The 69617-nt window shown below is 48.1% G+C and overlaps 2 protein-coding genes, 1 long non-coding RNA gene and 1 pseudogene across 7 annotated transcripts; all 4 read left to right on the forward strand.

Annotated features, from left to right (window-relative positions):
* The first annotated feature begins 9770 nt into the window (after nt 1–9770).
* Nucleotides 9771–9977, forward strand: LOC111153508 (annotated as a pseudogene).
* An 8392-nt stretch (nt 9978–18369) lies between these two features.
* LOC111153540 (cyclin dependent kinase 20) lies at nt 18370–25434 on the forward strand. 5 transcript variants are annotated; one of them, XM_022512606.1, is made up of 8 exons: nt 18370–18677; nt 19111–19224; nt 21265–21453; nt 21663–21784; nt 21979–22041; nt 22832–22955; nt 23305–23460; nt 24462–25434. In XM_022512606.1, exons 1-8 carry the CDS (start codon nt 18603–18605, stop codon nt 24657–24659), a joined length of 1041 nt encoding a protein of 346 aa, XP_022368314.1. In that variant the 5' UTR covers nt 18370–18602; the 3' UTR covers nt 24660–25434. The 5 variants fall into 5 exon arrangements, with proteins under 5 accessions (XP_022368314.1, XP_022368315.1, XP_022368318.1 ...); XM_022512607.1 differs by lacking the exon at nt 21979–22041 and having other exon boundaries at nt 18370–18699; nt 19073–19224; XM_022512610.1 differs by lacking the exon at nt 22832–22955.
* Nucleotides 25435–26763: 1329 nt separating this feature from the next.
* Nucleotides 26764–59162, forward strand: LOC111153539 (F-box/WD repeat-containing protein 12-like). The gene is made up of 10 exons (XM_022512605.1): nt 26764–26917; nt 28939–28976; nt 36906–37069; nt 37472–37590; nt 40633–40842; nt 53591–53749; nt 54251–54461; nt 55451–55629; nt 55711–55838; nt 58659–59162. The coding sequence occupies exons 1-10, from the start codon at nt 26828–26830 to the stop codon at nt 58783–58785; spliced, it is 1425 nt and encodes a 474-aa protein (XP_022368313.1). The 5' UTR covers nt 26764–26827; the 3' UTR covers nt 58786–59162.
* Nucleotides 59163–62361: 3199 nt separating this feature from the next.
* On the forward strand, nt 62362–65810 carry LOC111153541. The gene is made up of 4 exons (XR_002641010.1): nt 62362–62532; nt 64031–64149; nt 64340–64520; nt 65714–65810. It is a non-coding gene; the product is annotated as an uncharacterized LOC111153541 (long non-coding RNA).
* Nucleotides 65811–69617: the final 3807 nt, after the last annotated feature.

Raw genomic sequence — 69617 nt, forward strand, 5'->3', positions numbered from 1 at the left:
TGGGCGAAGGGGTTCATGTTTCCATCTTTTACTCAGACCTCATCTCCAGGGAGGAAGGAATGGACAGGGGTCCCTAGGGATATAGGGGCCCTGTCTAATATGTAGGCGTGTAATTGTGCGAGGATCTTTCCTAGGGATAACATTGGGTCTTGGAGGTATGTGTCTCCTAAGACGTTAAGGTTGCCTGGAAAGAAGACAACAGTGGGGGTGACCTGCCATAGAGTATTTAAAATTGGAGAATCCATTTTTCTGAGGGGTACAGTGGGAGCAGAGCACTGCTAAGGGAAGTAGATCTGTCCACCCTAAGGAAGTCTTAGCATGTAATTTGGACAGGGTTTCCTTGAGGGTACGGTTCATATGCTCTACTTTCCCTGAGCTCTGAGGCCGGTAGGCTGTGTGGAGTGTCCAGGAGATGTTGAGGGCTGAAGTTAACTCTGGTAGAACTTCAGAGATAAGAGCCCGGCCATTGTCACTGTGTATGGTAAGTGGGATCCTGTACCGAGGCACGACCTCCCAGTCACCGACCTCCCAAGTCTGGTGACTTCTCTGGCCTTCTTGGTCTGGGTTGGATATGCCTCTATCCATCCTGAGAAGGTACAGACCAGAACTAGCAGATATTTTATACCTCGGTAAGGGGTCATCTCTGTGAAGTCCACTTCTAGGTCTTCGAAGGGAGCTGTCCCTGTGCGCTGTACTCTGGGAGGTGGGGAAGATCCCGTTTTTGGGTTGTGTCCAGCACAAGTGGCACACCAATCTGTGACCAACTTGTATAAGGTTGCAAGTCTGGCGACGTAGAAGGGTTTTGCCAGCAGTTTTTCAAGCCCTGTTTTTCACCAGTGTGAAGTTGAATGTTGTTCAGTGACGGCATAGGGGCGAGGTTTGCTGGAATGCGCAAGCGCCCATCTGGGAGGATCCACCCCCCTTGGGGATGGTGAATGGCTCCCTCGGTTTTGGCCCAGTCATCTTCAGCTGCTCTATAAGTGGGATTTCGTAAGGAGGGGGTAACGGGTGCTGTAATGGCAGGTTGTCCGTCTTGGGCAGCTTCCATGGCTTCCTGGTCAGCTAAGCGGTTCCCTGTAGCTGGCTTGGCATCTCCTTTTTGGTGTCCCCGACAGTGGATGACAGCTAAGCTCCAGGGCACCCATACTGCTTCTGACAACTGGAGGATTTCATTTTTGTTCTTGATGGTTTTTCCCTCGGATGTGAGGGGTCCTCTTTCTTTGTAGATTGCCCCATGTATACATAGAGTGGTGAAGGCGTACCTTGAGTCGGTTTATAGGTTGACCTTTTTGTCCTTAGTATGAGTGCCGGAATGAGGGCCCAGAGTTCAGCTCTCTGAGCTGACAATCCCGCAGGGAGTGCTTTGGCTTCTAGGACTTCTGTAGCCATGGTAACAGCATAACCCGCTTTTCTTAGGCCATTGCTTAGGAAGCTGCTACCATCAGTGCGTAGGGTAAGGTCAGCGTTCGTCAGAGGGGAGTCCTGGAGGTCTGGCTGGGTGGCGTAGACTTCAGCTATGGATTTCCAGACAGTTATGTTCTGGTTCCCCTTCTACCGTCGGGAGGTATGTGGCTGGGTTGAGGGCCTGCACAGTCTGTAGGTCTATGTGAGGATTTCTAGAAGTAGCTCTTGATATTGAGTGAGCCTGGTGTTTGGTATCCATTTCTGACCCTACTGTTCAGAAGAGTGATCACTGAGTGGGGAACTTTTACTGTGAGCTGTTGTCCTAGAGTGAACTTGTCAGCCTCCTTGATGAGAAGTGTGGCGGCTGTCAAGGCTCATAGGGAAGGGGGCCATCCGCAGGCGACAGGGTCTGATTTCTTTGACAGATATACAGTGGGCTTTTCCCAAGGGCCTATTGGTTGGGTTAGAAGTCCTAAGGCAGTTTTGTTTTTTTCATGAACATACAGGCAGAAGGGTTTCCTGGTATCAGGTAGGCCTAGGGCTGGGGCCCTTCCAAGTAAGCCCTTGAGTTCCTTGAAAGCTTTCTCTTGTTTGTCTTCCCATTGTAGAGGCTGATTATCTGGTCCCATTAGGGAATCATACAGATGTCTGGCCATGGCTGAGAACCCTGGTATCCAGATTCTACAGAATCCTGCAGCCCCCAGGAACTCATGCAAAGCTCGTCTGGTGGTGGGCTGTGGGAGGTTAGTTATCATGGCCTTTCCTTCGGTGCTGAGGGCCCATCTTCCTTGAGTTATCATGAATCCTAAGCATTTGACCTCTTGTCTACATAATTGAGCCTTTCCCCAGGATGTTTGATATCCTCTTTTTGATAAGTGATATAGGAGGTTGAATGTTGCTCGGTGGCAGGTTTCCTTAGTTGGGCTGGTGACGAGGAGGTCGTCAACATACTGGAGTACCATGCAGCGGGTTTGCTCCCTGGGGAAGTCAGCCAAGTCAGAGACCAGGGATTCACTAAATATTGTTGGTGAGTTTTTAAACCCCTGCAGAAGTCTGGTCCAGGTGAGTTGCTTCTGGTGTCCCAAGCTGACATCAGTCCATTCAAAGGCAAAGAGAGGTTGACTTACCGGGGCTAGGCGAAAACAGAAAAAGGCGAACTTTAGATGGAGGCTGGTAAACCAGGCAGCGTCTGGCAGGATCTGGCTTAAGAGGGTATAGGGGTTTGGGAGCCCCAGGTGTAGAATCTGAGCAACCCAGTTTACGGCAAGCAAGTCCTGGATGGGCCGGTAGTCACCGTCGGGCTTTTTGACTGGGAACAGTGGAGTGTTCCAGGGAGACTGGCATTTGACTTGAATGCCTGCTTCTTTTAGTCGCTGTGGGTGGGCCTGTATGCCTGTTTGGACTTCCCGTGAAATCGGATACTGCCTTTGCCGTTGTGGCTGTGTTCCAGCCTTTAGTTCTGTAATGAGTGGAGCTTGCCGGATGGCAAGTCCGGGAGGGTTATCTTCCGCCCATACGTTGGGGACTGCAGTCCGGTAGGCCTCAGGGTTTTTCTGAGGGTGTTCTTGTTCAAACAGTCTCCACTCTTTGTCCCGGGTTGTGTTGAGGGACAAGATGAGTTGGGGTCTGGCAGGGGTTTATACTCATGGTGGCCTGTCCAGAAGATTTGAAGGAGATTTGTGCTCCTAATTTTGAAAGCAAATCTCTTCCCAGTAAAGGAAGTCCCAGACTTCCCAGTAAAGGGCAGTCTGGAACATATAGAAATTCATGGGACACAATATGTCCACTGAGTTAACAAGTTCAAGATTGGCAAAAGGGTTGGCTTAGGGCTCGATCCCCTGTGGCACCCATGATGGTTACGGTTCGTCCTATAGGAGGTGCCACTGGTGTAGTTACTACCAAGTGTTCTGCCCTGGTGTCCACCATGAAAGTGATCTTTTGGCCCCCCACATTTGCATCAACCATGGGCTCCCGGGGGCCTAACGTTAATGAACCCAGTCCCCGTTAGTTCGAGTCTGTGTTGGCTAGTCCAATAAAGTCTGGATCCTGGTCTGCCTGGGTTTCACGTCGGGTGGAGGATTTGAATGGTTTTGGCCTTCGATTTGGGCATTCATTCTTCCAGTGCCCATTTCCCTGCAGTACGTGCATTGCTCCTTTCTGAGGGTTCTGCATTGTTGAGGCTGTCCTCTTAACCGTTCTGGGGGTCCTCGTAGTTGAGAGTCTTGTTGAAGGGCTGCCGTCAACAGGGTGACCTTTTGTTGCATCTTCTTTTCAGCCTTGCGTTTTGCTACAGTCTCTTGGTTTCGATAGACCTCACTGGCTATTCCTAGTAGCTGGGTGATGTTCATCCCAGCAAACCCTCAAGTTTTTGGAGCTTGAGACAGATATCAGGAAATGACTGTGTCATGAAGGCTGCATTTACCATCCATTGGTTCTTGGGTGCTTCTGGATCCAATGGCCTGTATATGCGGAAAGCCTCGCAAAGCCGCTCACAGTATTCCCAGGAGTTTCTTCCCTGTCTTTTGAGTCACATCAGCTGTGTTTGACACGTTAGTAGGTTTCTTGCACCTTGTCAGAGACCTCGCAGGATGGCTTCCTGGTCGCACTTGATGGCATTATGGCCTTCTTCCATGTTAAAGTCCCAGTTGGGCTGATTGTCTGGTGCAGACCCCTGAGCCCATCCCTCGGTACTCATAACACCTGCTGGAGCCACCTCCTTGAGCCACTTACGCGCCTCCTGAAGGATTCTTCTCTCCTAGGTGTTGAACAAGGTGCGAAGGAGCTGTTGACTGTTAGGGCCCATTTAATGTTAAAACCTGTTTAACTATTAGCCCTGCTTAGCCAGAGCGACTCCATATTGCCCAGGTAGCCATATTGTTGTTTACATCCACGGACTTCATTCCGGGAATAAACACCCCCGTAGTTCCTGGTATGGTTCCGGGTATCGATTCCGGGAGTAAACGCCGTAACAATAGAAGCCACGTACCTTGGGTCTGCGGTTATGCCCTATAAACCCAGCCTGTGAGATCGGGAGGGGGTCGCTCTCTTCGGAGGCGGCCCTGGCCGGTCAGTCTGACTTCTAATGCTGGGCATAGAATAAGGCTTTGCATAACTTTCAGTTTGTCTCAGTCTCGTTCGTTTGAGAACGGACCCCAACATTGACGATCTTCCCACGTTGGTCGGTGGGTTTGGAAGATGGCTTCCATGAGGTCAGTCATTGCCGGTGGTTTCCTGAATAAGTGGGAGTATGACGTTTCCAGTTTAGGAGGCCGGTAGTGGTGAAAGGCTGGTAACAGATGATGGGCCCACTCGGTTGAGGGGGGGCCATCTGCACCAATCGTATCAGGACCTCAAGTCTCATAGAGGGGCATTTTGTAAGCTGGGATCTCCCATGTTCAGAGACAGTGCGTGGTGTTTCGGGGTTTGGGTTCTGGGGAGGCATCCCCATTATGAGTAGTTGGGGGCAGTACAGAGGCTGGTAGTGAGACCACTGATGGTTGGGGAATTGGAGGCGGTGGGGAGACTGCGGCCATTGGTGGAATCAGAGGTGTGGGAGAGGCTGCAGTTGGCGCTGGAATGGGGGAGGCGGGGATGGAACCGGAGGCGGCGGGGAGACTGAGGGTGGCGGGGTGCCAGGTCCCACTTCAGGAGCAGTTGGGGGGGCGGAGGAACATGGCGGTGATGGGAGATCTTTCTCTGGGTCCCCCCGATGTATGGCTTTATTCCAAGTACTTCTGTTTGGTTGAGCGACGAGGATCCTGCACTGTCCCTTACTATTACTGCAGACCCATACCCATGGAGGAAGGGTTCTAGCTATTTCTAACCAGGAGTCAATATATGGAAACTGATCTGGGTGCCCTGGGTTTCCCGTGACCATGTGATAAACACGTCAGACGGTAGGCAAATCTAAGTTTCCTTATGAGGGCCATCCAACATCAAAACTAGGCCATTCTAGCTTTCAGAGGGTCCTAAGTTTTCCCAGGGTCATATGGACCCCGTAGTCACTGCTGAAGCCCTTTTAAAAGTTGTTTTTCTTTTTTTAAAAGATTTTATTTATTTATTTGACAGACAGAGATCATAAGCAGGCAGAGAGGCAGGCAGAGAGAAGGGGAAGCAGGCTCCCCGCTGAGCAGAGAGCCCGATGCGGGGCTCGATCCCAGGACCCTGGGATCATGACCTGAGCCGAAGGCAGAGGCTTTAACCCACTGAGCCACCCAGGTGCCCCCAGAGGAAACCATCACCCCATGTTTTCCTGGCCCTGTGGGGTTTTGTTCAGGTTCTAAGGGGTTCCTAGCCCTATAGTAGGGGTCCCCAGACCCTGCCGGGTACCCTGGATGGCTGTGGCCCAGAGTCTTGCACCATCTGGGGCAGGCCTCTCTCGGGAATACCACTGCTTCCCACCAGCATGACCCTTCTGTTCTCTTCAGCGGGAGTCTGGGAACCAGGCGTCCGCGGTTTGCTCACTTATCTCCAGTCCCATCCCCTACATTTGTACAGTAAGACCCACTTGTAGAGTTGTTACTGATTTGCCGGCAATTTTGAGAAGGAAAATAAAAAATAAAGTTGAAATTCCAGTAAGCTGAAGGAAACTAGAGGCTGTCACCCCACAATATGCCTTTGTGAATGAACATAAATAAAAGAAACCTCACTGAGAATGGGCTTAGGAGGCCCTGAAGGGGGCACTCTCACACAGGCACTTGCACCATTGGCAGAAGAAGAAAATTACCTTGACAAGGGAGAACATTTTTCACATAGGAATTTCATCTACTGCTTTATTTATGTATTTATTTTTTAAATTCCGGTATAATTAACATACAGTGTTATATTAGTTAAAGGTGTACAATATATAGAACCAACAATTCTAAACATTTCTCAGTGCTCATTAAGGTAAGTGTACTCTTGGGACCCCTGGGTGGCTCAATGGGTTAAGCATCGGCCTTTGGCACAGGTCATGATCTCGGGGTCCTGGGATCCGGCCCCATGTCAGGTTCCCTGCTCATCAGGGAGTCTGCTTCTCCCTCTGCCTCTGCCCCTCCCCCGGCCCCGCTCATGTTCTCTTTCTCTCTCAAATAAAAAAGTAAAATCTTGGAGCGCCTGGGTGGCTCAGTGAGTTAAGCCTCTGCCTTTGGCTCAGGTCATGGTCTCAGGGTCCTGGGATCGAGCCCCGCATGGGGCTCTCTGCTCAGCGGGGAGCCTGCTTCCCCCTCCCCTCTGCCTGCCTCTCTGCCTACTTGTGATTGCTCTCTCTCTCTCTCTGTCAAATAAATAAATAAAATCTTAAAAAAAAATCTTAAAGGAAAAAAAAGGTATGTGGACTCTTAATCCCCATCACTTGGTTCACCCATCCCCCATAAACCTCCCCTCTGATGACAGTTTGTTCTCTATAGTTATAAGTCTGGTTTTTTGTTTGTCCTTTTTACCCTTAATTTGTTTTGCTTCTTAAATTCCACATGAATGAAATCATATGGTAATTGTCTTTCTCTGACTTATTTCATTTGTGATTATACCCTCTATATTCATCTGTGTTGTTGCAATTGGCAAGATTCCATTCTTTTTTATGGATGAATGATATTCTGTTCTGTTCTTCATTCATTCATCTGCTGATTGACTTGCAAATATTGAACCACCTCTTGATCTTGGTGAATGGTCTTTTAAATATATTGTTGAATCCTGTTTGCTAATATTTTGTTGAGGATTTTTGCATCTATGTTCATCAGAGATACTGACCAGTGTTCTGGGGTTTTAGTGCTGTCTGTATTTGTTTACAGTGTCAGGGTAATGCTGGCATCATAGAATGAATTTGGAAGGCTTCCTTCCTCTTCTATTTTTGGGAATAATTTGAGAAGAATGGAGATTAACTCTTCTTTAAATATTTGGTAGAATTCGAGAGCCTGGATGGCTCAGTTGGTTAAGTGACTGCCTGCAGCTCAGGTCATGATCCTGGAGGCCTGGAATTGAGCCCCACATCTGGCTCCCTGCTCAGCTGGGTGTCTGCTTCTCCTTCTCCTACTGATCTCTCTCCTCTCATTCTCTCTCTCACTCTTCCTCTCAAATAAATAAAATCTTTAAAAAAAAATAAAATTTGGTAGAATTCACTTGAGAAGCCTCTGGTCCTGGACTTTTTGTATTGGAAGTTTTTAAATTACTGATTCAGTTTCATTGCTGGCAATCAGTCTGTTTAAACTTTCTATTTCTTCCTGCTTTAGTTTTGGTAGGTTACATATCTTTGTAGGAATTTATCTATTTCTCTAGGTTGTCCAATTTGTTGGCATGTAAATTTTTCATAATATTCTTGTACAATTGTCTGTATTACTGTGGTGTTGGTTATTTCTTCTTCTTCATTTTTTTAAAAGATTTTATTCATTTATTTGACAGAGACCACAGGTAAGCAGAGAGGCAGGCAGAGAGAGAGGGGGAAGCAGGCTCCCCCCAAGCAGAGAGCCCAATGTGGGGCTCGATCCCAGGACCCTGAGATCATGACCTGAGCCAAAGGCAGATACTTTAACCCACTGAGCCACTCAGGCGCCCCCTTCTTCTTCTTTTTTTACTTTCAGTTCTCTCTTACTCTCTTTTTAATGAGTTGGCTAAAGGTTTATCAATTTTGTTCACTTTTTTAATGAACCAACTCCTTGTTTTACATATATATATATACATATAGAGAGAGATTGAGAGAGTGAGAGAGATGTCTATATATATATCTTTATGTCTGCTCTAATCTTTATTATTTCCTTCCTTCTGCTGGTTTTGGGTTTTGTTGTTCTTTTTCTAGCTCCTTTAGGTGTAAGGTAGGTTGTTTGTTTGAGACTTTTCTTGCTTCTTGGGGTAAGCTTGTATTGCTATAAACTTCCCTCTTAGAACAGGTTTTGCTGGGACGCCTGGGTGGCTTAGTTGGTTGGACGACTGCCTTCGGCTCAGGTCATAATCCCGGAGTCCGGGGATCGAGTCCCGCATCAGGCTCCCAGCTCCATGGGGAGTCTACTTCTCCCTCTGACCTTCTCCTTGCTCATGCTCTCTCTCACTGTCTCTCTTCAAATAAATAAATGAAATCTTGAAGAAAAAAAGAACAGGTTTTGCTGCATCCCAAAGATTTTGGATTATTGTGTTTTTATTTTCATTTCTTGTGGGGGAGGGGAGGAGTATTGTATACAATGAAATTAGATAACCCAGGGTGCCTGGGTGGCTCAGTGGGTTAAAGCCTCTGCCTTCAGCTCAGGTCATGATCCCAGGGTCCTGGGATCGAGGCCCACATCAGGCTCTCCGCTCTCTCTCTGCTTGTCTCTCTGCCTACTTGTGATCTCTGTCTCTCAAATAAATAAATAAAATCTTAAAAAAAAAAAGAGATTAGATAACCCAGATTAAATGGACAAATTCATGAGAAGACATGGATTCTTAAAACTGACTCAATAAGAAACAAATTTTGAACAGACCTATAGCAAGTAATTAATAATCATAAAGCTTCCACAAAGAAAACCTAGGAACAGATAGTTTCACTGGTTCATTCTTCCAAATGTTTAAAGAAGTAACATTAATCCTTACAAACTCTTTCAAAAGATGGAAGAGGGGGGAACACTTTCCAGCATGTTCTGTGAGGCCAGTATTACCCTGATACCAAAACTAAATAAAGATATCACAAGAAAACTGCAAACTGATATCCTTTATGAATGTGGATTTTTAAAACTTACCAAAAAAAAAAAACAAAAACAAAAACTAGCATAATGAAGCTAGTACCAGACGAATGAGAACACAGGCCTCTCCATATTAGGAGAAAATATTTGCAAAAGACATATCTGATAAAGGACTGTTACCTAAAATGGGCAAATGATCAGAACAAATAATTTGACAAATAAGATATACAAATGGTAAATAAACATATGAAAAGATGCTTCGTGTCATATTTCATTAAGAACCCCAAATTAAAGTCACAACAAGATACCACCACACATCTATTAGAATGGTGAAAATCAAAAACACCAACAATATCAAATGCAGGTGATGATGTAGAGCAAGGAAAAAAGCTCATTTATTGCCTTCAAGGAGGCAGAAATGGTGGAGTCACTTTGGAAGAAAGTTTTGAAGATTCTTGCGAAACTAAATGTCCTCTTACTGTTCAATTCAGCTACTTAGCTCCTGTTTCAGTATCTACCCAAAGGGGTGGGAAGCTTATGTCTACACAGCACCTGCAGGTGGATGTTTATAGCTTTATTCCGTAACTGCCAGAACTTGGAAGAAACCAAGATACCCTTCAGTAGGTGATTGGATAAATAAACCTTAGTACATCCAAACAATGGAATCTTACTAAGTGCTAAAAAGAGATGCGCTAGTCCACTTTTGTGCTACATGTCCTGGGCATCTGAGGTGTTAGCATCATGGATTAGGTGATGCGGTTCATTGAGCCAAGTCGGCAGTTTAAGAAGGACTCAATTTGTCCGGTTAAAAGATGCACTAAACCTGGTAGAAAAGAATTCCAGAAGATTGCCATGGCAACAGCAATAGGATTTGCTATAGTGGGATTTATTGGCCTTTTTGTGAAATTGATCCATACTGCTATTAACAACATCATCGTTGGTGACTGAATACCTTTAGATGTATTTATTCATTTTAGAGAGAGAGCAACAGAGAGAGCAAGTGCAAGGAAGGGCAGAGAAACTCAAGCTGATTCCTCACTGGGCTCAGAGCCCAAAGTGGGGCTTGATCTCAAGATCCTGAGATCAGGGCCTAAGCCAAAACCAAGTCATTTGCTCAACTAGCTGCGCCACCCAGGGACCCTGAATACCTTTTTAGAAAAATTTTTCATCTTGGGCGTTGGTGAACAAGTGAGGATTTGAGAAGCTCCCGGAGTAAAAGTTTGCCTGTATGTTTTCTGTTTTTCTTTCATTTCTTTTTTGTTGTTGTTCCAATGTTTTGTATATTAAAATAATTTCAAAATAGGGGCGCCTGGTTGGCTCATTGGGTTAAAGCCTCTGCCTTCGGCTCAGGTCATGATCCCCGCAATGGGGATCTCAGATCATTGAGCCCCCGCACTGGGCTCTCTGCTCAGCGGGGAGCCTGCTTCCTCCTCTCTCTCTGCCTGCCTCTCTGTCTACTTGTGATCTCTGTTCATCAAATAAATAAACAAAATCTTAAAAAAATTTTTTCAAAATAAAAAAATAAAAATAAGCTATCAAGCCATGAAAGGACATAAAGGAACCTGAAATGTGTAATGCTAAGTGAAAGAAGCCAATCTAAACAAGGCTACGTACTGTGCAGTTCCACTCCATGGCATCCTGGAATACCCCAAACTATGGAGACAGTAAAAAATTTAGTGGTTGTCAGGAATTAGGGGAAAGGGTTTGAATAGGATAAGCACAGAGAAAAAAAAAAAAAAAAAAAAAAAGGATAAGCACAGAGGATTTCTAGGGCAATGAAACTATTCTGTATAATAGTGGAATGGTGGGTACACGCTATTAAGTATTTGTCAAAATCCATAGACTGTACAATGCCAAAAGTAGTTCTTAATGTAGACCATGGACTTTGAATAATAATGATGTATTAGTGTTGGTTCATTGATTCTAATAAATGTACCACTCTGGAGCAGGATGTTGTTGGTGGAGGAAGCTGTGTGTTTGTGAGGAAAGGGAGTATATGGGAACTTTGTATTTTCTCCTCAATTTCATTGTGACTATAAGACTGCTCTGAAAAATAAAGGATGCTTTTCTCAAAAGAGCTTATGCATAATGACCAAGTGAGATTTATCCAAGGAATGCCAAGTGGGTTCAAAATAAGAAAATCAAGCAGTGTAATATACCATATTAATAAAGGACAAATTCCACATGCTAACCTCCATAGACCCAGAAAAGAAAAACCACATTTAACAAATCCAAAACCCTTACAGGATAAAAATATCCAACAAAATAAGAATAGAAGGGAATTTCTTTAACCTAGTAGAGGCATCTGTGAAAAATCCCACAAGTGATATCATGCTTAATGGTGGAAGACTGAAAGTTTTCTCCGTAATATCAGGAACAGGACAACCATGTCTGATTTCTCCACTTCTACTTAGCATTTTACTGGAGGTTCTAGCCAGGGCTATTAGACAACAAGAAGAAATAGAAGGCATCTAGATTAAAAGACAGATGTAAACTATCTCCATTTATGGAGGACATGATTTTGTATGCAAAAAACACCAAGGAATCCACATGAAAATGATAAAAGCTAATAAAAGCGTTCAGCGATGTTGCACTGAAAACTACAAAAAACATCATTGAAGGAATTAAAGAAGATCTAAATAAATAGAAAGGCATCCTATCTTCATGGAGTAGAAGACAATATCTTTAAGGTGGGAAAATTCCCCAGATTATGTACAGATACATTACAGTCCTTACAAAATCTAGTTCACTTTTTTTGTAGAAATTAACAAGCTGATCCTAAAATTCATATGAAAATGCAAGGGACCCAGAATGGCCAAAACAATTCTGAAAAATAGAGACAAAATTAAAAGATTCACATTTCCTGGTTTCAAATTTTACTGCAAAGCTACAGTAATCAAGACTGGGTGATACTGGCATAAGGATAGACAAACTAGTGGAATACAATTGGTAGTCCAGAAGCAAAGCCCATATATTACGGTCAGCTGATTTTTGACAAGGGTTCCAAGACAACGCAAAAAGAAAGAAATAGTCTTTTCAATAGATACGCTAAGACAACTGTATATCCACATTCAAAATAGTGAAATTGGACCTCTGTCTCAAACCACATCAAAAGATGAACTCGAGGGGCATCTGGGTGGCTCATTGGGTTAAGGCCTCTGCCTTCAGCTCAGGTCATGATCCCAGGGTCCTGGGATCGAGCCCTGCATCGGGCTCTCTGCTTAGCGGGGAGCTTGCTTCCTCCTCTCTCTCTGCCTGCCTCTCTGCCTTCTTGTGATCTCTGCCTGTCAAATAAATAAATAAAATCTTAAAAAAAAAAAAAGATGAGGGGCGCCTGGGTGGCTCAGTGGGTTGGGGCCTCTGCCTTCGGCTCGGGTCATGGTCCCAGGGTCCTGGGATCGAGCCCCGCATTGGGCTCTCTGCTCGGCGGGGAGCCTGCTTCCCCCTCTCTCTGCCTGCCTCTCTGTCTACTTGTGATCTCTGTCTGTCAAATTAATAAAAAAAAAAAATTCTTAAAAAAAAAAAAAAAAGATGAACTCGAAATGGGTCAAAGACCTAAATGTAAGAGCTAACCCTATGAAACTCTTAGAAGAAAATACAAGTCTTTGTGGTCTTGGATTAGTCAATGGTTTTTTAGATATGATGCCTATAGCAAAAGCATCATATCTTTCTTCATTTATGCTTGAAATTTGAAATGAAATTTGTGCTTCAAAGAACACTATCAAGAAAGTGAAAAGACTCCCAGAATAATCCCAGATTATTTCTGGGATTATTTCCCAGATTTTGCAGAAAATCCCAGATTATTTCTGGGATTATTTCCCAGATTTTGCAGAAAATATCTGCAAATCACATATTTGATAAAAACGTAGCACCCAGAACACATAAAGAACTCTTTCAGGTCAACAATACGAAGACAAATATCCCAATAGACAATGGGGAAAGGGCTTGAAGATCTACAGATGGCCTACAAGTGCATAAAAATATGCTCAACAGTATTAGTTATTAGGGAAATGCAAATCAAACCACTGTATGCTCACAGTATCAGGGTGACTGAAATTAAAAAAGATGGTCAACGTATTGGCAAGGATGTGGGGAAATGGGAACTCTCATACACCTCTGGTGGGAATGTAAACAGGTGCGCCACTTTGGACAACAGTGTGGCAGTGACTCAAAGAGTTAAACATTGTTACCATATGGCCACGCAGTTCCACCCCTACATATATACCTAAGAGAACCAAAAACATAATTTCACACAAAAACTTGTACACAAATGTTCATAGCAGCGCTAACAGAGCCAAAAAGTGGAACCAACCAAAATGTCCATCACCTAAGGAATGAATAAACAAAATGAGGTATGCCCATATGATGGATATGATTTATTCATAAAAAAGGAATGAGATACTGATACATTACAACATGGATGAACCTTGAAAACATGCTAAGTGAAGAAAATCAGACACAAAATGTCACATATATGATTATATGAAATGTCAAACTAGGTGAATTCATAGAGATAGAAAGTGGATTAGTGGTTGTCCAGGGTTGGGAGAAGAGGGCAAGGGGGAATGACTGCTAATGGGAAGGGGTGGAGACCACAGAGGTAAAGTTCTATTCTCTCCACCTATCAGTGATAAGATACCATCACAACTTATCATTAGTGATGTCAACCTTGATCTCCTGGCTGAGATGATCTCTGTCAAGTGTCTCCCCTGCATAGTTCTTTTAGTCACTTTCCATACTGTCCTCTTTGACAGGAAGACACAATGTACCATGTGCACAAAAGATCGAGGAGTCACGCTGCACCTCTGAGATCAGAGTATCTACATAAATTATTTCTCCTGCATAAGATACTTTCCATTATCCTCCATCTGTTTATTTATTCAATCATTTATATTACTATGGATCCATGGACATTTACTTCTACTTGGAGTGATAATACAATACTACATTATTTATTTTGTCAGTTGAACAGTTACAGCGCTGGCTGTTGGGATCTCTTTCGTTAGCTCCTGTGAACTTTTTTTTTTTAAGCATTTTTTCCTTTTCATTTTCAGTATTGTCTGTGACTACTTTGAGAATGACTTCAAACAATGCTATAATTTTTGCTTTCAAATATCAAACAATTTTTAAAACCCAGGTGGAGAAGAAGAATCTATTATATTCACCAAATATTAACCCGTTTGGCTCCTCTTTTTCACTCCCAACATTCCCTGCTTTCTTCTGTTATCATTTCCCTTCTGTCTCAAGGACTTCCTTTAGCAATTCCTCTAGGTGAGGTCTGCTAACAACAAAACCTCTGTTTTCTTTCTTTTGAGAATGTCTTTATTTCCCTTTCATTTCTGATAGATTTTCTCACTGGATATGGAATTCTTCTCTTAGCACCTGAAAAACGTGGTGCCACTTCTCTGGCCTCTGTGGCTTCTGGTGAGAAATCATGGTCACTGGAGACATTGTACTCTGGGTGGACAATGTATCGTTTCTCTGTGGATGCTTTCAAATGTTCTTTTCCCTTTAGTGTCCAGAAATTTGATTATGATGATTCTGGGAATGGATCTCTTTGAGTTTATTCTGTTTGGGGTTCACTCAGCTTCTAAAATCTGTGCATTTTCTCCCCCTCCCCCAATTTGCGAAGCTTTCTGTTATTATTTATCCTAATGTTTTTCAAATACATTTTATTTAGTTGAGAGGGAGAGAGAGAGCATGAGGGGGGAGGCAGAGGGAGACACAGGAGCAGACTCGTTGCTGAGCAGGGAGTGCAATGTGGGGCTGGATCCCAGAACCCAGGAACTGTGACCTGAGCTGAAGGTAGATGCATAACTGACTGAGCCACCCAGGTGCCCCACTCTATTCTTTTTAGATTTTTAATTTAAAAAAATTCATTGTGGAGAAAAAACAAATATACAATTTACCATCTGAATAATTTCTTTTGTGTTTTGAACCATTTTTAAGTGTACAGTTCAGTAGGGTTAAGTATATTTATATTGTTGGGCAACCAATATCCAGAACTTTGCATTTGGCAAAATTGAAATGCTATACCCACGAAACAATAACTCCCTATTTCCCTCATCCAACTCACTTCCAGCCCCTAGCACTGACTAGTCTGCTTCCTATTTTTATGAATTTGACTATTCGACATAACTCATATAAGTGGAATCCTATGGTATTTGTCTTTTTGTGACTGGCTTAATTCACTTAGCATAATGTCCTCAAGGTCCATTCATGCTGTAACATGTGTCAGAATTTCCTCCCTTTTTAAGGATAAATACTTGTCTATTGCACATATATGCCACATTTAAAAATCTTCTTCATCTGTTGATGGACAGCTGGGTTGCTTCCTCCTCTGGGCTGTTGTAAATAATGCTGGTATAAAAATAGGTGTACAAATATCTCTTCAAGATACTACTTTCACTTATTTTGGTTATATACCCAAAACTAGATTTGCTGGATCATATGGCAGTTCTATTTTTAACTTTCTGAGGAACCACCATGCTGTTTTCCACAGCGGGTGCACCATTTTACATTCTTTTGTGTCTAGCTTCTTCACTCAACATTGTTTCTGGTTCATCCGTGTTGTTGCCAGCGGCGATGCTTTGTTCATGCTCATTACTGTGTAGTTCTCCATTGGGTGAGTATTTCAGTTTACCTGTCCATTCTACTGTAGACATTTGGGTTGTTTCTGGGTTTAGTATATTAATGAGTGCTGCTATGAACCTGTGTGTCCGTCAGGAACATACATATATTCACTTCTGCCATGTTTAATTCCCAGGGATGGAATTACTAGATTATATATATGTGTGTGTGTCTGTCTATCTATTTATCTGTAAATATGTAAAATCGCCATATGAGTATGACAAAATAGTATCAAACAGTGTTCAAAGTGGTTTTATGAACTTGCACTCACATCAGCAGTGTGTGAGTGTTCCGGCTGCGCTACATCTTTGCCAGCATTTCGTATTGTCTCTCTTTTTCATTAAAATGATTTTGGGTGGTTACAGCAAAATTATGAGCTTTTTAAAGATTTATTTATTTATTTAGAGAAGAGAGCATGAGTTGGGGGAGGGAGAGAGACAAGCTGACTCCCTGCTGAGCATGGAGTCTGATGCTGGGCTCAATCCCGTGGCCCTGAGATCATGACCTGAGCTGAAATTAAGAGTCGGACGTTCAGCCAGCTGAGCCACCCAGGCACCCAGTACAATTATGGTTTTAATTTGAAATTTCCTGATGGCTAGTGAAGTTAGCACAGAACTTTTCAAACATTTATTGGCTATTTGTGTATTGCCTTTCGTGAAGTGCCTACTCTAGGTTTTGCCCATTTTTCTGGTAAGGTTGTCTGCTTCTCAATTGTTTTATGAGTTCTTTATAAGTTCTAGATAGGCGCCCTTAGTCATATATATGTATTTTGGTATTTTCTCCCTTTCTGTAGCTTTCCTTTTCACTCTCTAGTGGTATCTCTTGAAAGACAGAGGTTCTCACTATTGATAAAGTCCAATTTCTCATGTTAGTACTTACACTTTCCCTTTTAGTACTTTCTATAACCTCTTTAAGAAAAATCTTACTTAACGCAAAGTCATTAAGATATTCTGTTTTCTTCTAAAACCTCATTGTTTACCTTCCATATTTAGTTTTTGCAGTTCATCTGGGATCAGTTTTTGTGTATGGTGTAAGGTTTGGGTCAATATACATTTTTTTCTTCATCTGACCTTTCAAATGACCCAGGACTATTTTTTGAAGACCATCCTTTTCCCAAGCCACATCCTTTTCCTCACCATTTGTAATAGCTACAAAATATTCCATGCTAAGGCACTCCCACAATTCATGTACCCATTCTTCGTTGGGATATTTGGGTTATTTTCTGGCCTCTGCTATCATCATATAGGGTGAACATTCTTGTATGGACATCAAGGCATTCTTCTGCAATTTTTAAAACAAAGGTGGAACATCTGAGCTAGAAAATATTTACCTTTTTGAAAAATTAATAAATGATAAGGTTCAAAACACAATGAATACAAAAAGGCCCAGAGAGGGGTGCCTGGGTGGCTCAGTGGGTTAAAGCCTCTGCCTTCGGCTCAGGTCATGATCCCGGGGTCCTGGGATCGAGCCCCACATCGGGCTCTCTGCTCAGCAGGAAGCCTGCTTCCTCCTCTCTCTGCCTGGCTCTCTGCCTACTTGTGATCTCTGTCTGTCCAATAAATAAAATCTTAAAAAAAAAAAAAAAAAGGCCCAGAGAAACCTTTACCTCCTACCCTGTCCCCAGTTCTTCTAGTCCCTCCACCAGGTAACCACAGTTCTGAAATCTTGTGTATCTTTGCCGTTATCTTGTAATGGATGAACAGACATTAGACTTTTTTTTTTTCTTTTCTTTACACAGCTCGGGGCACACTGTATGCTCTGTTCTGCATCTTGTCTTTTTAAACAATGTATCTTAGAAGTCTTCTTATTGCTGCACATTAAAAAGCATCCTTGTTCATTTCTAAGACCACATATTCCACTAGATGGGTGTGCCATCATTTAGGCAGTCTCCTACTTGTGGACATCTGTGGTGTTTACTATTTTTTGCTCTTCCCACAGTGCTGCAGTGAGTAACTTTGCACAGGTCATCCCACGTGTGTGTGGTATATCTGTTGGGGAATTTCTGGAAGTGGACTCCCTGAGTCCAGGGATATGCATCTGTAACTTATCAGCATTGCCAAGTTACAAAGCTCCTGTTTTCCCATAGCCTGGCTAACGGACTTAGATCTGGGATCATTAGTCACTTGATAGGGGAAAATTGTAGGTTATTTTGCATTTATCTTGTGTGTGAGATTGAGCATCTTTTCAGGGGTTTAAGAGCAACTTGTGTTTTCTGTCAGTGTCCTTTGATGGTATGCACTTCTTCAGAATCAGTCATGCGAATTCCTCCAATTATTTCTTCATGAGAAGCCTTAGGCATGGACTTTCTGGTCAGAGTTTGAACTTTTTAAAAGATGTGTCTACGTGTTGCCAGCTGACCTTCCAGAAGGGAGGCCTCACTAACTTTCCCTCCACAACCTGGCCCTGAACCAGACTCCCAACATTATTGGCTCCAGAGGGTCGGAAACTGGCGCGACTGGGCATCCTGGCCTGCTGGGACGGAGCTGGTCCCGCCCCTCCAAGAGGCCCCGCCCCGTCGCCGGGAGGCCCCGCCTCAGTCACGCAGCCCCGCCCCCCTCACCTGCGAGGCCTGCCTCTCGCGACGCGCAGCCCCGCCCCACCCACCTCGCCCACCTGAACGCTAAGCCCCACCCCCAGGCTGTGCGGCCCCACCCCCCGCTGCGTGCCCCAGCGTCGCTGGTCACGTGACATCTGGGAGTTGCGGGCAGGGGTCACCGGGCGCCATTGTTCCGCGGTCCAGGTGCCGAAGCGTCCCGCGCACTATGGTTTTCTCCGAATGTAGTACGCGGCGGCCTGACCGCGGGGACCCGGAGAAGGCGTAGACGAGGCCCGGACACCGTCCCCAGCTGCTGCCGGCCGCCCGGGCCGGAGCTGGGAGACAGCCCGTTGCTAGGCAGCGGCGTCGGGCCGGCGGGGAGGGGCGGGGCGTGCGGGGGCGCGGGCATGGACCAGTACTGCATCCTGGGCCGCATCGGGGAGGGCGCGCACGGCATCGTCTTCAAGGCCAAGCACGTGGAGGTGAGCAGAGACGCGGGGCGGCGCGCGGGCCTGCCTTCTCCTTCCAGCCGTTCCTGGCCGAGAGACAACCCCCAGTGTTTCCCGTGCCCACGTCTGCACCGCTGCGCCCGCCTCCCCGCCCCGCTTAGTGGTGTGCGCCCACCACTTAGGCCCCCTTCATTTGGGGCCGTCAGGTTGCGGTCAGCTGCCCGCCCACCCGCGATGCCACCGCAGTCGTCCGCGAGTGCCGCAGGGAGCACTCGGAGCTGTTCGCGCAGCTCTGCAACAGCTGGGTCTCAGGCTGGACCTGACTTCCCTTCAGAACGGGGTGGGGGCGCTTCCCACTTCCACGGGGGCCTCGGGCCTCTACGTCCCCCCAGATGGCGCCTGCCCCGTCGGCGCACGCCCTTCCCCAGCGCGGGATGGGTGGCAGTGTCTGCGCTCTGCCCCGCAGACTGGAGAGATCGTGGCGCTCAAGAAGGTGGCCCTGCGACGGCTGGAGGATGGCATCCCCAACCAGGCCCTGCGGGAGATCAAGGCTCTGCAGGAGATCGAGGACAATCAGCATGTGAGTGGGGTTGGGCTCGGAGGGCCCCTTTCCGGAGCCTCCCTGTGCTCCTCCCGCACCCTTCCCTTACTCCCTGTCTTGTCCACCTCGGGCCCCGCTTACGTCGTTCCACACGCATTCCCTCTTATTCACGCACTTATTTCTTCCTGTACTCCTCATTCGTTCATTTATTCACTGATTTCTTTTCATAAAACATTTGATGATTTGCAATGATAATGATATCTGTCTCTATTGAGCTTTTGTTCTGTTCCACAGGCAGGGTGAACTGTGTTAGGTCCATTGTCATTCTGGGTTAACCGCTGCTCTGCAAGGCGGAGTTCAGGATCTCCCTATTCTCAGGCCAGGGGAGGAGGCTCCTCCACCAGCTGTGGGCAGGCACCTGGTCCGTGGAGGCTTTGGGTGCGGTCTGATTGAGGAGTCCAGGTGTTGTAACCTGGGAGCCGTCCCTAGGCTGCACCCTGTGCTGGGCACGGGCCCCAATTGGGCTTCTGATAACTTAAGTGCAGTAGGGGAGATGCTCAGAGACGGCAGGGCCCACGTGGCCCGGTTCTGTTGTGATGGGGCTGGATGTGCTCTGGGCACACGGGGAGGGACACATATACCCCCAACCTTATGAACTTCACTGCTTTCTCTCAACCCTGGGGAGTGACAGTCTGTTGTCCTCTGGAGATGTCCGTGGTATATTGGATATATAACAAAAGCATATTGTAAAACGGTTTATAAAGCACATCTAAAAATATGTTGTCCAGTTTTGTATGAAAATGCGTGTATAGATATACACGTGAATATGTATTAGTACAAGCCATATCTGTTGTAAAGTCTGATAGAATGTACTCTAAAGTTGATTGTAGGTGATAGGATTTTTCTTTTGTTTTTCTCTTTATAATTCTGTGTATTACCTGAATGTATGTGTGTGATCTGTGAAATGACTGTGTGTTGCCTTCAGAGTCTGAAAACCAGCAATAAGGCTATTCACATTTTTTTGAGGACAGTCCAAGGGCACACAGCCCACGTGTGTGTGGGTGGGGGAAGTCCGTAAGAAGGCTGGTGACAGAGGCCCTCAACCCGGTCAGCAGCCCAGAAGATTCTACTGTAAAACCCTCCAGATTAAGCCCTGGCACCTGCAGCTCTCACCGGGGCCAGTGCAGCTGCTTCCTCACTGTGCTCCTCTCCCCCCGTCAGTGTAGACGGTGCGCATTTGCTTGCTGGAAGAGCGCACTGGCTTTTCCCCACGCAGACAACTCCAGCCCCTCTCTTCATTCCTTCCACACACCTTCTGAAGTGCCTCTTCTGACACCATCCAGGCCACAGCACAGAACTGCACAAATGTCCTTCCCCTAGAGGATCCTACATGCCCACATCCCTCCACCCTCCTTCCTGTTCCCACCTCCGGCCTTTGTGCTTGCTGTCCCTCTGCCCTCAGCTCCTTCCCACGTCCCTGCGTTGCTGACCCCTCCAGTTCGATTCTGTCTGTCCTCTTCAGAACCTGGACACTCCTGGGGGGTTTGCTTGCTCCTGTGTCAGATGTGTGTGTCTCTGCTGTGAGCTTCTTAAGGTTGTCAGGCCTTGCCAGCCCTTGCCACTGCTCACTGCTGAGCTGCCTGATCCTTGTGACCCCCGTGGGCCCTCAGGAAGTATGTGTGACGTGTCTCCTGATGCTGGGACTTCATGGTCCTACAGGAAACCAGAGGACACCTGTGCTGTGTTGTGTGTGTGTGTGTGTGTGTGTGTGTGTGAGAGAGAGAGAGACCCCTCCCCCCTGACCCCTGGTGATTTTCTAGTTCCTGGTCTGGGTGGATGACCAGACCCTGCCCTAGGTGACCTTCCATAGACCTCCTTTCCTTGAGTGGGAGTGCAGCGGAAGACGGGGACCTGCCTTCTCTCCAGAGCAGGCAGCAAGTAGGGAACCCTGAGCTCCCCTTCTGAGCTCAGATCCTGCATCTCCTCTGCCCGTGTTGTCCTCCGTCAGGGCAGGGGCTGGGCATCCCGGGAGGGTCTGAGCACTGTGGCTCCAGGGCTGACAGGATGCCCGCCCCGCAGGTGGTGCAGCTGAAGGCTGTGTTCCCGCACGGCGCGGGCTTTGTGCTGGCCTTCGAGTTCATGCTGTCGGATCTGGCTGAGGTGGTGCGCCATGCGCAGAGGCCGCTGGTCCCCGCGCAGGTCAAGAGCTACCTGCAGATGCTGCTCAAGGGTGTCGCATTCTGCCATGCCAACAACATCGTGCATCGGGTCAGTCTCAGCACGGGCTGCGGCGGGACCTGCGGGGCCAGCCCTTGAAGAAGGTGTGGCCGGATGGGACCTGTGGTGTGGCCACACCAAAGAGTAAGTGGCCCTTAGGATGGGGAGCCGGGCTGACCTATGTGCTTAGCCTGCCGAGCTCTCCTCCCAAGGGCCTCTGGGGGATCGGGAGGAACTCATGCCTCCTTTGGTGTGCTCAGGACCTGAAACCAGCCAACCTGCTCATCAGTGCCTCAGGCCAGCTCAAGATAGCGGACTTTGGTCTGGCCCGGGTCTTTTCCCCAGACGGCAGCCGCCTCTACACACACCAGGTGGCCACCAGGTAGGGAAGGCCAGTTCCCAGGCAGGGCTTGGCAATGGGGGGGCCCCAGCTTCTCACTGGGGATGAGATGCTTCTGGACCTTCAGTTCAGATATTGCTTGTGGGGCTGATGTGGGGCTGCGGTGACCTGTCTCGGCAGCCTTCTGGAAGACCGGCGACCTGGTTGTGACTGCCTGCTCCCCCCACCCCCCACAGGTGGTACCGAGCCCCTGAGCTCCTGTACGGTGCCCGCCAGTATGACCAGGGCGTTGACCTGTGGTGAGGCTCTTGTGGGCTGGGTGTGGGGGAATCTGGGTTTTTCTCCTGGGCTTTGGGGTTGCTGAGCCATTTGGGGGTGTCTTCCCTGGTCGGAGGATCTCTGAGGAGTTTGGGGTCAGTTTTCCTCTCTGACATTTTTGAGCTGGGTGGGGGTCCGGTGTGTTCAGAGTGGGAAGCTTGCGGGCTGGAGTGCGGGACGTGGTCTGGGGTTCAAGACGTAGGGATCATCTGCATTACTGGGCAGGGGGTTGCGTATACCCCAGGAGGTGAGCTCTCCAGAGGCCCGGATCTCTCTCAGCCTTTATTTGGGCCAGGATGGTCTGTACATGCCTAAGAGCTTGACATGTGGAGGCAGTTTTGGAGGTGTGCCCAGAAGGTGGGGAGTGTGAGGTGGCTGCTGCATGTTCTCGAAATGAGGCTCTGAGAAGTCTCAATCGTTGAGGGTGTTGCTGTGTTTTCTAGGGTTGAGGCCAGTGAGCTCTTCGGTAGGAGGATGCCTTCTGTGTTCTAGGCTTGTGGTCTTTGTGTATGAATTTGTATTCCTAGATCTGAAGCATCTGTGCTGTTTCATGGTGCCTTGGCTCCAGTGTGCGGGTGTGGGTGCTATGTGGGAAGATCTATGTCCTTGGTGTGAGGCGACGGAACTGGCCGGGGGAGATCTGGGTCCCGGTGTGAGGCGACGGAGTTGGTGGGGGGAGATCTGGGTCCTTAGCGTGAAGCAGTGGAGCTGGTGGGGGTAGATCTGGGTCCCGGTGTGAGATCTCTGAGCTCTTTGGGTCTGTATCCACAGGGCTGTGGGCTGCATCCTGGGGGAATTGCTGAACGGTTCCCCTCTATTTCCTGGGGAGAACGACATCGAACAGCTTTGCTGTGTGCTTCGAATCTTGGGCACCCCCAGTCCTCAAGTCTGGCCGGTTTGCAGGGGTTCCCGGTGGGGAGGTGGTGGGGGTAGGAGTCCTCCCTTCCCCCAGTGGCCAGGGCTGCCATTTCCTGCACCTTCTCCTTGTGGCCCCATGTCTCCTTGACCTCCCAGACCACTGTCCTGGCCTCCCTTGGGGGCTTCTCCCTTTCTGCCCTGCTGGGTGCCTGAGTCCAGGTCCTGCCCCTTCCCTCCCAGCACACTTGCACTTCTCACCGAGTTGGGTATGGTGCAGGTGCCTGAGTCAAGGAGGGGATGTGGGAATTCAGGAGTGACAGCAGGAGCTGCGGGGGAGAGTGAGCGGGGGGTCCATAGTGGGCAAGAACTGATGACGGTGGTTCTAGGAGATCATGGAGCTGCCCGACTACAACAAGATCTCCTTCAAGGAGCAGGCGCCTGTGCCCCTGGAGGAGGTGCTGCCCGACGCGTCTCCTCAAGCCTTGGACCTGCTGGGGCAGTTCCTCCTCTACCCCCCGCGCCAGCGCATCGCAGCCTCCCAGGTACGGTGACCAGCTGTCCCTGATCCTCCTTGTTCGGGCCCTGCAAGCCCAAGGCTGAGGCCCCTCAGGACCTGTGACGGGCTGGAACCAGAGCCCAGGGGGTCACGGGCAGGTCAAAGGCCCCATGCCCACCTTGCAGAAGAGAGTATCTGGATTATCGGTGACTGGCACCCTCATCCCTTCAACAGATGCTCTGCACCTGCACACGCCCGGTATCATCCTGGGCCCTGGGGGTGGGGAGTTGGGACTGACTTTGGGGAGTGCAGGTTTAAGCAGGGGAGAAATGATGAGCAGAGTCTGGCAGGGGGGACCCAGAAGGGTGGGTTGTGTGGCAGGGAAGGATGGGGAGGACCTTAGACTGCTGGCCAGTAGTGCCAGGGCCTCTGTCCTGGGTGTACCCATGTCCCCAGCCTCACGGCTGCTCTCAGGAGCAGTTCTCACATCATCAGGATGTCTAAAGTGGGCGGAGGTCATCTGACCACTTCCCGCAGTCTGAGCCCCTGCGCACTGCCTCCCCCACAAGCAGAAGCCCAGGTCCGAGGGGCCCAAGGGTGTCACACACTTGGGGCCATCACCTCTGGCCCTGCCAGCTCCTGCCCCTTTGCTCATTCCCCCCCGGGCTGCAGGTGCACTCTGCGTCCTCGGGCCTCACCTGCGCCCCTCTCAGCTCTCTGGTCGAGCCCCACTCTGCAGGCCTGCAGCCTCTCCAGCGTCCCTCGCCACTTGCTGTCTCTGCCACAGCCCTAGTCATGTGATGCACCCTGTATCTTCCTCCTTTATCTTGTCAGCCACAGCACCCCTGACTCGCGGAAGACTTCTTGAGGGCAGGTTCTTGGTTCTGCCAGCTTCTGGAACAGTGCTCAGACGATGAGCACTCAGATGCTGTGGGAGCGAGCCTCGGGAGGGGGGGCGCTCAGATTCCCCCCTCCCGGGGAAGTGCGCCGAGGCTGGGATGGTGAGGTGACTGATTTCCTTCTGCTGTCCCTTCTTGCTGCCCCCAGGCCCTCCTGCACCAGTACTTCTTCACGGCTCCCCTGCCTGCCCACCCTTCAGAGCTGCCGATTCCCCAGCGCCCAGGGGGACCTGCTCCCAAGGCCCACCCAGGGCCCCCCCACGTCCATGACTTCCATGTGGACCGGCCTCTCGAAGAGTCACTGTTGAACCCGGAGCTGATCCAGCCCTTCATCCCAGAAGGCTGAGACGCTGAGCCAGCGCTGCTGTCCTGCTCCCCAAAGCCCCCCAGCCTTGTTCTTCTGCTTAGCCTGACTCGACCTCCCATGGTCTCTACCCAGCCTCCCTTGGTCCACTCCATGCCTGGTCCCGCTCCCAGCCAGGCGATGAGCACGTCCAGCCGCAGCAGAGGAGACCAGCAGCCTGCGCTGTCAGCTTCCCATCTGTGTGCTGCTGACTTTGTGGGCTTTGGGGCTGTGCCTGTCATGGTGCTGGTCCTTCAGGCCCTGGCCTCCCAGTCAGGGACGGTCCCAGTTCAGGGGAGCACAGAGTGTAACGATGACCTCACAGTGGAACACAGGCAGGAGGGCAGGTCTGTTTTGGCAGAGGCATTAAAAGCTAGTTCAGTTTTGAGATTTATTAGGAAAAGCCCAGGTAGTTCTGCCTGGTGTCTGCCCCCTTCCACTCCTCTTGAAGGAAGTGGCTGAAGTGGCGTCAGTTCCTGGCCCTTGCTTCTCTGTGGTCATGAGGAGAGTGGCCCATTCATGGCTACTCTGGTTCTGGGGGCTTCATACAGTGGAGCTTCCATTTGGAGGCTGGGTGGCAGAAGTCAAGCCCAGGGATGGCTTAGGTTGGGGACTGATCAGGTTTAAGCCTGTACCAACATCTCTACCCTCAGGATAAGGGTGAGCCAGGACCAGACGTGTCACCTCCTTCCTCAGATACAGAGCAAGTGAGGAGATAGGCATTCCTGGAACTCATGTCTTAATTTAGTAAATCCAAATACAAGCCCAATCAGCCCTTGTTTGTCGTTTAATAAGATTTGATAAGCCATTTCTACAATGTGTACAGAAATAAAAGGGTTAAGAGAAGGCAGCAGAAACTCACTCCGCTAGGCCTAATGCGGTAGCACTCAGCAGTTGGGACAATGCAGTCTTAGTTCAGGAAGAATTAAAAACAGAGCAGAGAAACTTAGCGGTCTTTTATTCGAACAATATTTTCACATTTTATTCATGTGGATGAACAGAAGTTCATTTCATTCAAAAATACCATTTTGTTCTTCATGTGGATGAACTTCTGTGAACACTGAGGGCGGCTCGTTGCCCTCCAAGCTCCTAGGCCAATGCAAAATAGGGTAGACTCAGTTGTTGCTTTCAGGGAGAGGTCTGATGTTTGAGGGATGTGTGCCTGTTTCTCCAGCCACATCTTGTCAACTCTAAGCTGCCGTCTCGAGACCTTCTGGGAGCTCTAAGCTCCGTATAAATTTGAGTTTGTACCCACAGCTCTACCACTGACCCTGACCTTGAATGTCAAGGTCAGAGTGAGGCTGGGGATCACGGCCAGGTGAAGTTCACTGAGGGTTCCGGGTCCACGATCAGGTGAAGGTAGGGGAGATGGCAGATGATAGCAGAGTTGAGGGTTAGAAGCAGGGCGAGGTTGAAGGGGAGGGTCGTGGTCAAGGTAAGGGTGAGTGTCAGGAGTAGGGGCGGCCCGACCGTGGTGAAGGAGAGGACCTTGTCAAAGGCCGGGTTGAGAGAGTAAAAGTGGAGACGCAATGCAGGACAGGGCATTTACTGGCAAGGGTGAGGGCAACGGCCAGGGCCCTGTCGTGAGCGTTAGTGCAGGGGTGAAGGTTAGGGCGAGGGTCTAGGGGGAGGGCAGAGGCAAGTGGGAGCAGCGGGGCGAGACGGGTACTGCACAAGAAGGAGCGCTGTCTGGCTGCGACAGGATTGACTCGGAAGAGCTGGAGCACTACGGGGGCGGAGTCTGCGGGGCGGAAGTGCGGCGGGATGGGTGGGGCAAGACTGGAACGGAAGCACCGTGGGACGGGTGGGGTTTTGCCGAGAGTAATGGAAGCGCGGTGGGTTTGGATTTGGCCGGAAGTGTCGCGGGCTGAGAGGGTATGTCCTGTGGGCTGGACTTGCCGTGGGATGGGCGGGATTTGGCCTTCGTGGCGAAAGCGCGGCGGGATAGGCGGGGTTTGCCTGAGTGGGGCGGTGGCACGGTGGGGTGGGCGGAGCTTGGCCTGCGGGGCGGAAGCGCGGCGGGATGGACGAGACTGGGCCGAGTGAAGTGGAAGAGCGGCGGGATGGGCGGGGTCGGGTCAGCTCTGCGCAAGCGTGGTGCGGTTTGGCCGGGAGGCGCAGAAGCGTGTGAAAGGTGTGGCGGGTACAAGGGGCCGGGTCGGCGGGGCGAGATGGAGCCGCGGCTTGGGCTCCACGAGCTGCTGCACGTTTTCTCCTTCCTGGAGGCCCGGGACCTGCTCTCTGCCGCGCAGGTGGACAAGGTAGCGCGCTCTGTCCGGGGCGGAGGCAGGGCTGGCTTTATGGTGCCTGAGTGTTCGCGGCTGGCGGTGCTCGGGGCTTGGTTCCCCATTTAGGAGGCGGCGTCGGCGGCCCTGATGCCATGGTCGGCAGAGGGCGCTCGCGGCCCCCGGGGTGTAACCTGCGCGGCTTTTGGGGGAGCAGCTCTGCAAGTCGCCGGCCCTTGGCAGCGCCCAGAACTCTGCTCGGTTCGCCTGCAGCGGGCGCCCTGCTGTCAGGTTTCACCGCTAAGATGGGCTTGGGCACCGCTTTCCTTGCTCCTCCCAACTCTTCTGGAATATTCTGGAATTTCCCGCCTGGGGCCTGCCTGGGAAGCCAATGTTTTCCTGTGAGTGGCACGTCCTCTGCGCTCAGGACGCTTGCACACCTGGAGCTTGGCTGTGCTTGCCCAGGCCTGTTAAGTGCATCCACCTGCGCGGCCGCGCCCCTGTGCACCTGCGCGGAGCTCTTCCCAGAACCCACACAACTGAGTGTAGAGCGTGTTTATAACGCTTGCTTTTCCATTACCCGATTCATGACTGCGAGCAGGATTTCTGTGTTTTGCGTCTTGTCTCTAGCACCCAGTGAGTTTCTCGGCATTTAGTGTACCCTGTGTGAATACGTGCTGAGTAAATGAGTTTCGTTAAGGCACTGAAAATGAGTTTGTTAACCTTGGAAATGAAACTGCCAGTTATTTTACCGGCAAAAATTTATTTGGGAATAGCAGAGAATTGCAGTTATGCTGGATTTTCATCCCTTTGTTACCAGTAAGGAAACTGAGCGTCATGCAGGTAGTCCCCGTTCAGGGCTAGAGTTGGATCCCTGGCTGTTTTCCCAGCAGGAGTCTAGGGATAGCTTAGGTGCAGAGTTTGGAAGGAGGGTGACTTAAACCGTTGGCTAGCACCAGCTTCTCTGGGACGTAGTGTATTCCTTAGGTAAGATGAGGTCAGTAATCTTTGCCTCACGGTGTCATCATGAAGGCCAGGGTCTAACAGAGGTGTCCTCAGCGATGGGAAGTATTTTTCCGGTCATATTACACATTATATTTCTGTGTTTGGGAAATAAGGTCTCAGTTGGGTTTTAAGCTGGGAGCTAAAAAAAAGGAAAATGTGTAAATATTCTTGCCTGACTTGGCTTGATTTTTGCAAAATATAAATTTTACGTTTCTGCCAAGAATACCGCGGAACTTTGATCTAGCAGATGACCAAGGGCTGTGGAGGTGGGGACTTGGCCTCAGAGGAAGGTGGTTCCCTCTGCCATGGATCAGAAAGCCAGTTTCTGGGATGGAGTCTTCAGTGGAGCCGGACCACAGACAACTCCGGAGCGGTTCCTGCCCAAGCTGTCCCAGGACGCAGCTATGGGCCTGAGGGAGGGCTGGCATGGCACTCTGGTCCCCTCCCAGGCCTGACACTGAGCCTCTCCCAGATGCTTCTGCAGGGGGCAGTTTCTGGAGCAGGGCTGACAGTGTGTCCCACCCCCCACTTGCCCAGGGGCCTCTTCGGTTCCACCATTTTGACATCTCTGGGACATCCTCTAGGCCAGTGCAGCAGCCATTTTGACGGAAGCCGCTGGTCCTAAATCAGTGTCACCCCGCGTTCCTCCAGCCAGTTCCCGAGTGGCTTCTCACAGTTTTTGCAAGTAGGACTTTGCAATTTGGGTCTAATCAGATCTCTAGCTCCTTTCCCCAGAACCCTATGCTCCAATTATGGCAGAATACTCCTTTTTTTCTTACATCAGAATCTTTGCTGGAGTAGTCTTACCTCTCCCTGGAGTGCTTCATTCCCATCGGGGGCTTGATCAGTAGTCGCTTCGGAGCCCCTTGGCTCCGTTGAGTTGGACATTCTCTCCTTTTTCACTCATCTGGTGGTTTTTATTGGACTCTCCAAGTATGTCAGTCTCCGCAGGGCGAGTCCCTGTGCCCGTGGGCACTGAGTCGCGCAGTGTCGGGCCGGCTGGCTGCCGACTGCCGTTGACTGACGTTCTCTTCTGTGCTTTCTTGTTCTAGGTCTGGAATGAAGTTTCAAGGACCAAGGAACTGTGGAGGTGAGTGAAGGAAAAGCCAGATGTTGACAGGAGAGTGTCCCACAAACGTGAGGGGGGCACTGGGTAAGGGTCGTGAGCACTGTTTCTGGCTTTGATGAGTTCACAAGAAAGGACAATCCTCAGCACCTATCGGCAGGAAACTCTTTCCCTTCCCCTCCCGTTAGGCTGTAATACTCCTTTTTAAAATAGTGTATTGAAATACAAGAGTTTTATTAATTGAATGAGAGAGCGATATACGGCAGGAGTACAAAACTCGGGCAGAAAGATACAGCAGATGCGCACGGCTGGCGGACAAGACCGTCCACAAACTGCTTTAATTTGAACTCGTGTGACAGCAACAACAACACAGAGCTGTATAAGCACATACGATACTAAAATTAAAAAAAAATCAGGGCGCCTGGGTGGCTCAGTCAGTTAAGTGTCTGTCTTCGGCTCACACCACGATCCCGGAGTCCCAGAAGGGGTTTGGGCTCCCTGCTCCGTGGGAATTCTGCTGCTCCCTCTGCCTCTGCCATTCCTCCGGCTCATGCGCTCTCTTGTGTGTGTGCTCACTGTTTCTCTCAAATAAAATCTTCTTAAAAAATTAAATTTGAAAATAAAATATATTTTAATCATTGATTTATTACGTTTTTCTTTCTTATTCATTTTCCCTTTGGAACCTGACTTCTTTTGTCCCAAGAAAGGAGTGTCAGATAGTCTGTCTCTTGCTGGATGTGAGACAGACGATGGCCGTGACTGTCAGCTGGGAGCTGTATTAGGTTTTAGCTGTCACAGCTGTTCACACGTGAAGGGACTGACAAACGTGGAGGGAATCTTTGCTTGATGGGTTTTGTTTCAGGATGGCTGTGCATTGAGATATTTGAGAATTCTGGAAGGCCAGACTTGCTGTATTTAGTGTTCAGTGTCTTATAGTATCTGTTGGTTTTCATTCACTCGTTATTGCTAATGATATTAGCTAGAAAAATTATACTGATCCCTTTAGTTAGTTTTGAAGAGAACTTTTACTGGCTTTCTGTATTTACAGTTTGGGGGAGTGTACTCTAGATAGAACATCCAGTTCTGGAGATTGGTTTTTCTGTAGCGGTGGACAGAATTCTGTCTTTGCCAGATATGATTCTCAGTGACTTTGTGTCATAGGAAATAAGTGGACTGACTGGCGGGTTGGTGCGAGTGTCTGCGGAAGCCGGGCAGAGCGGTACTCACGCGTGGGAGTGGGTGGGACGCCAGCCCAGCCCAGCCTTCGTGCTCATCTTCGCTGCTCAGCTAGGAGAGGAGTTTCTGCTTGACTGACAGGAGCGGCTTTCTTTTCAGCAGTTCGGAACATACCTTCTGTGGCGTATCACTGACCTCCTCATGTATGTCATGTGTTGCCTGGTTGTGCCTCTGATTCCTCCAGTAGATCGTTTGGCTTCTGCGACCCGGTCACCGGTGGGTTTCCATTGGTTACTATTTCATACCATTTGCTGCGAGACCGTTTTAGCATTCAGTCACTCCTCAGCATTGTAGCCTTGAACTGTGTTCTTGTGAAAACAGTGGGTTTATGTTTCTGGAGTGGGGACAGCAGCATTTCGGGAGCAACGACCTCTGTGGTCACATGCGTGTATCATTTCTGATGCTGTGTCTCTCATGGGTACCAGGCCCCAGAGTTTCTCCAGGCGCATTAGAAATTCTTAGGAACACAGCAAATGAATGTAGTTAAGTGGTCATTTTTTTTTTTTAAAGGTTTTATTTATTTATTTGACAGAGCTCACAAGTAGGCAGAGAGGCAGGCAGAGAGAGAGGGGGAAGCAGGCTCCACGAGGAGCAGAGAGCCTGATGTGGGGCTCGATCCCAGGACCCTGAGATCATGACCTGAGCCGAAGGTAGAGGCTTAACCCATTGAGCCACCCAGGCGCCTCAGTCATATATTTTTAATGCGTACTCTGTAATTTTAATTGAGAATGCTGCTAGTTCCTTTTTTTAATGCCTCATGACCTTTTAAATTCTGCCTTCAACATGCTGAACATTAACTTTTGGTTAGAAGTAAAGTTGCAAATATTGGTTTTTGTTTAAGGTACATAATTTCTGTTGTGTACAACAGATCGTTACTAATTGCTATCTGTGAAAAGTTTTGGTATCACAGTATTTTTTCACTTGATAACATCGAAATTCAGGGACATATCACATACTTTATTCATATTCATACTTTAACCTTTTTGATGGTCTTCCTTTGTTTGTTTTAAAGATTTTATTTATTTATTTGACTCAGAGAAAAAGTACAAGCAGGGGGAACGGCAGGCAGGGAGAGAAGGAGAAGCAGACTCCCTTGCTGAGCAAAAGGAGCCCGATGTGGGGCTCGATCCCAGGACCCTGGGATCATGACCTGAGCTGGAGGCAGCCGCTGAACCGACTGAGCCACCAGGCATCCTGTTTGTTTTTTTATTTTTTTGGTTTTTCTGTTCTGTTTGTTAGTTTTAAAGATTTTATTCATTTGTCAGAGAGACAGACAGTGAGCACTCAAGCAGGGAGGGGGCAGGCAGAGGGAGAAGCAGGCTCCCTGCTGAGCAGGGAGCACAATGCGGGACTCAGTCCCAGGACCCCGGGATCCTGACCTGAGCCGAAGGCAGCCAGTTAACCCACTGAACCACCCAGGCGCCCCTGTTTGTTTTTAAAGTAGGCGCCACAGCATGGGGCTTGAACTCATGACCGTGAGATCAAGACCTGAGCTGAGATGAAGAGTTAGCTGCCTGCATGAGCCACCCAGGCGCCCCGGTCTGCCTTTGCTTTTTCAAATCATTTGTTCTTTTCGTTTCTTCTAAGTATTGGTCATGGGTCCTATTTAAGATTTGTGTAATGGTGTGTAATGGCCTTAAATACATAAGATAGACTTTACTTCCACAAAGAAACGTGACTTGACTTTTTCTGAAGCCGTATTATCTTCTGGGTCTAGCTTTCATTTTCACACATTTCAGATTAAGATAGGGTACAAGAAATTTCCCTTCCTATTTCAACTCAAAACCAACAACATAAGGAGCAGTGATGGGAGCTCACTGACACTCGGTCTGAACATCCAGAAGGTAGAAGAGGTGGCGAAGCCGAGAGCTCGTTTTTAGCTGAAGGGTACAGGTTTATGCAGCTCTGGACAGATTCTGGAAGGTGGGAATTCGGGTTCAGCATAGCCAGACCACTTGCCTTTTCCTGAATTTCATGTGAAAACGACTTCTTGGTGTGGCAGCCCGTCCGCGTGGGCTGGTCCTGTGCCAGCCGAGCAGAATAATCCGGGTCCGTTGGGCGCATAGGCTGCCAGCATGCTACTTTTTTTTTTAAGTTGAATTTTAAAAAAAAAATTCTATTTATTATTTGAGAGAGAGAGGTTGAGAGAACAAGTAGGGGGAGGGACAGAAGAAGCAGCAGACCCCCTGTGGAGCAGGGAGCCGACTCGGGGCTTGATCCCAGGACTCGGAGGTCATGACCTGAGCCCCCCGGGAGCCCTTGTATGCTACGTACAGGCCCGGCGTTCCAGGACGCACAGGCGGGGGCCGAGCTGCCCTGTGCAGCGCCGGAGGCCTCTGCCCGAGCAGCCTCCTGGCCGTCTCCTCACCAGAAGTCCACTGTCTGTGCTCAGGTCCCGTGTCACAGGTTGCGCCTTCTGAAATGTCACGTTTCTCCCGTGAACTTCCATTTTGCTTCTCCTCCTAACCACTGGCCGAGAGTGCCCTGTGGTAAGAGCCACGTCTCCCTCACTGTGGTGCCCACAGACTCGACGCAGAGTCCACAGTTCTCTACAGTGTTGTGAGCTAACGTTCTTATTCTCAAAAGCCTGGTGACAAAGCTGCTATCCTAGAATGGCCAGCAGTTGCATGGAAGCGCAGAACGCGGGCTCTGGAACATGGTGGATTTGAAAATTTTCTCCTCTCTGAAAGCAGTGAGTAAAGACACAAATTGTCAAAATCGACTTTTTCAGAACTCTGGAAATTAACAAGAGACTTGTAGCAGTCAAGGAAGTGTTCATTCAAGAAAAAATATTTGAATCTTAGAACAGCAAGTTTTCTTGCCCTGTTCCCATAAACGTCTCCAGTTCTGCGTTAGTCTTGAATGTCATCGGCTCACGATCCCCGTGAAACCCGGAGCCTGGCAGTCACTGGAGGGGGAAGAACGGGATTGGATTCTCATTACCAGAGAATCGTCGTTATTTGCCCTGCTGGTATTTCTTGGAAGACCCCAGGGGCTACTGTTTTTATTTGGTCTGACTTGGAGTTCACTCAGTGTGAAAGCCTCTCCTTCGGGACCTTTGTCAAAACAGTAACTGACACCTGATTAACTTTGTGACTGTCAGAGATGATGGACAGCAGTTGAGCAAATAGGCTAACCAAAAAGCTTAAAAGAAGAAGCTGAGAATGTGATGTCTTTAGGGGCTTGGGCTTTGAAAAGCTCTGACACTTGCCTGGGAATCGAAAAGCCCAGCCACATGCAACGGGGGTGTGCACAGTTTCAGGGGAGACCTAGGAAGGCTCTAAACTCACTTGTTTGGCTGACCCGGAGGTTCTCCGCGGGTAGAGGTGAAGGCTTGCGTACAGCTCTTGGCTGCTGGACTGAGCGCTGAATGCGCACCCCACACGCACAGGCGCCCTTTGGGGATGAGCAGCAGACTTCGTAGTTGCAGGCGTTTTGGAAATCCGTGGCCAGTCGCTGGTGAGCTCTAATTTAAGCAGAGACTTCAGTGGCCACGTGTGACAAAAAACGCAGGCTTTTCAGAATTTGTTCATAAATGTCACTAAATAAACAATAACAGCACATAGTTGAAACAGCAGACCTGGGGGGGGTCAGATTTCTAGAATTTGACATTACTTAAAATGTTCAGTTTTCAACAGAAGTTATGAGTCATGCAAAGAAATAAGAATGGTGTAGCTTACACGTAGGAAATAAAGCAAACAACAGAAACTTTGAGAAAGAATTTAAATCAGCTATTTCCATTATGTTCAAACAACTAGAAGCGACCATGTGCCAAGAACTAAAGGGAAGTAGGACAGAGTCTCATCCAGTAGAGAATATCTGTAAAGAGTAATTCTGAAAATAACTACGTAGAAATTGTAGAGCAGACAGTGATACTCTACACACTTGGGGTTTAACTACAGAAGATGGAATCAGTGAATTTAAAGATCGGTCGAGGGGTGCCTGGGTGGCTCAGTGGATTAAAGCCTCTGCCTTTGGCTCGGGTCATGATCTCAGGGTCCTGGGATCGAGCCCCGAATCCGGCTCTCTGCTCACGGGGAGTCTGCTTCCCCCTCTCTCTGCCTGCCTCTCTGCCTGCTTGTGATCTCTCTGTCAAGTAAATTTTTAAAAATCTTTAAAAAAAAAACAAAAAAATAAAGATCAGTCGATGGATATTATCCGGTGTGAAGAATAGAATGAATATGAAGAAGGAAGAAAAACCAGCTGCCTACGAGACCCGTGGGACACCATCAGGCACGGCATCATTGCGTAACAGGAGGCCCTGAATGAGAGGGAAAAAGGAGAAGGAATAAAATATTTAAAGAAGTAAGGTCTGGAAACTTCCCAGATTTGAATAAGGATGTTAATTTACACGTGCAGAAGCTCAGTGAACTGCAAGTGGGATAAACTCAAAGAGTTCCACGTCACCAGTGTCGTCCTAGTGCGGCAGGCAGCACGGCTGCCTCCCAGAGTCCGTCCGCGTCAGGACACGTTGTAGGGGAACCTGGCTGGCTCGGTGGGTAGAGCTCACAGCTCTTGATCTGAGAATCATGAGTTCATTGAAGCCCCACATTGGGGGTAGAGATTCCTTTAAAAAAATAAAATATTTAAAAAGACACATTGTAATCAAACTCGAAAGCTGAAGATAGAGAATCTTGAAAGCAGGAAGAGCGAAGCAACTCATGTGCAACCCGTGAGATTTAACCGTTGGTGTCTCATTGACAAAACACGGGACCCAGAAGGTAGTGGGATGACACCGAAATTGTTGAAAGAAAAGACCGTTACTTAAAGTTGAATGTCTGGAAAAATAAAGGAGAAAATGAAGACGGTTTAAGATTAGCGAAAGCTGAGAGGGTTTGTTGCTATACACTTGCCCTACAAGAAATCTTGAAGGGAGTCTTTCAGGTTGAAAGGAAAGGACATTAGGCAGTAAGTTGACTCCACATTAGAAAAAAGACTCTAGTGAGGTAAGTCTGTAGGTGTCTGTAAGAGGCAGTATAAATGTGCTTATTTTTAAGTCTGTTTTTCTTTGTGATTTAAATTACAGCCGTATAAAACAATAATTGTGGGGATCTCTGTTGAGGCATATATCACGTATAAAATGTAATTTGTAGACGTAGCAGCGCAGTTGGAGGGGGCAGGAGATGGTGCTACATGGGAGTAGGGTTTTTGAATACTGTTGAAATTAAGTTGATGGTAAGCAAAACTAGATTACCCTCCAAGACAACCTTAAGAACTCAAAAAATAAGGTAGAAGAAATGACAAGGGAAATAAGATAGTGCATTAGAAAATATTTAACACAAAAGAAGGTGGAAACAGAAGAATAGAGGGGAAAATGCATAAAACTTAGAAATAAGTAGCAAGATGGCATGTAAATCATGCCTTGCCACAAATTATGTGAAATGTATGAAGTGTCTACTCCAGTAAAAAGGCAGAGGTTGTCAGAGGGGATAAACAGTTTCCAACTTTACGCTGTCTACAAGAGACAAACTTTTAAGGTTCAAAGATATGTTGAAAGTTAAAGAATGGAAACAGATGTACATGCAGACAGTAACCAAAGCAAAAGTTGGAATAGCCATGCTGATATCAGGCAGACTGTAAGACTGGAAGCATTGTAGAGACAAAGAAGGCTGTTTTAATGGTCACTCCTTCCCCGAAGATCTGCAAATTACAGGTGCACACGTACTTGATCAGAGCAGCAGCAAGCATGAAGGGCTGCTGGAGCGAAGGGAAGAAATGGACAGTTTAGCAATAAGAGTTGGAGACTTCAAGAAATACTTTTATTTATTTATTTATTTTTAAAGATTTTATTTATTTTTTTGACAGAGATCACAAGTAGGCAGAGAGGCAGGCAAGAGAGAGAGGAGGAAGCAGGCTCTCCGCTGAGCAGAGAGCCCGATGTGGGACTTGATCCCAGGACCCTGGGAGCATGACCTGAGCCGAAGGCAGAGGCTTTAACCCACTGAGCCACCCAGGCACACCGAAATACTTTTTTTTAAAGATTTACTTGTCAGCGAGAGAGAGTGAGCACAAGCAGGAAGAATGAGTGCCAGGCAGAGGTAGAGGGAGAAGCAGGCTCCCCGCTGAGCAGAGAGCCCGATGTGGGGCTCGACCCCAGGACCCTGAGATCACGACCTGAGTCAAAGGCAAGGGCTTAGGGACGCCTGGGGGCTTAGTTGGTTAAGCGGCTGCCTTTAGCTCAGGTCATCCCAGCGTCCTGGGATCAAGTCCCACATCGGGCTCCCGGCTCAGCAAGGAGCCTGCTTCTCCCTCTGCCTCTGCCTGCTACTCTGTCTGCCTGTGCTCACTCTCTCTGACAAATAAATAAATAAAATCTTTAAAAAAAAACGAAGGCAGGGGCTTAACCCACTGAGCACCCCCAGGCGCCCTCTCTTGAATTATAGTTACATGACCAAAGCTGCATGCCCTTGGCCTTGGATCGGTTAAAGCCCCGGTTACGTACAAGGGGTTGTCAGAGGACCTACTTCATGGAGGTATTGAGAAAACTGGCCGAATACCCGAGAGGCACTGCCACAGGGTGGTGGTGAGCACGTGCTCGGTGTCCTCTCATCGTCATCTCCGTTCCGCAGTGGAGGCAGCTGAGGCCCCCGTGGGCAGAGTGCATTGTACGAGCCACTAGGTGGTGAAGCTGGGAATCAGAGCTGGTCCTGCGGGCATCGTGGTGCCTTCTTCTAACACCTGGCCTGTCTTGCCTGGGATCATGGGTCTGTTTTCCAGGCAGCTGTGTCTGAGGCGCTGGTCCTCATGCAAAGCCTCCCAGATGACCCTGGGCACGCAGACGTGGAAACAGTACTATCTCTGCCGCGCCGAGCTGGAGTTCCGAATGGAATGTGGGCGGCCGGAGAAGGACTTCATCTGCAAAGCCATTGCTGGGCACAAAGGTATGGCTGTGAGCTTTCCTGCTGCTCACCTGCCTGGGTCGCGCGCCCTGGGATGTGGTGTTCAGCCAGAGAGGGAAGGGGTTGCTTGATGAGCACTTGCCCTGCTGGGTTCTGGATTTGGCTTAGTCACTTGGTGCTCGAAGTCACCCCGTGAAGAAGGGATCGTTAAATTTGTTGCAGAGTAGAGAGAAACAGAAAGCAGGAGAGTAGGGAGTTGTGGCCATGTGGCTGGTGAGAGGGGCGGTCCTGGGTGTAAGGCCCATGGCCACTGCTGTCCCCGAAGGAGTGCTGTGTGTGAGAGAGGGAGGGAGGACGGAGTGACCCGCCTGTCCTTCCGCAGTCTGCGTGTCCACGTCCCAGACATACGTGTGTGCGTTCAGGGCGAGTCTCTGTTCTCTCTAGGAGGCATAGACGAGCTGGCCTACGTCTCAAACAGCGGGTGCCGGTTTGATGGGCAGGAGAAGTCGGTGGTGTGCACCGTGTCCTCGGACAGCACTGTGCGTGCCTGGGATGTGCAGGAGGTGAGCTGGGGGGGGAGCAGGGTGCAGCTCACAGGACCTTGGTGAGGCCTTCCCCTCACTAGCCGGTCACCCCGTGGGCTGCTTCTAGGCGGCGGGATCCCCGTGGTACAGATGAGAAGCGTTGGCTGCGCTTGGAACTCTGGTCCGATTGCAGAGGGACCCTGGCCTGCCCTTGACTCTGTGTGGCCTGCCTCGGGGAGGAGGGTACGAGCGGCAGGGGCGAGGTGGCTGCCCCTGTACCCGTTCCCGCCGTATCCACGGTGGAGCCAGTGTCCAGGCCTGGCCGTTTTGCCCCAACAGTTGCCCCTTGTGGTTACCCCTGTGTATCCTTAAGTGCTGAGACTGGCATGTCACACTTGGTTGTCACCGTAGTGAAAAAGCTTTGCAGTCCGTTTTCTCACGGATTCTCTGAGCAGTGGAGCAGAGCGTGCGTTATCATCCTGATTTTACAGACGATCCATCTGAGATGGAGGCAAGTGTTTCCAAGTCTTGAACCATGTGGTTCCCTGTAAATCCAAGGCTTCTGCACGCATAGAACCCAACCTCCTGTACAGGACTTTTTCCCAGAAAGCTACAGATTTTACCTCCTGTTTTTGAAAGCGCTGGACCGGCCAGGCACCGCGGGGTCCTTGCTGCGTGCAGTGGGAGGCCTGCTCGCGTCGCCGTCGGCCAGGTCTGCTGCTAGTGCCCAGTTCGTGCCCAGACAGTGGGCGGGGGGTGCCCCAGATTCCCCCGGTCCCTTTGGGCACGCTGGCTCTCAGCATGCCGACGGAGACTTGGGCCTGCCTTGTTGGTTGCGAGGGAAGCCGGCTGCCGGGGCTGCGTCCTTGCACCCCCGAGCCAGCCTTGGGGGTCCCTGCTCCGCCCACAGGTCACTTCAGAGTCTGGGAGACAGAGAGTGTGTGTTGGCTGCCTGCTTTGCAGAAACTTCTTCCGTTCCCAGGAGCCTGCTCTTAGCCCCGTGCTTGCTTTTGTTTAAAGGATACAAAATCATATCCTATTTGCGTCATTTCTCTGTACTCCATGGCCCAGTTCTCGGTTGGTGCTGATAGTTTTCTCTTCTCGTGCTTGGTTTTCCTTCTCCGAGGCAGTGTTTGAGGTCACTTCACGGGAAGGCGCTGTGGTTGCCGGGGCGGGAGGCTGCCCGCCTTCCTGGGGCCTCTCTGAAGCACCTGTCTGGGCGGCGGACACCTGGTCACCCGGGGTCGGGGAGGGCTTGGCAGAAGAAGGCCTGGCGGGCGGGAGGCCCTGGCGTTGCCCGGATGCTCAGGTCTCCACCTGAACGAAGAGAGCGCTGGGTACGGGCTCGGCAGATGTCGGTCCTGTGCCCTGTGGTCCCGCTGCAGCCCCCATTCTGCGGGCACGACGCAGGAGCAGACAGCAAACAGGAGACTGGCCGTGTTCTGGCAGAGCTGGCGATGCCCGCTGACGTATGAGGCGCACGGTCGTCTTTTTCTTTTTTAACGAAGATACGAGCACGAGCAGTGGGCTGGGTCTGGCTGAGCTCTGCTGCGGTGTCGTCTGTCTGGCCTGCACGAGCCTCTTGGAGAGCCCACACTGTCTGCGTATGTCCTGCCTGGTCGCACAACCCTCGTACTCCTCACGAGCAAACCTGTAGAGAACAAGCCCCGTTCTTCCTCTCACGTCTCCACTGAGCCATCTTCCTGTCCCCAAACGAGTATCTGTAGGGTCAGCAGTTGTATAGTCGTGTAAGTGCTTTTCACACCGAGCTGTGAGGCAAACTGACATGCGGCTTTTCCTACAGTTAGTATTTCTTTCTTTTTAAAGATTTACGTATTCATTTTAGAGAGCGCACACGAGCGGGAGGAGCAGAGTGAGGGGGTCTCAGGCAGACTCCCCGTTGAGCGTGGGGTCTGTCGTGGGGCTCGATCCCACGGCCCATGAGACCCCTCCGGAACTGAAACCAGGGGCAGACCCAACCAGCTGCACCACTCAGGCGCCCCAGTAAGTCCTCCTTTGCAAAAATGATCTTAGTTTCCACGTAGCATAGTGCGCAAGACCCTGCTTTTGACTGGTCATGTTGGCGTCTGGTCATGTTGGTGTCTGGCCTGGCTTTCCGTGCCGCTGCTCATCCGCTGTCCTCCGAGAATTCTAGGGTGCGAGTTAGTCTGTTTCTGGTGTCAGAGTCCTGGTGCCGCCGGCAGCCCCCTTGGACCCTGCGGCAGGCGCGTTGCCCGGCAGTCGCTGGTCGGTGTGTTTCTGCGCTCTGACCCCTGACCCCCGCCTCCACCCCAACACTGGGAAGGAGTCTCATGCCTCTTTCACTAACGCTGGTGAACGTGCTGTGCTCCCTGAGGCTCCTTGCTGTCCCCTGTGTCACGTGACTGCTCGAGTAACAGAAATCAGCTGAGAAAGGAACTCATAGAGGAATCCCGAGTATTGTAGTTGGAGAAAAGACATAAAGATCATGGTAAAATGAACATGTGATAGAAAAAGCATCATAATGACCCAGAATGGGAATGGAAGCCCAGGGGGCAGCTGTGGGAGACCAGGAACAGAACGTCGCAGATGGTCCCGTGGTGTCCTGCCTTCAGGTGCCCTGGGCCCGGGGCACTGGCTCTTTCCCACCGATTCCAGTTCTTACAATCCTGGGAAAGACCATGGAATCACCCATCTCGGGCCTTGGCCAGGAAGAGGAGTATTTTACGCTGATGACACAGACATGCCGTGTGACCCGTTCTCACCGGCGAGCCGGAGTCAGCTAATCTGTAGAGCGGGACTGCCGAGGCCCGAGGGAGACGGTCTGCGTGCAAGTCCTCTGGATGCAGTCATGTGGCCGGCCCCCATCCCCGTCCTGGTGGTGCCACTCGGCACTTGGGGATTTCCATACACTCCCAGTTCAGCCACTGCTGTGCCCCAAAGCACCACGTCCGTGTCGGGCTCTGCACCGCGCTGTGGCTCCTGTGAGCGTGGAGACTGTGCTCTCCGCCTGTGCGTCCCCGGGTGCCCCAGGCGAGGTTCCTGCGTTTGTGAAATGAATGGCCCCGTGTACATTATTTTTTCCCTGCTGTCGTTGCCCAGGGCGCAGAGATCTGGTCAAGCCCTGTGCAGCCTGCCGCTCTGGTGAATTTGGTGACCTTCCGTCAGCTGCAGCTTGCTGTCACCGTGGACAAGCTGGGCCTGATCAAGGTGTGGAAGGCGGAGAACGGCAGGGAGTGTGCCTCCTTCTCCCTGCCTGTGCACTCGTCCGCCTTGCAGGCCTGTGACCGTCCAGAGGGCCCCTTCCTGCTGGTGAGTCTCTGGCTCTTGGGAGCCTCCGCAGGTCCTAGCTGTCTCCCAGGGTCATGGACAGTCTGGGGCCGTGACCGCTGTGGTGGGTGGCTCCTGAAGCTGGGCGCTCAATGTGGCAGAACGGGCCATCGTTTTGCTGCTTGGTCCCCCGTCCTCTTGTCCAGCTCAGCCACCTGCAGCAGCCTGTCTCCCCAGCCCTGTCTCTGCCTCTCATGAGCCGTCGCTGAGACCCAGCTGTGGGCTGCCTGTGGGCTCTGCGTGCTCCTGTTCTGCTCCTGTCCCCTGACCTCGCTGGCAGGCTCTCTTCTCCCTGCAGTCCTCCTCTCGTCTGCGTTCTTAACTTCTTCCCTTGTTTCAAGTCCCAGCTAAGGCCCAACTCAGGAGAAACTGAGGCATGTTTGACGAACGTGAGCACTTCCCCAGGGCGCCAGAAGCCTGTGTTACCAGAATGTCCATTTAGAAGTGACTCCTGGGCATTGGGAGGGTTTGGCCGGGAGAAACAAGGAAAGCGGGCAGTGGCTCTGAGCTGGAGGCGGTGTCCCCACCTCTGGGAAGGAGGCCCTGGGAAGGCCAGGCAGGCTGGCGTCCCGTCCCGGGGCTCAAGAGGAGCAGATATCCGGGAGCAGCTTCATATGCGTGCAGAACTGACTGGAAGAACTAAGCTTAGCACAAAATAAGTAACATTTGATGAACGAGATTTCACATAAACTGTTTGGCAGCTGTCGAAGAAGATTTCAGAGTAAGTGTAACTGGGATCCCCAGACCCACCCGAGAGTCTGTTGTGTAGACGAAGAGCCTGCCGTGGTTCCCTATGGGAGTGGTGGGCCGCGGGGCTCCCGGTTACTTGTCTGCCGGGACAGCCGGTCAGGGCGGGACGCGGACATTGCCGGGTGATGTCAGAGGAGCCAGAACGAGCGTCTAGACCGGGGTTCAGGAGATCCGGTGGCAGTCAGAGCGGCGCCGCCGGCAGTGGGGTGGCCTGGCCCCGGAGACGGTTACCCCATGGCAGCTGAGAGGCCGGAGCCCTCTGATGGCCCAGGGACCCGGGGAGCAAGGGGCCGTGAGGGCGGAGCATCGGGTTCCTGCAGGCGGGGCCGTGCTCCCCCTGGCTGTGGCCCGGCACCCTGGCTGCCTGGGAGGAGTAAGCGAGACTTCTTCCTGGGGAGGGATGACGTCACCCGAGGCCTCCTGTTATTTCCATTTTGAAATGCGGTTTTCAGCACACACTTGGCGCTAACTAGTTACGTGAGAGATGAGAGTGTACGAGCTCGAGCGGCGGGTGAGCCACAGACGCTGGGGTCCTCACCGTCGGCACCCGGTGCTCGCTGTTTGGGGAGGTGGGTTTCAGCAGAGCTCAAAGCCGGGAAAACGGACATCACAGATTCAGAGAGGAACCAAGTAGAGATTCCAGAATAGAAACACTGAGTACGGAGGTGTTTGTACTCAGTGGCTGGGTTTCACAGCAGGACGGACTGTGGAATCACCCCGGGATCGGGGGCAGACGGGAGCTTGTGGGCCTCAGGCAACGGTCCCATTTCTTAACTTGGGTGGCAGCGAGAATATTTGCTTTGTAGTGATGCATCGAGCGTTGTGTTTGGTTTCGTGCGCTTTTCTGTATGTTGTTTTCTGCATCAGTGAAAAAGTTAAGAGGTTACTTGGAATGAAATGCGGATACTGAGTGAGGTAAATGGAAAAAGGGTAGGAGATGTAGACCAGTCCTTCTCAGGCTTTAATGGCATATGAACCACTGGGGATGTTCTTTGTTTATCTTTATTTTTTGAAGATTTTATTTATTTATTTCATAGAGATCACAAGTAGGCAGAGCAACAGGCAGAGAGAGAGGGGGAAGTAGGCTCCCCACTGAGCAGAGAGCCCGATGCGGGGTTCGATCTCAGAACTCAGATCATGACCTGAGCTGAAACCCAGTCAGACCCTAAACCAACTGAGCCACCCAGGCGCCCCCTGGAGTCTGAGGTTTTAAAAGCGTCTTGGGAGTAGCGGTGCGGCCGGTTTGCGCATGACACTTGAGTAGCAAGACCGTGAAGGATCCATGGAAAGTTCTAGTGTGTGGTGTCAGGAGCAGCTGAGGGAGCGACTGGGTCACAGGCAGCATCCGACGGGGTCGTGGCAGGTAGTTCTCGCAGACAGACTGCGGACGTTGATCCGTGGAATCAAGAAGCCCCAAGTGGGAGAAAAACGAAGTCTGCCGGCGGCGCCGTCACAGGGCTCCGAGGTCCCCGGAGGAGCGAGGAAGCCCATCCGGGAGCCGCCGGAGCACGCGGACTCCCTGCAGGTCCGACCCCTGCGGGCGGCCGTGGAGCTCGGGCATCGCGGAATAGGATCTTGAAAGAACCGCTCGCAGGAAGCCCGTGCCAGGCCCCCAGGAGTGGAGGGGAGCGGAGGCATCTCACACGGCCGGAGAAGCCGCCACAGCCCCGGCGAGAGCGCGCGCGCGACCCGGAGCAGGAGGGGACGAGCGGCACCGGCCCGAGCAGGCCCCAGCATACCGGCTGCGCGACCGCGGGAACCGCGTCCTCTGGCTTCTCCACTGCGGGCGGCGAAGGAACACGGCGCTAGCGTTTGCGCGAGGAGCAGGTGAGGAGGAGCTGAACGACCCAGGATCCTCGAATTGCCTGGAAGCCTTCATGTACCAGTGGGCAGCGACGTCTGCCAGGCAAGGCTGCGTGCAGGGGCCTCCCTGCCGCCCAGAGGAGAAGCGAAGGACCATCGGGCCTCGAAGTGTCCTAAGAGCAGAAGGGACGGGATCAACGGCGACCCCAGTTTGGCTCGATTATCAACAGTGATGAAGCTCCGTGATCTCCCGGGTGGTCTGCAGAGGCCGTCTGTCACAGAACCAGGCTTTTGGGGACAGAGGCTCCCGGGAGGCAGGTCTGAGTGTCCAGAGGCCGCAATGGGGAGCGGGCGGCCTGCTCTTCTGTGCTTGGGTGGGGTGCAGGCGGGGTTCCTGCGTGGGCCCGGCGTCTGTGGTTTGAGTTCTCCACGCGTGGCTTTTACGCACTTGCCCATATGTGGAACAGAGGGTGGGATGGGCAGGACGAAAAGCCACCTGTTACCAAACATCAAAGACAGTCAGACTCCAGTCAGTTTCCCTTCCGGTGACTTTTCTGTAATTCTGTCTTGGGGCTGATGGCTGAAATGTGCACGTTTTATATCCTTGAACCCGGACTTGCAGAAGCCGGCCGTTCGCGTGGTGCTCTGGGGTTGCGTGCTAAGGCCGGCGCCCTAGGGGAGGTTCTCCCACATGGCTCGTTTGGGAGCTCAGCGTTGTGTATTCGAGAAGCAAAGAATGGTCAAATCTACAGGCGTTGTGAGAAGTTTGTTACGCAGCTGAAGGGAAATGATCTGGGTGGACCCACCGAAAGCGTTGAAGGCAGCGGGTTTTCTCAGGCTGGACACACAGGTCAGAGACCGGAGGCCTGGGGGGCACTCACGTGAACCCCCCACTGACTGCCGTGTTGTGTGGGCCTGGGAACGCCCCAGCACCCGCCACCGGGGAAGCCTCAGTTTCGCCTCCGGCCACAAGGGCCCAAGCTGCCAGCAGCTCCACTGGGCCCTGTTGAAAACCTGGCGCCTCGGCTCCCCATGACTTCTCTGACGCACAGATTACGTAGAGACTGTACATGTAGATGATTTAAAGTTAAATTACACGTGTGTGCAAGGTCAGGATCAAGGTTCATTTTTATTTACAAATGGGTTTCCAGAATTTGTAGGAAAGGCCATCCTTCCTTCACTGAACTACATCAGCACCTTTGTCAGAATACCAGCATCGTGTGGGTCCAGGTCTGCAGTAAGGACAGACACAGGCTCTTGTTGGCTGTAGACTTGTAAGTCAAGACTTTTAGCATTTTCTTATTTCAAAAATAGATGATTTCTGTAAAAATTTTCAAGTCAGCTTGTCAGTTTTTTTTTTAAGATTTTTTTTTTTTTTAATTCATTTGACCGATCACAAGCAGGCAGAGAGGCAGGCAGAGAGAGAGAGAGAGGAGGAGGAGGCAGGCTCCCTGCCGAGCAGAGAGCCGACGCGGGACTCGATCCCAGGACCCCGAGATCAGGACCCGAGCCGAAGGCAGAGGATTTAACCACTGAGCCACCCAGGCGCCCCACCCCAGTTTAAAAAAAAATTTTTTTTTATGATGTCAGCCCACATGCAGTACGTCACTGGTTTCTGATGCGTCCAGCAGTTCGTTAGCTGCCTGCGACACCCAGTGCTCCGCACCACGCGCCTGTCAGTGTCTTTAAAACTCTCTGCTGGGGTTTTGATGACCTTGAATCAAAAGATTCAAGATTGATTGGGGACAACTGACATCTGTGTAGTCTCCTAAGCCACAAACATGGCATATATGTCACCATTTAGATGGGCCCTCCTTTGGTCTCTCAACAGTTTTATAGTTTGAAGTGAACAAGGCTTGCATAGATTTTGTTAAAATTATTCATTGTATATTATATTATTTTAAATGTCATTGTTTTAAAATTTAATTTCTGATTTTTCATTCCTAGTCTGTAGCGTATATAGGAATATGTAAATAATATATAAATGTGTAGTTCTGTATTTATAAGGAAGTTGCTATATCTACTGTACATAGCACACATGGAAATTACTTCTGTATAAATATACGTAAGAATACATTTTGAATTTTGTATATTTACCTTCTGTCTAGCAGCCTTGCTGAATTCACTAATTTTATTTAGTTATTTATTTTTTATTATTTTTTAAAATATTTTATTTATTTATTTGACAGAGATCACAAGTAGACAGAGAGGCAGGCAGAGAGAGAGAGGGAAGCAGGCTCCCTGCTGAGCAGAGAGCCCGATGTGGGACTCGATCCCAGGACCCTGAGATCATGACCTGAGCGGAAGGCAGCGGCTTAACCCACTGAGCCACCCAGGCGCCCTAGTTATTTATTTTTAAAAATATTTTATTTATTTATTTGACAGAGATCACAAGTAGGCAGAGAGTCAGGCAGAGAGAGAGGAGGAAGCAGGCTCCCCGCTGAGCAGAGAGCCCGATGTGGGGCTCAATCCCAGGACCCTGGGATCATGACCTGAGCCAAAGGCAGAGGCTTTAACCCACTGAGCCACCCACTTACTAATTTTAATAGGTGTTGTTTTTTGTTGGGTTTTTTTTGGTAGAAAATTTTCGTAGGTAGGTAAAGATTTCTTAAGACACAAAAAACATGAACTGTACAAGTAAGAAATAGATCTGTTGGATGTCATCAAATTCAGAAATTTTGCACTTTTTTTTTTTTAAGATTTTATTTATTCGTTTGACAGAGATCACAAGTAGGCAGAGAGGCAGGTAGAGAGAGAGGGGAAGTAGGCTTCCTGCCGAGCAGAGAGCCCGATGCGGGGCTCCATCCCAGGACCCTGAGATCATGACCATGACCCTGAGATCATGACCTGAGGGTTAAAGGCAGAGGCTTTAACCCACTGAGCCACCCAGGCACCCCCAGAAATTTTGCACTTTGAAAGCATTGTTTAGCAAAAGAAAAAGCAAACCTTGGGCTGGAAGAAAATATTTGTTAATAATGGAACCTCGCTTCAGGACTTTATCCAGGATGTATATTATCACTCAGTAGGCGAGCCCAACCTTTGAATTAGGGGGAAGATTGGAACGCTTCACAGAAGAACACGAACGGGCAGCCGTTAGCACACAGAGAAGCCGCACACCAGCGGCCCTCCGTGAAATGCGGTTTAGAGACGCGGTGCGATAGGGCACCAGATTGATCTGAAGAGCTGAAATTAAACACATGTTTACAAAGATGTGACACGATACTTCAGAGAACTGTTTGGCAGTTACAGCGCTTACCTGTTATCTAGCAGTTCCTCTCTTAGCTGTTTACTAATGAGATATGAAAATCTTCACACAAAAACACTGGTACACAGATGCTTGTAGGAGCTTTGGTAATAGCCAAATGGGATACAGCCGGAGTGCCCATCACAGGTGGGTTTATAGAAATGGGGCGCGCTCACAGCGGCCGCTCCTCAGCGAGGAAGAGGAGCAAGGCTGTGCATCGGCGCACCGGGGGGCATGAACCTCGGAAACATGCCGAGCAAAAGCAGCCACAGCAGCGTCTGTTCGTATCGTAGGAGTCTGTTGTGGGGAGATTCCGGTCCCGACAGAACCAGTCTGCTCCGTCAGCAGCCCAGGGGTCCTTAGGGATGGAGGGGACTGTTAAGGGACACAGGAATTTTGGAGATGATGGAGATGTTCTAGAACCGGTTTATGGTTGTTGTATCTAGTAAGTCTGGCTTCCCTTACTCTTATTTTTCCAAGTTTCCTTAGCTACTTTCCTGTTTATTTTTCCATATGAACTTTGGAATAAAATTTTGTCTCCTGGAAAGAAAATGGTATTTTCTTTTTTTTTTTTAATTGTTATTTATTTATTTGACAGACAGAGATCACAAGTAGGCAGAGAGGCAGACAGAGAGAGGGGAAGGGAAGCAGGCTCCCTGCTGAGCAGAGAGCCCGATGTGGGGCTCGATCCCAGGACCCTGAGATCATGACCTGAGCCGAAGGCAGAGGCTTTAGCCCACTGAGCCACCCAGGCGCCCCGAAAATGGTATTTTCATTGACATTGAGTGCATAGAGAAATACTAACATGGCAAAAATGGACTTCTTTATGACGCGAGTCAGTCTGTCCAGCAATAAATGATGTATTTCCATTGGTTCAGGTTTGCTTTTTTATGTCCTTCAGAAGCGACTTACATTTTTCCTCAGATAAATTTTGCACATTTCTTGTTAACCATATCCCAAAGCATTTTATCATTAGTTGCTATTGCATTGATGTGGGAAAGTGTTTTCTGTTCCCTTGTTTTCTGACTGGGTGGTGGGTGTCTAGTGAAAGCTGTGGTTGTGTTTTGGACCCTGTCATCTTACTGAACTCTATCTGCCTATATTTGATAACTGATTCAATTTTCTTAGGTAAACTCTTCATCTATAGGTAGAGATATTTAGTTTTTCAAGCCTTAGATATCCAGTTGCTTTTTCTCTGGCTTCTCAGCCAGTACTTCAGCACAATGTTAATTAACTAGTGGCGGCATTGGTGGCCGCTTCTCCTCGTAGCTGTCTCGGTGGGATGACTTGGCAGCCTCGCTGCGGGGCTGGGATGCTGGCGTCAGGAATGATGTTCGTGCCAGAGCCGTCAGTGGCCATTTGAGTATTTTCGAAAATCATGCTAAGATGTAGAATTTTGTGAAAGGCCTTTTCAGTATGCAGATATAATTACAGAATTTTTGTCCTTTGGTTTGTTATGGTGATTTATTGGATTTTTAAAATACAAATTATCTATACATTTCTTTTTAATGTGCTGATGCATTCTAAATGCTGATGTTTTACCAGGATTTGGCTCTGTCAATGGGAGATTGGTCTGTAGTTTTTTTTGATCTTCCTTTATCCGGTTTACATATAAATGCTGTACTTCATTCAAGGAATGTGAACATTTTTCTGCTTTTTTAATGCCCTGGAACAATTTGGGATTATCTGGTTTTCCAGTTTGGTAGAATTTATTTTTGATGTAATTAGGTGCTGGGTGCTTTTTTTGTGGGGGGAGTTTTGAAAATGTTTTTCTCAGTGTTTTCTGTGGAAATTGGTCAGCTCAAGCTTTTCTTTGTCTGCTAGAATCAATTTTAATATATTGTGTTTTTGTAGGAAACTATCCACTGTATCTAGGCTTTCAATTTTTTATGCATACAGTTGTCTAAAATACTCTTGAGGTTTTTTTCTTTAAATTTTCTCTGAACATTTGTTTCTGCTGTCATTTTTTAAGACTTTTTTAATTTAAATTCAATTAACATATAATGTATTCATTTCAGAGGTAGAATTTAGTGATTCATCGGTTGCATAGAACACTCAGTGCTCATTACATTAAGTGTCCTCCTTCAGGCCCATCCCCCAGTTACCCCACCCCCCACCCACCTCCCCTCCAGCAACCCACAGTTTGTTTCCTAGAGTTAAGAGTCTCTTACGGTTTGTCTCCCTCTCTGTTTTTATCTTATTTTTCTTTCCCTTCCCCTATGTTCTTCTGTTTTGTTTCTTAAATTCCACATACAGGTGAAATCATACGGTATTTGTCTTTCTCTGGCTGACTTCCTTTGCTCAGCGTAATACTCTCTAGTTCCATCCCTGCCATTGCAAATGGCAAGATTTCATTCTTTTCGATGGCCAAGTAACCATCCATTGTATATAAATACCACATCTTCTCTATTGCCTTGTCATTTCTTTTTGTGTATATGTGCTTTCTCCCACTTTTTTCGTGATTATATTAGCTACTGCCATGTCTGTTTTATTTAATATTCCTGTTGATTTCGTTTTGTTTCATTGTGATCAGAGAATGTTGTATTACTTTATGATACAGAATTTACTGAGGTTTCTCTCTGTATATTCAGTTTTTGTGAACATTTGTATGTGCTTGCAAGAAAGGTGTAGTCTCCATTATTGGGCTACAAAGAGCCAGATATAGGCATTATTAATATTATTGTTAGAGCACAAGCAGGAACAGAGCAGAGAGAGAGGGAGGGGTTAAGAATCTCAGGCAGACTCCGCACTGAGCATGGAGCCTGACATGGGGCTCGATCTCACAACCCCTAGATCATGACTTGAGCCAATACCAAGATTCCAGCTCTCAACTGACTGAGCCAGCCAGGTGCTTCAATTATATTGTTAGGTCTTATATTTATTTACTTTTCCCCGTCTCCTTGGCCTTAGGCTGAGAGCATTATTGTTTATTTTTGTATAATAATATGCTTAATTCATAAATATTTAAATATTATTGTGTTTCACTTTGTTTCTTTTTGTGTCTGCTTTGTGAAGGTGATTGGGGTGTTTAAGTATCAGGTTTTATTTTTTCATTATGAATTACAGTCTTTAGTGTTGTTAACCTTGGGGGGAAAAAAAAAAACTGCCAGTTATTTTACTAGCAAAAATGGGTTTATGTGGGAATAGAGAATTCAATTCAGGACAAATTAGCTGGGGCAAAACCATAGGAAAGTCCAACAGTTAAAGAAGAGAAAGGTTCTTTTAGAGGAAAGGGGGTGTAGGGAGGGGCTGTTGTAAACTAAAAGACCATTGGAGTGAACTGGGTGCTAGAGGTATAGTGGCCTCTCATTGGTTGTGCTTTTGCTGGAAGGGAAGAAACCTTCCTCCTCCTGCTGGGATATTAAGTAGCAGCCTCCAGGAGGTCCCTCTCTTCCAGTTAGGTCTGGCTGACAACCAGTGCTGGGTGTGAGTGCTCCTCCTGCCAGCCTCTGAACTCCATTCTAGACAAGGTTTCCTTTTATTAATTTTCACAGGGATAGGAAGTGTCTGTTGCTGGATTTTCTGCTTTGGGCCTGAGTCCTCCCTTCCCTGTTATCTTGCTTTCCAAGGATTTGTGTGTGCCACACCTTTACTGTTTTGTCATGGTTAACTTTTTTGTTTTGATTGAGCTTTCTTTTTTTTAAAGATTTTTATTTATTTATTTGACAGAGAGAGATCACAAGTAGACAGAGAGGCAGGCAGAGAGAGAGAGAGGGAAGCAGGCTCCCCGCTGAGCAGAGAGCCCGATGTGGGACTCGATCCCAGGACCCTGAGATCATGACCTGAGCCGAAGGCAGCGGCTTAACCCACTGAGCCACCCAGGTGCCCTTGATTGAGCTTTCTTGAATATACAGTCATGTTTTCTTTTGTTCATCAGTGTGATCATTTTTTTTTTTTTTTTTTTACCGATAAAGTGAGTTAAGCCATGTACATTGATCAAGGTATGTGCCTGATCTCAAGTTTTATGTCACGTTTATGGTGTGACATGGCACATTCCTGGGCTCCTTTCTCCCAAGTATGTTTTCCCTTTTTTATGTGTGTGTTTTTGGATAAAGGTACTATCTTTTGTTATTTAGGAAGGTTTGTATTTTTGTTGGGGTGGTTACCTTTTGTCTTAATACTTTCTGTCTCCATTTTCCCTTTTCAGACCTATGGACTATTTTATTTCTTGGCTTTATATGATATTCCTTTCCTCCCATGGTGCTCAGTGAACTTATTCTACTTTGAAGCTTTTCCCTTCTCCCACATTTGAAGACCCACTATTTCCTCCTTTCTGAGAACATGCAACATTTACACACTGTTCTTCCTTGTCTTTTTTTTTTTTTTTTTTTTTTAATTATTTGACCCACAGTGTACTGTACTGGTGTAACAGTGTTACGCCAGTTCTGGTGACGTTTTCCTGGTGTCTTGTGGTCTGGTGGGGCCCATCCTCTAGGAGATCCCCTAGGAAGTCACTCGGATGCATCCTTGAAGGTCCGATGCTGCTTTCTGTAGCTTGGGGTCTTGAGAATGGCCTGGGTTGGGCCCTAAATCCCTGGCTCATACTTGTCTTGAATTTTGTGAATATACTGTTTCACTGTGTTTCTGTTGAAAAGTCTACTCCCACTTTGACTGACTTTCCTTGTTACACACTTGGACTTGTTAATCAAAGGCTTGAAGGATTTTTGAAATACATAAAGTCCAGTAGTTTTGCTCTGAGGGGTCTCTGGTGACCATCCTGGGTTGACTTTTTTTCCAGGAACATATGTACCCTTTTTGATAGATGGATTCAGGTTTTCTTTTGTTTTCAGGAAGTTTCATTGCATGTGAATTGTAAGTATTAGTCTGTTAATTGCATTTTCTCTGCAGGAGCTTCAGTTGTACGTTTACTAGATCTTCTTTGTTCGTCCTCTTGGACACCTGTTCTCGGAATTGTGTTATTAGCTCTTTACTCCATCTTTGTTCTCCTACTTGTTTTCCTTCTTTTTGGTGTCCTTATTGGCCCAGTAGAATATACTCTCTTAAGCATATTGCTTGTCTTTCTTAAGATAACTTTTTCTTCAGTATCTTTCCTGAGTTAATTTAGCTCTTATTTCACATCTTGGCTTTTTGTCCATTTCAGTTTGAGTGTTGAATTTCTAATTTGGGGCATTCCTTTATGTCTGCACATGCTTATTTTATGATATTTGATTCATGTTGGGGTGTAGCTACCAGTCTTTGATTGTTGGTTGTTTTTTGGGGAATGGTTTATCAGCTAAAATGTTTTCTTTCTCTCTTTCTTTCTTTCACTTTTTCCTAAAGACTTTGTTTGAATGTTGCCTGCCATTTTCTGAGCATTTTGTAATTTTTGTGTTTTCTTGGCTAGTAAGAACAGGTGTCTTTATGGAAATTGAATAGAATAGAAAGTCCGGAGAGTGTTCCCTGTGTAAGTGCCTGTGTAAAGATGTCCTTTTATTTAAAAAAATTTTTTTTCTTTTGGTGCCGGAACCCGGGAACAAACCATAAACATGTTCTTTTGGTGCTGAAACCTGGGAACAAACCATAAACGTCCTTTTAGTATAGTAGGTGAAGGACGAGCTATTTGAGAAATGGAACATATGGACAGGAAGGAAACAGGTTAATCCCATATCACTCTGTTGTAGAAATATATTTAAAGTAATTAAAAACTAATGCAAAAGACACAGTACAAAATTCTCTCAGGAATATATAAACGGTTTTTGAATCAAGGAAAATTACATAGGTTTGATTTACCTAAAAATACAAAACATCTGAAACAGAATATTTTAACATTAAGTTACATGAAAATTGGGACACTTGGGTGGCTCAGTTTGTTGGGCGGCTGCTTTTGGCTCGGGTCGTGGTCCTGGGGTCCTGGGATCGAGTCCCACATCTGGCTCCTGGCTCGGCAGAGAGCTTGCTTCTCCCTCCCACTCTGCCTGCTGCTCTCCCTGCTTTGTAATCTCCTTCTCTGTTAAATGAATAAATGAAAAACCTTAAAAAAAATTCTTTAAACAAAAAAAAATATATGAAAATTATGAGAAAACACTGAATCATCTTCTTCTTTTTTAAGATTTTACTCATCTATTTGACAGAAATCACAAGCAGGCAGAGAGGCAGGCAGAGAGAGAGGCGGAAGCAGGCTCCCCGCTGAGCAGAGACCCCCCCCCCATGTGGGGCTCGATCCCAGGACCCTGAGATCATGGCCCCAGCTGAAGGCAGAGGCTTTAACCCACTGAGCCACCCAGGGGCCCCAAATCTTTAATAAAAGCACTGATATCAAATGATATGAAGCATAGAATCTAGTTGGAAAAAAAAGATATATGAGTAGTCAGTTCACAGAAAACAGCACAAATGGCCAGTAATATGCAATGACTAACCCGTAATCAAGAAAGTGACAGGATGAGGATTTTCATTTGCAAAGACTGGCATTACAAGTAGTCAGATATGGGTATTTTATATACCTGGCAAGTAAGATTGGCGCTTTTTTGAAAAGCTTGTTGTTTTTTCCCTGTTAAGTCCTCAGCGTGACCCTCTTTGACCTGACCGGGCCAGCTCCAGGGGTCTCTGGGAGGAAGTACCGGAATTGCGGTCCGGAGCGTCCTTGTGGGAGCACTTCGTGCTGCGGCAGTGAGACTTGTGAACAACTTGAACTTCCCTAAGAGCGAGAGGAAGTAAAAAGTGGTGGGAAATGTCTCCTTGGAAATATTTCCAAGGAGCGTTAGAAGCTGTAGACAAGGCAGTTTGTGACTACTTCAGCGTAGCCGATAGAAGGAGCCCCTGAGGCCGGGCCCCGGCTGCTGGGAGGAGGGAGTAGAGGGTTTGCTCTGAAGGTTTCCGTACTGTCAGAGCGCGTTTGTTTCTGGCGCACGCAAGTGCCATCACCCCAGCATTGTCAGGCGATGGCCCCCTGCCCTTGGGGGAGGCTGGGTGCTGACCACAGCCTTTGCTGTGCAGGTGGCCTCTGCCGAGGGCATGCTGTATGCGCTGACCGTGCCCCACCTGCGGCTGCTCTCCAGGACTGGGGTGTTTCCAGGCAGCCCCACCAGCCTCCTCTGCTCTCCTGACTGCCAGTGGGTGTTCGCTTCGACCCAGGACTCAGACCTGGGCCCAAAGGTCAGTGGTGAGCTGCGCCCTCTGCTCCAGGGTCCTGGCTTTGTGCACATAAGGTGGTGGGTTCTGTGCCCAGGTTTGTGGCTGTGTCTGGGAAGGCGACTTCCGGTAATGGACCAAGGCTGCCAGCAGCACGTGCAGACAGGATGGTCCGGGGACAGAGGAGTCATCAGGAGCAGACTTCGAGTGGGTAGGACAGGAATCCAGAGCAAGACATTGGAGACAAAAGCACACCAGTGACGTACACTGCTCAGAACTCCCAGGAGCCCTTAAAAAACACCACAGAGCGTGGTGATTCAGTTGATTCAGTTGTCCTGTCACAGTGACTGACCCGGTACTGGTGTGTAGGCTGTTTGCAGCGGGGCCTGACTGAGCAGTCTGGAGAGCAAGACACACAAGGGACATGGGTGACCCTGTAAAGATACAGTGATGTCACCGGTTGTGGGTCTGTGGCCCTCCTGGGTGCTTCTCTGTGGCATGGACCACGTGGTGGTGTTTCCTCAGGTGTTCTGCACTCGCTCCCTGCTCGCTCTGGTGGAAGAGGAGCCTCCCGTCTCTACCACTCTGCCCATCTGGCGGATTTCCAGAGCCTGCTGGGCCCCTGACGAGACGGCCAGGCTGATGGTGATGCACAGAAACCATGACAGCGGGCAGCTGGCCATCACCACCTATGAACTGGAGGCCAAACAGTCCCAGGAGGGAGTGGACGTTGTGGGTAAGGGTCCTGAGCCAGGACCATGCCCTTTGCAATGTGGTTTCCTTTGGGGCACTTTTCTTCCCTCTCAGTGAATACAGGGGCCCAACACGTCTTGTTTGTGCACGTACTGGCCGAGTGGTTGCGCACTTGCCGCGTGCCGGGCCCTCTGGGCGGCCCTGGGATCCAGACACTAACCACTGGCCACTTACAGTCTTGCCTCTCCTCACTGTCTTGTCACAACTGTGGTAAACACAGTCTTTTGGTGCTGAGTGTGCACAGAGATGAGTAAAAGCCACAACTGTAGCTTCCCCAAGGAGCTCGCAGCCAGCAGGAAAACAAGACCTCAGTCATCTCTTTTTCTGCCTTCCCTGTCTCCCAAACTCCACTTCATGGCCACTGGCCTGCCCTGTGGCCCCTAGCATTTTTTCTTTTGTATTACATTAATTTGTTTTCATGTCATCTTTTGACCGTAAGCTTTACTCTGAGCTTCCTAGCAGCTGAGGAAAAAAGGGAAACGGGATGTGTACTCTGATCCCTTGTTTGATATGAGCATGAATTCTTCAAAAGAGGTAATTTTTTTTCCCCTGCTGGTAAACCATAAGGAAATGATTCCAATTCATTAAAAAAAAAATGCTAGTCAGTATAAAAGACAGTATCATCAGTAATAGTTTTTGGCAGATGTTATAGATGTCATCGTTCTCGTGGGGCTCTTCTCACATCACCCTGGTGTAGCTGGGAAAGGGCAGGGGGCATCCCCTGGGATGTACTAGTGTCAGATATTGTCACTTCCACATGCATTTTGCCTCGAATCTTTAGTCCCCGTAAGTAGGGCACCGTCCTCCATACTGGAGAGTGGGTGACTGGGTGGCTTCAGGGAGTAACTGCATGTGTGACCACAAAGGTGTTGCTCTTGTCAGCATCCCACAGCATCTTAGGTGAGGCACAAGTACTCCACACCCCTAGGTGCTACTGAGAGATGACAGTCCGTGTGTTTTCATTTCAAAAAGTACAACAGATTGCAAGTTTCCTCCTGCCAGACACCATGACGCCTCCTCACCTCATGAAGGCTCGCGGCTCTCAGGTGATCCTGCTGGTGTCGGGCTTGGAGCTGGTGCTCTTCACCATCCAGGGCCTGCAGCTGGCAGCCTTCCAGGACCACCAGAAGCCCATCTCGGCCCTGTGGGTGGTGAGTGCGGGTCCGCCTGCCCGCCCTATGGCCCCAGCTCCAGGTCCCATGGCTCGGCCTCACTTGGCTTCTCATTTCAAGGACGAGAGTCGAGTCCTCACTGCTTCCTTCGACCTCTCCCTGCGAGTGTACGTGTGGAGCAAGGAGAATCCGCTTCCTGTACTGAAGAGCTGCTATCACCTGCTCGGCGGCTCCCACAGATGGGCCAGGTGACTGCTCCCAGTTCCCTTCCCTTTACCTGCGAAGTGGCCTCACCTGGCCCACCAGCAGCAGCCGGAAAGGGTGTGACTGGGACTTGGGTCTCAGCCTGGCCCATTTTCGTTATCTGGGGGCCTGAGATAAGTCGCTGCTCAGACGCCATTTTCTCCTCCGCTTAAAAACAAAGATGCCAACCATCATCTACGTCATCTCCTCTGGTGTACAAAACCCCGCAGTCGGTGCCACCCACTCTCCCAGATCAAAGAGGCGCTGAGATGTGGCTGTTTTGCCCACAGTCCGGCAGGGACGCACAGTGACACCCAGGCCGGCCCGGCCTGGACCTGCAGCCCTGATCTCGCCTCCTGCCCTAAGCCACACGATTCCAAAACCACTTACCAAACGCAGGTGGTGGTGGAGTCAGTGGGGGTGGGATGGGAAAAGTCCCAAACAGTGCGCTTTTGCTTTGAGTTCTGTCATTAGTATTTTGGAATCATTCGTTTCTTCTTGCCAGATGGAGTTCTACAAACAGGGCGGACAGATCTGCCCTGGGCTGCTCACAGTGAGATGGCCGACCGCCTCACTGACTTGGTATGGGGTCTGGGGTGATCTCAGCTTCTCGTGGCAGACCTTTTACTGTCGCAAATGAAAAATGAAAAAACACCAAGCCCCAAACCAAATACTGAAAAAACTACAGATGTCTGTAGCAAACCTACCTCATTTCTGAGTTTTCAGTCAGTTGTTATTTGAAGATAATTATTAAAACTCCTAATTAATATAGAAAACTTCATTCCTTTTAGTAAACCAGCTCAACTTTCTGATAAGAAGTAGAGATCGAACTTAAATCTTCCGATAATCAGGAAGCTGTAATGCTCTACTGACTTGCTAAGCAAAGCATAGAGGACAGCCTGCCGCGCTCGCTCTGAGAAGGCTTCCATCACTTGCTTCTTTACCCAGGATTCCTCCTTCAGTTCCTTTGACGTTCACACCTACATTGCTGTATTTTTGCTAGTTAATGACCCGGTACACTTGCCCCTTCATGCCCTGGCCCTTCAGGGGTGGGGGCATCATGGCCTCACCATGCTGAGTCTGCGTGTGACCAGAGGTTGGCATTTGTGACAAGCCCCTTTGGTGGGAGAGGTCCCACTTAGACACCACAGCCACTTGGACCGTCGTGATGGCTCCTCCTCTGGTGGCAGGAAGCCTCTCCCCGCTGAGGGACACAGCGCTGACGCTTGTACTCATGGTCGCTGGATAGTGACCAGGTGGGGAGGTTGCCCTTGAGGGGCTCGTGCTCCCATTCTGGCCTCAAAATATACCTGGCCCCACTCTTCTCTATGTGTGTCCTTAAAGAATTCTCTACATCATTACTGAGTGGTTAGAGCATCCTTTCACTGAAATAACACCGTTCTCAACTTAGCAGGCAAGTGGCCCTTTTAGAAACTTCCTTTTTACATGTCTTTTAACTGCACCGTGTGCACTACACAACAGGACCATTGTGCTGAGCACATAGCACTGGGAGAATCTTTCACACGTGCGTTTTTACACAATTACATGGACATAGAATGGAAAATGTCCTTCACTGAACTGACCCCATTCTCGATGTGATAAATAAGTAACACACCTAGAAATACCTTTTCAGAAGTGTGTTTTACTTAGGACCCTAGAATGGATCATGATTTTTTTTTTTTTAAAGATTTTATTTATTTATTTGACAGAGATCACAAGTAGACGGAGAGGCAGGCAGAGAGAGAGAGAGAGGGAAGCAGGCACCCTGCTGAGCAGAGAGCCCGATGTGGGACTCGATCCCAGGACCCTGAGATCATGACCTGAGCCGAAGGCAGCAGCTTAATCCACTGAGCCACCCAGGTGCCCCTGGATCATGATTTTTAATTACGCCCCTTTCCTGATTCAGAACAGATTGCTACGGAAATCCGTAGTTGTGTGGCAGTTTCTTTTGGGAGCCTCATTTGGCAACAACGAGCCCAGCAGTCCTGCTTCATGCTGTTCCCCATAAGCTTTTCCCAGCACCTTTTTGAATGCTGCAAGACATAAACAGTACTTTCTGAGAGCTTTTCAGTTTCCTAAAATGTTATCATCTGTGAATACATAATACATAATTCTCTAAAGAAAACAGGGAAAATGGGTGTGTTAGATAGATGTACATTTATCTACCAGGTATCTACCCAGGAGATATGTTATATCCAAACAAAGACTTGTACATGAATGTTCTTAGCAGCTTTACTAATGTCGTTTTTAGTGTGTAATGTATTCTAAGCTAAAAGGTAGTTCACAAAAAACAAAAAGTGGCAATATTTTAGAAGCAATCTGTAGCCAAAACCAGCTTTTACAGGAAACTCAAGTCCTTTGTGTGGTTTGGCTGGTATGGTTGTCTCCACACTGCTCGCTCGCTGTCATGCCTCAGAGCAGCACTGTCTGCCTTTTTAGCCAAAGATAGCATCGTGGAAAATGATGGCTCCTATGTTGATGTCTTTCACTGAAACTGGTTGGGAATTGATGGCCTGATTCTCGATTCTGGGGAAATGACTACCCTCTTGAGACTGGATGAGGTATATGTTTTCTATTGGAAGTTTCTAGACGTCCTGAAATCGTAATTGGGGCAGCTACCATCAGGAGGGCTCAAAGCTGATACTCCCACTCCAGAATGTGAGTGCATTTGCTAATTGTCAGGAATGAACGCAGATCTCAACACAGATGGGGTGTGCTAGGATGGAGAAGGTCCAGAGGTTGTGTTCTGTCTTTGTGTAAAGACTTACCTCCCTAAATATGTGTCTTCCGCAAGTTAACACACAGCCCGTCCCTTCCTTTTGCAGTGGATTCACCCACGTGGAAAGCGACAGTGTGAGCATTGTAGGTGTGGAAGCCAGAAACATCGGGACAAGCATTCTGAGGTCATACTGCTTCAACATCCGGCATGGCTCAGATGATTGTGTCAATTGAAGATAATCTCACTCTGGTGAAAAGCTTGTCTGCATACAAACTGATTATTTTATCAACATTGGAAAAGGAAGGAGCGATTCTCATAGGCCTCTTATGGGCCAGGCACTGTGCTATGTGACTTTTTTTTTTTTAATCCTCACAGCAGGCCTATGAAGGATATATGATGTTTCTATTTTTCCAGCTGGGAGCCTGACCAGTAACAGAGTCACCCAACTGGCCCGTTGTCTGGCTGCATTGCCGCCTGCCCAAGCTTATTCAGACCAGTAAGCGGGAGAGAGGAATGGATGCAAGGAGGCCCACGTTCAAGGTGCTGGACTTGTATCCTCATGGTTTAGTTGTTCATATATGTAATAAAGTAAGGAAATGGTTTTTTCCTCTATTCTGTCACGTGCTTTAGACACATAAATAGTTGTGTGGCGCCGCACCGCAGAACCGTAGGGATACCGTTTTGTATTCTGTGCAAGTGGCACCCCCAGAGGTGGTCCGCAGGGAAGCCCTGGCTGCTTTGGGGGGCGTATCAGTTGAGTTCCCAATGGCAAGCAACAGGAGAGAAGGCTGGCTAACACCAAGAATGGAGCTTACTGGCAGGAGACAGAGCTGTGCACTGGTCAGTGGGAGAAGCAGACGCGGGCCCCCAGGAAGCAGGGCGGCGGGCGGCCAGCAAGGCCTCGCCTGCCACCGTTCCCGGGCGCCCCCGCGCTGCTGCCGCTGCGTGGTGGCACGGACGCCGTCCGAAGACGTCCCGGCTGCTCCGACACTCAGAACGCCAGGATGCGTGTGTTTCTGGCTTCACCGCATGCCCACGCCCCCTGGGCCAGGACAGGAGAGAGGGACCTCTTCAGCTTCGATGGAGTGGCTCCCAGTTGACTTGCACTGTGAAAAAGTCTTCAAAAATAGGAAAACTTCTTGACAGCCAATGAGGGTTAAAACCTCTCGACCACAACCTGTTGCTCCAGCTGTGCAGTACCACAACCCCTGAGCTCCTGAGCCCCGTACAGACAAGCCCAGATACAGTCATTTCCTCAAAAGGAAAAAAAAATCTGTGGCCTCCCCCCACCTTTAAAATCTAAGATAAGGCTTATTTTCGGATCATTTTAGGTTTACAGAAAAGTTGCAAAGGCAGTGCCGTAAGGTATATGGATATACCTTTTGCCCAGCCTCCCCCTGGTGTGAGTGTCTTACATACCAGATATTTGGAAACCCAGAGTCCTTGTCATCTCGAAGTCAGAACTCTGTTACTCCTATTACAGTCCTGTCTGGTCGCCAGCAGTCCTAGTGCATCTGCATAAAGCCATGGAGGAAAGGGAGAGGAGACAAGAAATTAGCTAAAATAAACACGTGACACAGCAAGAAAGGAAATAGCTGTTTCATTCAGAAGATGAAGAAAGTTCAGGTAAGTTGAGATACAGGAGTTTTTGGTGAAGGCACATGGTAAGAGGCCGGAGTGTTGGCAAAGGAGGGGAGCTCAGCGAAGGGACTGGTGAGTGTCTGGGCCACCTGAGAGGCGTGGACATGTGGCGACTGGGAAAGCAGTGGGGTCAGTTCTTACGGAAGGCCACTGGCAAGAGCCTGGCACGCGCTGGCTGCAGCATTAGGATGGTGGTTTGTCCGGCTCTGGTGGCCCTGCCCAGGGACACCTCTGTGGGCTCCTGCTTTGGGTGTGACGTAAGAAGCTTCTGGAGGGAGGCCTAATGGGAGCATAGGAAGCTTTTGCAGATGGTGTGTGTGAAGTCTGGCCCACAGGCTCCTCACAGGAAAGCAAGGTCTTTGAGGTGTGATACCACAGCTGGGGGAAACACCGAAGTGTGTCATGCTCTCATGTCCTGTAAATCCAAGTTCTGAGGCTTCCTTCCCCTCATATGGCAAGGACCGCTGCTGCTGCGGGAGCACGAGGGCCTCAGTGGCACCTCTGATTCCTACCAGGAGGGAGACAGCCTCCCTCTGAGCCTCTGTTACTCCAGGTGCAGCCAAGATACTCTGTATTAAGCAGAAACAAAACATCAAGAACGTTCCCTAATACCTGGCCACAAGCTAAGTCTTAACAAATTCCAAAATATTAATTGCTAACTACAAAAATTCCTTTTTGAATAGTCATACCAAATACACACACATACACACCATTAAAACTCATTTTTAAATAACTGATGAGTTAAAAAGAAAATCTAAGCAGGAATTATGAAAAATATCTTAGAAAATAATTTTCTTAACCGGATAAAGGGAGTGTGAAGGACTGCAAACATGCCTAATGATAGGTAATCAGAAAAATTTTTACTGATGTTAGAAACAGTATAAATATGATACTGATCACCACTATAATTAAGTATTGCCCTTGATGTACTAATAAATGTAATACTTTTTTAAATTCTAAAAAAAAAAAAAGATTAGAAATGGGTATGTGTGCTGTAATTTCTAAATAGTACTATCTCCTTTAGAAACCTAAGAAAATCATTAGAATTAGCAAATCATGATTGGTGAATAGGTTATTTGTATACTGAAATCAGTGTAACAAAAATGAGAAAATATAGGAAAATTATCCCATTCACAATAACACCAAAAACTGTAATATCTTCGGATTTAAAAAGAAAAAAAACTTTTCTAAAGAAAAAACACAGCTTTTCTAAAGGAATAAAGAATAGAGATAACCTGTGTTCGTGAATAGAAGAAGTACTACTTTAAAGAGACCATATATTGGAAGCAATACCAATATAATTGCTACTGTTTTTAAAATAGAGTGTAAAAAGATGATCAGATGTATATGGAGCTGTAAGAGGACAAGAGTAGCCAAGACAGTCTTGCAGGAAAAAAAGGGCAAAGAAGGGGTAGACCTGTTCTGTGAATTATGAAGACAGAATTAAACTCTGTCACTGAGACAAGTGGCATCCGTGTGTGAAGAGACAATGGAGGATCGAGGCGCAGGTATGTTTGGAGGTTGGGTATACAGTGTAAGTCACATAAAGTCAGAAATGATGCTTCAGTAAAGTGATCTTGGAAGGACTGGCTATGCAAATGGAGTAAAATCAGATTTCTTCTTGTACCATGTGCAAACTATTTTTGTGTGTAAAGGATCTAAACAGCATTTTTTTTATCTTTTTTTTTTTTTGAGATTTTATCTATTTATTGGAGAGAGAGGGGGGGGGGGGCTGTAACAGGGAGGAGAGGGAGAAGCAGGCTCCCCGCTGAGCAGGGAGCCCAACGTGGCACTGATCCCAGGACTCTGGGATCATGACCTGAGCTGAAGGCAGTCAGTCAATGAACTGAGCCACCCAGGAGCCCCTAAACAGCATATTTTTAAATTATAGGGGAGGAGTTATAATTTATAAATAAAAAGTTATAGGAAAATTAGAAAAGGCTTTTTAGAGCAGGATTAAATAATAACAAAAGCAGATCCCATAGTGAAATAGTCTTATATCAAAATTTAAATTTTCTGTGCCAGTGACAACATAACCAAAATTAACACATGCCATTGACAGCAAACCCCAAATTGAACTGAGAGGAAACATAATTTACAAAAGAAACCAAACCCTAAAGTAAGGGGAAAATGCTCAAAATCATTAGTAATTACAGCTGAATAAAACAAAAATGACCCATCACTTTGCATTATTAGGCTGGCCAAAAAAATGTAAACAGTAGGAAGCCGGATGATGTTCAGTGTTTGCGGACGCGCGGACACAGGACGGAGGACACAGGACCCAGTGATGGAGGCCGCCTCAGTCCTGTTCGCGTTTGAACATCTTTGGCCAATCCAAGGTAGGTGGTCCAGTGGTGCAGGTTCCGGGTAGCACTGCCTCGGCTCCCTACCAGGCCCCCATCCATCCCCTGTTCTGGTCAGCACTAAGCTGCCTTCTCTTACTTCCTGCACCCTTTGCTCTGAGGGTGTAGCTCTTTGAGGTCCTTGCTCACCGTGGGCTCACTCCCGTGTGCCTCCAGTATGCACCACCCGGCACCTCGGTGGCTGGCAGAGTCAGCTCAAATGCCCTGCATTGGGTGCCTGAGCTCCGGTGCGGGGCAGCCTGGTGCAGATGGGGTGCCACCTGCAGGAGAGAGGGACTGGTTGAGGGAACTGGAGGTGTATAAGTTTTGTGTCCAGCTAGTCCACCCTTTGCACCACCCCCTCCCATCGTGTACAGCCCTCAGACTACATGGTGGGACCTACCATCCCTGGGCCACCTCCTGCTGAGAACAAGGGCATCCTTACTCTGCAGGTGTGACCAGAGTCTCAAAGTTGACGACCTGTTCTGGATGCCTGTGGCAAGAGCCCCTCTGTTGGATTCTCTTTAAGTAACACTTTGGGCTATCTGGGTTGTCTTGGTGGGATGACCCAGACCTTCATCCCCAAGGTGATGGTCGTGGTGGTTTCCCTTGCTCATTGAAAGTCATTGCCGCTAAGTCACTGCTAAGAGATACCCAGTTCCTTCACCTAGGTTGTAGACACATCCTACCGTACTCGATTATCTACTAGCAACCTTCATCCCTGATGTTTGTCAGTTACTCTCCCAATCATCAGAACCAATCCTTTCTTTGCCTGTTGGGCCAAGAACATTAGAGAGTCAGGTGGTAATCACAGATTCCCCTTAAAGGTATTCTTGCTGTGACCCTGAAAGAACTGTCTCCACTCCTGTCTCCCGGAGCTGGGACTTACCTACAATCCCTGAGAGTGCCAGGATGCATGAATGAGAAACAACAAAATATGCAGGGCTGCTGGCTGTCGTAATTGGGGCCACTCCACCTGTTGGTCTTCAGACTCCTATACTGTAGCAGTGGCGGCACTGTTCATCATTGGTAATCGGTTCAGAATGTGTGCCACATCCTGGGTTGGATGATGGTACCCAGGCCACATTCAGTGTTGACCCCCTGGCTGGCACCTTAGTAACCGTTGGTAGGCCATGTCACCGTCATATCAGGCCAGTTAATCCTGGATGATGGGATGGGACAAGACCAGTGCATTCCATAGTCATGAGCTCATGGTCACACCTCCTCTGGTGGAAAAGGAGTCCTTCGCTCTGAGGCAGTGCTGTGGGATATCACAGGTAAGGCATTCTGTGAGTCTTTGGGGATGGTGCTGGCAGAACCATAGGCAGGGGCCGTAAGAACAAAATACTGCCCCATGATTAATGGTGCCGAGTTGATAGCATCAGTCTGCTGTCCACTGGACAGGCCTTCAGCTATGGTGGTAACATGAGTCTTGGTATAGGAAGTCCTTGCCATTGAGCCTATGCTTAGCTGTCATCCTGGACACTGTTCCCAGGCCTCTGCACAAGGACCGGATGTGTGAGAAGAGTCTGCCTGGCAGCCAGAGGACGGTCATCCTGTTGCCGTATTACTGAGAGCCTTCCCTGTAGTACATGGTCTCTGGTGGGCTTTCAGGTAAGACACAAAAATCTCATGCTGTTTGCCCTCCTCCACCTTTCTTGGACCTCCAGTTGGACCCTTCTAGGTCAGCCATCTGCCACTGTCAAAAGTCCATGTGTCTCTGTACCTCCAGTCATTTTCTTTCTTATGAATGAATGACTGAGCCACTCTCAGCTTGGTTCATTTGAAGGACTTCCTTTCACAGTGTCTTTCAGGGACATCCCAAGTGGCGCTGTAATGAGGCAGCAGTGGCCCCACAGGCCATTTCCGCCAACACCCGCACAACAAGCCAACCTGGTTGTGATTCACTCTGAGTCCTTTCCTCATGCTGGTTATTGGTAGGAGCCCCCCAAGAAGCATGGGAACTATCAGGAGAGGCAGCACAGGTAGGAATCTGGGTCACCTCTTCTGTGATTCACTTGGGCCCTATGGTCCAGTCCCCAAAGGGCCATTACCATTGCACAAGAGATCACTGCTTTCTAACACTGAATTCTATGATGGGCAGCTCATATCACATCTAGCTTAGGATGGGAAACGGATCCATTCTCACTTTATGTCCTGCTGTTGGGTGATCTGTCACTACCAGGGCACAGGAGCTGCTCTTCACATGACTCGTTCTCATTCTTAGAAGGCACATATTTAACTCCAGAATCTTACCTCTCTGTTCTGTCTTCCCTGTTGGAGCTTTCCAGATTCCAGACAACATCCTTACCAATCCTAGATCTTGCTAGCACCTTCTGACCTGCTGAGTTCTAGGATCAAGAAAGAGGGTATCTTGTGCCACAGCTAGGGTCTGCTCTGGCTTTGTTTCTGGGCCCCTGAGAAGCTCGCAGCTTCTAGGGCTGCGCAGTATATGAGTCAGAGGAATATTCCCAGCTTTGGTACTTGTTGCGTCCCAATTCAAATTCCAGAGAGACCCACAAAGTGTTATTTTCATTGTTTGTGTTCAAGTGGAGAGATACTTCAAGTACAGCAGCTTGTCCTTCACCTGAGAAGAAACATCTTGACACACCTTTTACCATCCCAGTGCATGCCCACCCTGGCAGACGGCCACAGGTTCCTCTGAGGAACGACTGAAGGAATATTCACTGTATACATGTGTGATGGAGTTTCAGGAATGTCACTGAAGGGGAACTGACCTTCTTTTCACTGAGTGTGCTCTGGAGTCTATAAATTTAGAGCTGGGAACTGGGGGGGGGGTCCCAATTTTCTACCAAAGTGGAAGGCAACTACATTTTTTTTTTCTCTTTATATAAATAAGTTAGTGTCCTAGGGAGTTGTGGTGTAACAGCCACTGCCTCAGATCCCTTCAGGTCATACCATCTTGATTGCCACTCTGACTCTGCCCATCCGTAGTCCACTGGGATGGCTTCAGATATTTTTACTCAAGTAAAATTTGTGAATCAAAGGTGAGTGCCCCAGGTAAATCTCATCGGGTCTTAAATTCTACTTTCCCTCTTTGAACACCAGGATCCACTTTTACACACACTCCCCAGGCCCTATTATTAGGCAGGTCCTGTAATTCCTTTGTTTTGTAGGCACTTTTTCCCCAAAGCAGGGTTTGTATTTCTCTCTCCAGGCTCTGCTGGTACCTGATTCTCGATACCAACCTAGAGGCCATGAGAAGTGAGGGGAAGGTCCTGAGGAGGACAAACATCATTGTTCAAGGCATCCACCTCAGGTGAGGCTAACATGGAAGGGGATGTTTCTGCCATCAGAAAGGGTTCAGGGAAATGGGTGTGTATGTCCTGATTCTCAGATTGTCCGCCAAGTATCTCAATCCCAAATATTAGAGTGTTACTCATCCTGCAACTGGGCCTGATTTTCACTAAGACCTGCTGAGGCTGTATATGCAGACTTCGTTGCTTTCCATCCTGTGCTGACAGAAGATAAGGTTGACTTTCAGATTTTCTCTGAAGTTGGAGGATGACTATCATTTACTTTTTTTTTTTTGTAAACTGAAATGGTACTGAATTTTATCCAAGTGCTAGAAGGGCAATTAATTCAGGTGGGTCACTGACAAAGAGAAATAAAACAGGAGTACTCGAGAATCTAAGAAGGTGCACCAAGTTTCTTCCCAGTATGGGCATCACATCTACAACTACAGAAGATACTTCCTTTGTAGGAACACAGAGATCACTTAAAAAGAAAAAAGGAATATACTGGGAAGTAAATCAAGTCTCAGTGAATGTTAAATAATTAATATTCAAAGTATGTTCTCTGGCCACCATAAAATTATTTTAGAAATAAATGACACCCTCAGTTTGTTTTCCAGAGTCCATAGTCTCTCATGGTTCATCTTCCCCTGTGATTTCCCCCCCTTCATTTTTCCCTTCCTTCGCCTAATGTCCTCCATGCTGTTCCTTATGTTCCACAAAGAAGTGAAACCATATAATTGACTTTCTCTTCTTGACTTACTTCACTTAGTATCTTCCCCTCCAGTTCCATCCATGTTGATGCAAAAGTTGGGTATTCATCCTTTCTGATGGCTGAGTAATATTCCATTGTGTATATGGACCACATCTTCTTTATCCATTCATCACTTGAAGGACATCTCAGCTCTTTCCACAGTTTGGCTCTTGTGGACATTGCTACTATGAACATTGGGGTGCATGTACCTCTCCTTTTCACTACATCTGTATCTTTGGGATAAATACCCAGTAGTGCAATTGCTGCATCATAGGGTAGCTCTATTTTTTAACTTTTTGAGACACCTTTACACTATTTTCCAAAATGGCTGTACCACTTTGTATTCCCACCAACAGGGTAGGAGGGTTCCCCTTTCTCTACAACCTCTCCAACATTTTTTTTTTTCTTGCCGTGTTAATTTTTGCCATTCTAACCAGTATAAGGTGGTATCTCAGTGTGGTTTTGATTTGTATTTCCCTGATGGCTAATGATGTTGAATATCTTTTCATGTCTGTTAGCCATTTGTATGTCTTCTTTGGAGAAGTGTCTGTTTATGTCTTCTGCCCATTTTTTGACTTGTTTTATGGGTGTTGAGTTTGAGAAGTTCTTTATAGATTTGGATACCAGCCCTTTGTCTGTAGTGTCATTTGCAGATACCTTCTCCCATTCCGTGGGTTGCCTCTTTGTTCTGTTGACTGTTTCCTTTGCTGTGCAGAAGCTTTTTATCTTGATGAAGTCCCAAAGGTTCATTTCAGCTTTTGTTGTTTCCCTTGTTTTGGAGATGTGTCTTGAAAAAAGATGCTGTGGCCAGTGCCGAGGGTTACTGCCTATGTTCTCCTATAGGATTTTGATGGATTCCTGTCTCATTGAGGTCTTTCATCCATTTAGAGTTTATCTTTGTGTATGGTGTAAGAGACTGGTTGAGTTTCATTCTTCTATATGTAGTTGTCCTATTTTCCGAGCACCATTTATTGAAGAGACATTTTTCCTGCTTTGTCAAAGATTATTTGACCATAGAGTTGAGGGTCCACATCTGGGCTCTCTGTTCTGTTCCACTGATCTGTGTGTCTGTTTTTGTGCCAATACCATACAGTTTTGATTACTACAGTTTTGTAGTATATCTTGAAACTTGGATTTGTGATATCTCTAGCTTTGTTCTTCTTAATTAAGATTGCTTTGGCTATTCTGGGTCTTTTGTGCTTCCATACAAATTTTAGGATTCTCTTCTAGTTCTGAGGAAATATACTATTGGTAGTTTGATAGGGATTGCACTGAATTTGCAGATTGCTTTGGGTAGTATGGACATTTAACAATATTCTTCCAATCTGTGAGTATGGAATATCTTTCCATTTCTTTGTGTCATCATCCATTTCTTTCATCAATGCTTTGTATTGTTCAGAGTCTAGGTCTTTTAATTCTTTGCTTAAATTTATTTCTAAGTATTTTATTATTTTTGTTGCAAATATAAATGAAATTTTCTTAATTTTTCTTTCTGCTTTATTATTAGTGGACAAAAATGCTTTGATTTCTGGATATTAACTTTGTATCCTGTAGCTTTACTGTATTTATTCTACAAGCATTTTTAGTGGAAGCTTTAGGATTTTTTCTCTGTGTAACATCATGTCGCCTGCAAATGATGACAGTTTAACATCTTCTTCATCCGATTGCTGAGTAAGGACTTCCAGCACTGTGTTGAATAAAAGTGACAAGAGTAGGGGCGCTTGGGTGGCTCAGTCATTAAGCAGCTGCCTTCAGCTCAGGTCATGATCCCAGGGTCCTGGGTTCGAGCCCTGCATCAGTCTCCCTGCTCAGCGGGAAGCCTGCTTCTCCCTCTCCCACTGCTTGTGTTCCCTCTCTCACTGTCTCTGTCAAATAAATAAAATCTTTAAAAAAAAAAAAAAAAGTTTTTTGTGTTGTTGTTTTTTTTTCAAGTGGCAAGAGTGAACATCCTTATCTTGTTCCTGATTTTAGAGGAAAACCTCTGTTTTTGACCACTGAGTATGGTTGTTAGCTGTGGGTTTTTCATATTAGGCTTTACTACTATGAGTCATGTTCCCTGTAAGCCCACTTTGTTGAAGTGTTTATCATGAATGGATGTTGAATTCTGTGAAATGTTTTTCTGCATTTATTGAGATGATTATATTTTTCTCCTTTGTTTTGTTGATGTGGTGTTTCACATTGATTGATTTGCAAATATTGAACCATCCTTGCATCCCTGGAATACATCCCAATTGATCATGATGAAATATCCTTTTAGGTATTCTCGAATGTGGCTTGGTGCTATTTGTGGCTTGGTGCTATTTCATTGAGGATGTTTACATGTATGTTCATAAAGGATGTTGTCTTGTAGTTTTCGTGTGTGTGTGTGTGGTATTTATGGTTTTGGTATCAGGGTAATGCTAGCCTCCTAGAATGTATTTGGAAGATTTTCTTCCTCTTCTATATTTTGGAAAAGTTTGAGGATAAGTACTAACTCTAACATAAATGTTTGGTAGAATTCACCTGTGAATTCATCTGGCCCTATACTTTTATGTTTTGGAGATCTTATGATTATTGATTCAATTTCATTAGTAGCAGTCAGTCTGTAAAAATTTTCTATTTCTTCCTAATTCAGTTTTAGAAGATTATATATTCCTAGAATTTATCCATTTCTTTTAGGTATTCTAATTTGTTGGCATATAGTTTTTTGTATTATTGTCACATACAGTTTTTTGTGTTACTCTGTTACGCTTCTGTATGTTCTGTGGTATCAGTTGTTACTTCTCTCTTGTTTTAGATTTTATTTATTGGGGTCATTTCTCTTTTTTTCCTGATGAATCTGGCTAATGGTTTACCAGTTTTGTTTACATTCTCAAAGCACCAGCTCTTGGGTACATTGATTTTTTTTCCTTAAGTCTCTGTGTCATTTATTTCTCCTCTGGTCTTTATTATTTCCTTCCTTCTACTCACCTTGGGCCTTATTTTTCTTTTTCTGCTTCCTTTAAGATTAGATTTTTCTGAGCTGTTTTTCTTATTTTGTGAGGAACCTGTATCACTATTTTTCTTTAGAATGGCTTTCACTGCATCCGAAAGCT

Source organism: Enhydra lutris, unplaced genomic scaffold (assembly GCF_002288905.1).
Source record: "Enhydra lutris kenyoni isolate GAN:26980312 unplaced genomic scaffold, ASM228890v2 scaffoldscaffold33, whole genome shotgun sequence".
Classification (NCBI taxonomy): Eukaryota; Metazoa; Chordata; class Mammalia; order Carnivora; family Mustelidae; genus Enhydra; species Enhydra lutris.

Coding starts and splice junctions, on each gene's coding strand:
- LOC111153539 (XM_022512605.1), top strand. CDS start 26,828: ATGGAGCCGCGGCTTGGGCTCCACGAGCTGCTGCACGTTTTCTCCTTC. Junction 37,591..40,632: donor GTGCCTGGGATGTGCAGGAG/GTGAGCTGGGGG, acceptor GTCGTTGCCCAG/GGCGCAGAGATCTGGTCAAG. Junction 54,462..55,450: donor GGAGGGAGTGGACGTTGTGG/GTAAGGGTCCTG, acceptor CATTTCAAAAAG/TACAACAGATTGCAAGTTTC.
- LOC111153540 (XM_022512606.1), top strand. CDS start 18,603: ATGGACCAGTACTGCATCCTGGGCCGCATCGGGGAGGGCGCGCACGGC. Junction 22,956..23,304: donor CCAGTCCTCAAGTCTGGCCG/GTTTGCAGGGGT, acceptor CGGTGGTTCTAG/GAGATCATGGAGCTGCCCGA. Junction 23,461..24,461: donor AGCGCATCGCAGCCTCCCAG/GTACGGTGACCA, acceptor TGCTGCCCCCAG/GCCCTCCTGCACCAGTACTT.